General features: G+C 32.0%; 2 protein-coding genes and 1 long non-coding RNA gene across 3 annotated transcripts; all 3 read left to right on the plus strand.

Moving 5' to 3' along the window:
- The first annotated feature begins 12,661 nt into the window (after positions 1-12,661).
- On the plus strand, positions 12,662-24,093 carry LOC143050852 (notch-regulated ankyrin repeat-containing protein A-like). Its single transcript, XM_076223958.1, has 7 exons — positions 12,662-12,772; positions 14,070-14,108; positions 15,973-16,062; positions 16,721-16,813; positions 19,012-19,110; positions 22,388-22,490; positions 24,074-24,093. Exons 2-7 carry the CDS (start codon positions 14,091-14,093, stop codon positions 24,091-24,093), a joined length of 423 nt encoding a protein of 140 aa, XP_076080073.1. The 5' UTR covers positions 12,662-12,772; positions 14,070-14,090.
- On the plus strand, positions 22,885-46,701 carry LOC143050853 (uncharacterized). Its single transcript, XM_076223959.1, has 18 exons — positions 22,885-23,074; positions 23,663-23,752; positions 24,074-24,172; positions 26,165-26,233; positions 28,258-28,353; positions 29,440-29,508; positions 30,301-30,399; positions 31,209-31,304; positions 31,898-32,015; positions 34,562-34,660; positions 35,779-35,931; positions 36,692-37,228; positions 37,785-37,888; positions 39,378-40,619; positions 42,816-42,846; positions 43,347-43,636; positions 44,973-45,000; positions 46,349-46,701. Exons 4-18 carry the CDS (start codon positions 26,186-26,188, stop codon positions 46,699-46,701), a joined length of 3,363 nt encoding a protein of 1,120 aa, XP_076080074.1. The 5' UTR covers positions 22,885-23,074; positions 23,663-23,752; positions 24,074-24,172; positions 26,165-26,185.
- Positions 46,702-62,919: 16,218 nt separating this feature from the next.
- On the plus strand, positions 62,920-70,041 carry LOC143051299 (uncharacterized). The gene is made up of 3 exons (XR_012970692.1): positions 62,920-63,008; positions 67,438-67,560; positions 69,664-70,041. It is a non-coding gene; the product is annotated as an uncharacterized LOC143051299 (long non-coding RNA).
- Positions 70,042-72,089: the final 2,048 nt, after the last annotated feature.

A 72,089-nucleotide genomic window follows, 5' to 3' on the forward strand; every position in this document is an offset into this window, starting at 1 on the left:
TCTCTTAAAACAGTTGGTCAGGTTCAATTTATATGAAATGAATTACAGAGAAATCTAAAATTGGTGATACTTCAACACACAAGTTTTTGCTTAATACAGGTGGTCTCTTAAGTAGGTTTGACTGTATTTCCCAAAATAATGCACAATTGAAAATATGAGTTAATACTCTTACAATGTATTTTTACTTTCTTCAGTATCGTTTTACCTGATTCGGAGATAGTTCTACATCACTATAGAAAATGTAGAACCGATTACTGGTTTGATAGATGGAGTTTTTCCGCTAAAGAAAGAAAAATTGTGTATGACAACAAATCTAAAGATGACTTGTGTTTTGGTTTCAGAAAATATTATCAGAAAGATATGGAAATCATCATGGAAAGAATCAGAGATAATGTTTTAAAAATACGAACGAAACTTAATGTGACAATGTAAATTAAATAACATTGGTTTGATGTACTATTTACTTATCATTTTTTGCAATACATTTTCTAATGTAACCAAGTTTCATTTGACAGAATTCTGACAATAAGATGTGTATTCACAGATTCTTGCAATCAAATAATGATAAAAAATCATGTTCAGTCTTTTATGTCGGTTAAAAGCTCATTAGATCTTAGAATATATCCCTGTTTGTAAGCCATGTCGACTCCAATTAAAGCTTATTTATTTATTATTATTTACAAGATTGGTCGTTTATATAAATATACAGTGTTAATTTCCATTATTTAAAGCGAGCGTACATTTTAAATGAATAAATTGAATGAAAACTGCAGTTCCTTATTTGTGCATTGTGATTAAAAATTCGAATGTATAATTACTTTGCTTTGTTTCCAACTCTGTCTTGTATTGCTCTTGTCGTACTATTGCAAATATTAAATTTCATGACTGTATCATGTGTTTCCATCAGTTTACCATAGAACTATCACCTGGTTAGGTTTGAAATTAATGGTAAACCCTAGTTTTTAGTGCTTACCGTTTTAATTTATTGACATAACTGCACGACTCGATTCTCAATTGATAGTGGTAAGATAATCGTTGCAAAGAATCCTGTTAAACTTTTGTGAAAGACGGTTTTAATTTTGCAGTGTTTCGAGAGTTTATGTTCTATTTTGAAGGCAATTGTTGTGACCTGCAATACAAGTACCGTTCCATTGAGTTTTGTTATATGTCTTGTGTTTCTGTCTCTGACCTAGGTTTTTCTGTATTTGGCAGGTGTAATGCATCATGACATAAGACATTGTTACGCGTACCATGATGAACTTTCGTGCATGACTGCTGTGTATATTTTTGACATGGAGCTATTGACCAGAATATGACTTTTTGACTCTTGACCTATGCCCGTTGGCTGTGTCATCGGGATACAGTGTGTATATTACCTTGACCTCAAAATATAATTTTCAATTGACCTTGCTTCTGAATATGTGGCATGTAGATGTATTGTCATAAGATGGTGAGTCTAGTGGCAATAGAAACTTCATGTGAGCTTGACCTTTCGCCTCAATGTACAACTTGTATAGTTTTAAATGAGGAATTATCTGATTGGCACTCATACCACATCTTATTATATCTATTTTAGATATAAAGATATATTTGTTAGTTTTGTGTAGCACGAATACTCTTTCCTCAAAATCTGCACTGTGTTTTTTTTATAAGAAACTCTTGACCAGACTATTACTTTTTGACTCTTGACCTCTGCATATTGGTTGTGTCTCTTGGTATGCTTACCTTGACGACAAGTCAGGAGTCTCTGTTTTTTTGTTGATCTTGTATGTTTTTAATTGTAAGTTCAGTTTTATGTTTTGTAGTTTGAACTAGTACACACTTTGTTTAGGGGCCACCTGAAGCCCGCCTCCGGTGGAGGGATTTTCATGCTTTGTTGAAGACCTATTTAGGCCTTCGACTGCTTTCTGCTCTTTTGTCATGTTACTGTCTCTTTTATACATTCCACATTTTCTTTCTCAATTTTTAAAAATGTTAGGTTCAAATGAAAACTAAATCCTTTAATTTCCTTCAAAAATTTGAATGGGTCTCATTGGGGTCTAAGCGTGACGCGGGATTGTTGACTTTTTGTAAGCGTTACACGTGAAAGTCAAATTATTGTGCCGTGAAAACGGGAATTGAAGTCTAGTGGGACATGGGAATTTACAAAAAAAATGAGAAATGCCTTCGTACATAGTGTAAGTGGGATACGGGAATCTGACAAAACAGTAAGCGAGATCCGGGATCAGAACCTCCAACAAGACCGCCATTAGAGAGAATATTTACTGCTTTAGTACAGTTGTGATAGGTAATGCAAAATGTTTTAATCATTTTACCTTAGATTTCATTTCATTTCATGGACATGCAGATATGGATAGTCTGTTTTTACATCTTAAAAATTCACACAGAAGGTATACGCATATCAATTAACAGAACTCAATGCAAAGAACCTTTAAAGTACACTTAGACAGAGAGCTCAATGCAGTGAAACACTTTGTTATGCTGGTGATATGTAGCTTGAAATATCGTTGTCTGTTACCAAACTGCACTGAGATCCTGAAAACATATAAAAGTTAATTCTAGAAGTAGAATTCAATGGAAGTAAATAAGCTGTTTACTTAAAAAAAATGTAAAATATGTCAATGGGCCACAGATGCCCCTGCTTGTGAAAAAAAAAACATCAGTAAACTTCCACATATAGATGCAGGATTCACGTTATTTTGACCGTTTAGTGACCATAAGAATTATGTATAAGTTTCAAAATATTTGGTTAAGGCAAACTGAAGTTGAAGAACGGTAACAACATATTTAACATTTTCCTATCTTAAGGCTCTGTGTTGACATTTGTATCATTGGAACTTATACCACATCTTCTTACATATAATGACTCATGAACAGTAAAAGTGACGCCACCCAATACCGAACTTCATAGATCTGTGTTATAGGGTAATAAGCATTGCGTGTTAGGTTTATAAAGTTTGATTGAGTAAAACTTATTTAAGAGAACGGAAACGAAAAATTCAGCATTTTCTATGTTTTAATAGGGACACGAATTCTCATAAACGGTAAAAGTGACGCTACCAAATTACAAATTTTATTTTGTGTTGTGTGGTAATAATTGTCCCCGGTTAGGGGAATGGTTGGGACCCGCTTTATTCGGTATGTATGTGCCTGTCAGAAACCTGTAATTAAGTGATTGTCGTTTGTTTATGTGTTACATATTTGTTTTTCGTTCATTTTTTGTTCATAAAATTGTCCGTTTCTCTTCTCGTTTGAATTGTTTTACATTGTCATTTCGGTGTCTTTTGTAGGTGAATATGAGGTATGATCTTTGCTTATTGTTGAAGACCGTATTGTGACCTATAGTTGTTAATTCCTGTGTCATCTGATCTCTTGTTGAGAGTTCTCACTGGCACTCAAGCCATATTAGGTAAAGGGTGGGGATCCCGTTAACAAATTTAACCTCGCCTTATTCTGTATGTATGTGCCTGTCCCAAGTCAGGAGTCTGTAATTCAGTGATTGTCGTTTGTTTATATGTTGCATATTTGTTTTTGTTCATAAATTAGGCCGTTAGTTCTCTCGTTTGAATTGTTTTACATTGTCATTTCGTAGCCTTTTGTCGCTGACTATTGTGTATGAACTTTGCTCATTGTTGAAGGCCGTATGGTGACCTATAGTTGTTAATTTCTGAGTCATTTGGTCTCTTGTGGAGAGTTATCATTGACACTCATGCCACATTTTCTTTTTTATAGTGTGTATAAGTTTTGTAGTATTTCGCAATATTGGTTGAGGCAAACTAAAGTTAGGAGAACGGGACTCATTTTTGGGGATGTTCGGGAAGGACGGACTAGGGTAACACCTTATGCCTCTCCACTATGGCACCAACACAGAAGTTCTGACTATTGTGCTGGTAATACTCATCCCACTAGCACTGTCATTAACACACACACACACACACAATTTTATTATCAAAATATTTAATCTTAATTTTGATTTCTTTTTTTGGGGTCGAGTGATTATATGCATCCCCTTCACAAGGAGTCTCAAATTTGACAAATTTATTGTACATATACATGTTTGTAATATTTTATAGCTTATTTTTCAACTAATTTTAAAGCTTACAAACTTAAATTGATCATCTCTTTCTTTTTATATGGCTTTTAACATTTTGTTTTGAACAAAACGATTTGTTATATATTCTTCACGTGTATTTCTATCAAATCTGGCATTGTTACAAAGCCAATTAAATAAAATTCAGTCGAACTTGAAAACAAATATGCAATCATTCAAATATATATACAAGTCGTTAACTGGTCAAGCGGCTAGATGCACATATTGTCGACCAATTGAACGACATGTCGTTTTAAAACTTCTAGAAATATTAACGGAAATAAGGAATGAGTAAAGAAAAATAAATGAAAACAGAACGACTGAATTAAATAAAAGGATGTTCGATATACTGTATATTTCGGTTTATTTTTAAATCTATACGGTGCTTTAATTATTTCTATCTAGTTTCCTAATGAAAATAATTAAAAGAGAAGATAAATACCTGACAGCTTCCTTAACCGCCGATGCTGAAATGTTTAATGTTATAAAACAATTTTAGCGTCTTTGATCTATTTTATCTTTTTATTCAGATACTTGTGGTTATCTTCTCCAAGTTCAACGGGAACATTAGAATGATCTAGAATAGAACCCAGATGGAACCAAGAAGTTGGGTTGCTATAACCAAACAACCCGGATGTTGAACCAGTTACCATGGTTTCGAACCAAAGAACCAAGGTTCAGAACCAAAAAAACCAGATGGAACCAAGGTTTAGAACCAGAGTGCCCGGATAGAACCTAATTGCATTCAGAATTCTCTTGACTTTTTATACCTTCAACGTATTTTCCAAATCATTTATGTATTTAGTATATTTATATATAACAAGATTGATCGTTTATATAAATATACAGTGATAATTTCCATTGTTTAACGCAAACGTACATTTTAGATAAATAGATTGAATGCAAACTACTATTCTGTATTTGTGCATTGTGATTAAAAATTCGTATGTATCATTACTTTCATTTATTTACAACTCTTGTATTGTTCTGGTAGTACTATTGCATTTCATGACTGTATCATGTGTTTCCATCAGTTTAATATAGAACTATCGCATGGTTAGGTTTGAAATTAATGATGAACCCAAGTTTTTAGTGCTTACCGTTTTAATTTATTGACATAACTGCACGTCTCGATTCTCAATTGATAGTGGTACGATAATCGTTGCAAAGAATCCTGTTAAACTTTTGTGAAAGACAGTTTTAATTTTGCAGTGTTGGGAGAGTTTATGTTCTATTTTGAAGGCAATTGTAGTGACCTGCAATACAAGAACCGTTCCATTTGATTTCAGTTATATGTCTTGTGTTTCTGCCTCTGACCTAGGTTTTCTGTATTTGGCATGTGTAGTGCATCATGACATAAGACATTGTTACGTGTACCATGATGAACTTTCGTGCATGACCGCTGTGTATATTTTTGACATGGAACTATTGACCAGAATATGACTTTTTGACTCTTGACCTATGCACGCTAGGTGTGTCATCGGGATACAGTGTGTATATTACCTTGACCTCAAAATGTAATTTTCAATTGACCTTGCTTCTGAATATGTGACATGTAGATGTATTGTCATAAGATGGTGCATGAGTCTAGTGGCAATAGAAACTTCATGTGAGCTTGACCTTTGGCCTCAATGTACAACTTGTATACTAGTATTTTGTTTGAATTAAATGAGGAATTGTCTGATTGGCCCTCATACCACATCCTATTATGTCTATTTTAGATATAAAGATATATTTGTTAGTTTTGTGCAGCACGATTACCCTTTCCTCAAAATCTGCTTTGCATTTTTTTTTATAAGGAACTGCATATTGGGTGTGATTCTTGGTATGATTACCTTGACGTCAAGTCAGGAGTCTCTGGTTTTTGTTAGTCTTGTATGTTTTTAATTGTAAGTTCAGATTTATGTTTTGGAGTTTGAACTAGTTCACATTTTGTTTAGGGGTCATTTGAAACCCGCCTCCGGGCGAGGGATTTTCTGGCTTTGTTGAAGAAAAATGTTGCAAAATGTTTCAACCATTTTATCTTTGATTTCATTTCATGGACATGTAGATATGGATAGTCTGTTTTTACATCTTAAAAATTCACACAGAAGATATACGCATTTCAATAAACTGAACTCAGTGCAAAGAACCTTTAAAGGACACTTAGACAGAGAGCTCAATCTAGTGAAACACTGTGTTATGCGGGTCACATGTTACTTGAAATGTCACTGTCTGTTGCCAAAACTGCACCGAGATCCTGAAAAAAAATATGCAAGTTAATTCTATTAGAAGTAGAATACAAAGGAAATAAATAAGCTGTTTACTGAAATAAATGTAGGATATATCTATGGGCCACAGATGCCCCTGCTAGTGAAAAAAAAAAACACGAGTAAACTTCCACAGATATATGCAGGATTCTCGTAATTTTGACCATTTTGTGACCAAAAACATTGTGTATAAGTTTCAAAACATTTGGCAAACTAAAGTTAAAGAACGGAAACAACAGATTTAGCATTTTTCCTATCTTAAAGCTCCATGTTGACATTTGTATCATTGGTACTTGTACCACATCTTCTTACATCTAATAACTCATGAACAGTGACGTCACCCAATATCGAACTTGATTGATCTGTGTTATGGGGTTATAAGCATTAAGTATAAGGTTCATAACATTTGATTGAGTCAAACTTATTTAAGAGAACGGAAACGCAAAAGGCAGCATTTTCTATGTTTTTAAAGGGACATGATAACTCATGAACGGTAAAAGTGACGCAACCAAATTTTAATTTAGATATTGTGTTGTGTGGTAATAATCATTGTCCCAGATTAGGGGGATGGTGGAGATCCCGCTAACATGTTCAAGCCCGCCTGATTCGGTATGTGTGTGACTGTCGCAAGTCATGAGCCTGTAATTCAGTGGATGTCGTTTGTGTATGTGTAACATATTTGTTTTTTGTCCATTTTTTGTACATAAATTTGTCTGTTTCTTTTCTCGTTTGAATATTGTTAGGGCCGAATGATTATATGCATGCCCTTCATAAAGAGTATCAAATTTGACAAATTTATTGTACATATACTTTTTTGTAATATTTTATAACTTATTTTTCAACTAATTAAAGCTTACCAACTTAAATTGATCATCACTTTTTTTTATGTCTTTCAACATTCTGTTTTAAACAAAACGATTTGTTACATATACTTCACAGTATTTCTATCAAATCTACATTACTACAAAGCCAATTAAATAAAATTCAGTCGAACTTGAAAATAAATATGCAATGAAATATATATGGCTAGATGCACATATCGTTTGCCAACTGAACAACATGTCCTAATTGGGTGGTTTTAAAACTTCTAGAAATATTAACGAAAATAAGGATGAGTAAAGAAAAATAAATGAAAACAGAACGACTGAATTTTGAATAAAAGGATGTTAGATCTACTGTATATTTCGGTTTCTTTTTAAAATCTATACGATGTTTTATTTTTATCTAGTTTCCTAATCAAAATAATTAAAATGAGAAGATAAATACCTTACAGCTTCCTTTACCGTCAATGCTGGAATGTTTAATGTTATAAAACAATTTTAGCGTGTTTTACCTACTTAATCTTTTTATTCGAATACTTGCGGTTATCTTCTCCAAGTTCAACGGGACATAAGAATGATCTAAAATAGAACCCAGATGGAACCAAGAAGTTGGGTTGTATAACCAAACAACCCGGATGTTGAACCAGTTACCATGGTTTCGAACCAAAGAACCCGAATAGAACCAAGGGTCAGAACAAAAAAAAAACAGATGGAACCAAGGTTTAGAACCAGAGTGCCCGGATATAACCTAATTGCATTCGGAATTCTCATGACATTTTATACCTTCAACGTATTTTCTAAATTATTTATTTATTTAGTATATTCATATATAATATATAATTAGGGTCAACGTTGAGCGCAATAAACTAGATACTGTTCGCCCTGCTATTCATGCAAAAAATCATCAAAGATAACAGTCTTTTAGTTTTGATAGACAGAATCTACATGAAGTTGAATATCATGAAAACCCCTAATATTTTTAAACCAATACATGTATGCTGACAATTGTTTTAACCCCGCCACATTATTTATGTATGTGCCTGTCCCAAGTCAGAAGCCTGTATATTCAGTGGTTGTCGTTTGATTATGTGTTACATATTTGTTTTTCGTTCATTTTTTTACATAAATAAGGCCGTTAGTTTTCTCGTTTGAATTGTTTTACATTGTCTTATCGGGGCCTTTTATAGCTGACTATGCGGTATGGGATTTGCTCATTGTTGAAGGCCGTACGGTGACCTATAGTTGTTAATGTCTGTGTCATTTTGGTCTTTTGTGGATAGTTGTCTCATTGGCAATCATACCACATCTTCTTTTTTATATTGCATCTCGTTAATCTTTATTTTAAAACAGTTAAACTGATTTGATATTGTATAATCAAAGCTAGCCCTTTCTACGCTAATTGTATGGAAATCAAAATGCTTTGAATGATTCTAACGGGAACTATCATACGCGTACGCCAAATGAAAGAATAGTATGAAGACTGATCGCAACAAAATGTCTTTATTTTTTCAAGCAGGTGACAGTTATATTTTACTACTATTTGACCTTTTGTAATAAAACATCGCTTTTAATCTCCCTAATTCGAGATAAATGTACCACAATCTATGCATTTTTGGAATATATAAGATATTCAATTCTGACACAAGAAATAATATTCAAGGAGGCTCGCGGGTATAAGATTTTCAGAAAAAAATTAAACATAAATTTTTCTTTACAAATTTTGTTTATTACCTTAAGTAGTTTTTACTTTGTCATATGGTACAAAAATCATTCCAAAAAATCAATTCGTGTTGGCTGCAGGTGACTTTTAAAATTTCTAAAGTTGTTTATGTCTGTGTCATTTTGTGGATAGTTGTCTCATTGGCAATCATACCACATCTTCTCTTTTATAAACCCTAGATTGTCGTATCAACTGGGAAATACATATATATTGTATATGCAGAGGCTGCAGGAATGTTGCTATATAGAAATGGACATTTCACGATTGGCTGAAATCAAAGCTTTTGTTGTTTAGATTTGTATTCAACCGACACCCTCGGTCCATTTCTGTATGTAAATCAAAATAAGTGGAAGACTGAACTGTATCTTTTGTATTCTTTAGCTCAAGTTAAACATATTAGTAGTCACCAAATTTCGAACTATTTAGTGAAATGACTTCATTTTTATAGTGAAAAAATAATATAAAAGGTAAATGCGAATGGTTCAATCCGTATTGTGGCATATAAGGACCCTAAATAACCTAGGACAATAATACTGAAGACATTTACGAAAACTACGATTACACAAAATCTTGCGATTATGTTTATACGAGAAAAAAAGGGTTATCTCAAAAATAAAAAAAAAAAAAAACAGTATGAATATGTATACATAAAAATCTGAACCATTTTTTTAAGATATAAATGATCTAAATGAGCGTTTTCAACGACAGTCTAATACACTACAGATAGTCACAACAACAAAAAAAGTATCACAAATATACCAAAGTCCAAGGCAAATTCAAAACGGGGAAGTAAATAAAAAGTGCCAAAAATCAAACGTTATCAATCAACAGATCAAAGTGAAAGACGCCATATAATCCTAACCTGGTACCGTCAGTATCCGAAGGATGTAACTTGCTTTTATAGCTAGATAGACGTTCAACTTTTATATGACATAATAATATTCATAAGAATTGATGTCTTGGGTTACACTTCGAATCCCTCACTATATTTCTTCTTCTCTGGTGATTTGTTCGATTTGTACTCTTTAGTATGGCATATGTGTTATGATCATCTTTTCATGTGCAATCAATCTGTTGTCTTGTACAAGGTGGCAATACTGTATGTGTGTTCGTATATATAAATCAACAGAAAACTATACACTTTCCTCTAATACAAAGACCGTCTAGTTATGTTATGGTTTAATAAAATAAAGCAAAAGCAGCAAAAATATCGTCAAGACAAAACACATGAAAATACAGAAAATGTAACGAGCAAGTAAAAATAAATAATTTCTAAACTCGTCGCAGCTTAGTCCATTTTAAATAATAATGTTGGGTGTCGTTCATCTTTACATGCTTAGTGATATACCTTTCTGTATCTGCAACTGCTCCCTAACCGTTAAATTACTTTGTCATTTTTCTCGCCTGATACACCTTCGCATCTTTTATCTTTTTTAATCAGCGAACTAGTTTTGCTGATAAGCTTTGTGTTAAAACAAACATCGTAATAAGCGATAAGGGATATTTCAACTACTTAAGTAATCTAGATTCTTATATTTCGACAGTTTGATGAATAGTTTAAATCATATTTCGACATATTGATGATCATTGATAGTGTTTTTTTATAGTTGTGATTTTTTTTTTTTTTTTCATTTTGACCAAGCGGTATTCAAAAGGAATTTTTTTTTTTCTTCTTCAGGAATAAATATCAGATATTACAAAAATACCGTATCTATACTATTAAACAAGAAGACCTCAGTTTGTGTGTCGCTTCTCTTCCTTCCACACTAAATTAATCATCATGCTTCTGTGTCCTATAGGTAACATGCATAGTCCCATTTGTCATCCATTCTTATGATTATTCAGATTGAGTTATTTTGGGAGAAAAACGACAAAATAAGTGTCCGGATATTGTTTCCGTTATCAGACTGACTTTTAGTCATAGATAAGACTTCCGGTTTTAAATATGCACAAGAACAACCAATCGTATGATAGATTACAAAAATGAAAAATAAATAAGCCAATCAGAGCGGTCTCCATATCATGGTTTTTAGATCGCAAGAACCACAACTATTATACCTCCTTAGAGACAATTATGTTTTCGCGTTTATCCACCTGTAAACTACGATTATACTACTATAATATACCGAGACTCTCTGTATTCTGTCTATTTTTTTCTGAAATATCTACTATCTAAGGGGTCATACCAGTTGCACATGCATATATTGAAATAAGTAAAACATGTGGAAACAAAAATATGTCCATTAGTATACGGATGCCACATCGGGACTATCATTTACTATGTTTAGTGGACCGTGAAATGAGGTAAAATCTCTAATTTGGCATTAAAACTAGAAAGATCATATTATAGGGAACATATTTACTAAGTTTCGAGTTGGTTGGACTTAAACAACTTCATCAAAAACTACCTCGACAAAAACTTTTACCTGAAGCGGGACAGTCGGACGGACGAACGAACGAACGGTCGAAAAGACTAGAAAACATAATTCCCATAAATGGGACATAAAAATTTATTGTTGAAAGTGAAAACTTTAACCTGAAGCCGGACAGAAAGACGGACGAACGAACAAACGGATGAACGAACGAACGAACGGACGAACAGACTAGAAAACATAATTCCCATAAATGGGACATACAAATTTATTGTTGAAAGTGAAAGTAGTGATTTGGCCAAAATGAAAGTAGTGTAGAGATTAGAGGGAGGCAGGACTTATTCGGGACGTCGGGATCGGGTGTTTTTAAGCCCAGGATTTCGGGATTGATCTCTACGGGATGCGGGAATATTTTTTTTTTAATTTCGTGATGTCGGGATATGAATTTCGTTAAAATACGCACCTCGGGGTATCATGTTTTTAGGCCCGGGATTTCGGGATCAGAGCCCCTCATACCACCCCTCAAATGAGCCTTAGTCATTTATACGAGATTCAAATCCTGCCTTTGGCATGTTAATAGGGCTCTCAAAAGGAAAAGCACTGATGGATTGTCCTAGAAGCACATTTTATTAGAATAAAAATGGTCTATAAGCAGTTTCATTTATTTCATGTTGAAGCGGTGCAAATTTTTAATTTGATTTGACTTTTACCAAAAAATGCATTGTAGCAAAGGGGAAGAAAAATTGTGGTATATGGCTAGAAACACGAAAAAAATGAATTTAACAGAAAGGAAACACATAACGGACTTTGGAAAAAAAGGAGAGGGCTTTTGATACCTTATATGAAATTCTCCAGTCATAATATCTTTTACAAAAATTCATCCTACAACAGTTTACAAGCTGTTTATGCCAGCGATTTCGCGGGTGTGTTCTAGTAGTAGTTGAATTGACGTGAAAAATGAATATAGTAACTAGAAAAAAGGAAAGTGTTTGTCTTAGAATGAACATTTAATACCGTCAACATGCTACCTAATAGATCACCAAATTCATAAGAATAAGTCCTGTTGAATTCATTTTATACAATTGTCCTATTTCTAGCCACAGCAACAATTGAAATATTTCTGCACGCCTCGTGTAAAATTTATATAATAAAATTTGTTCATTCTATTACACTCCACATATTTACACCATGTTCAACCTGAATAACATTATTTACAATGATTAATGTGTAAACTTTAATGCGTATATTTCCTAAAGAAATCCTTTGTTCAACTATTGAAAAAAACATAATAGGTACTACCTTTGGTTCGATAAGTGTAATTGTAATATTAATCGTTGATGTACAGCAGTTTCAACAATGTCTATTGATCACACACTTTAATTGCTATCTTACCTGTGCCGTCTTTTGTAATGAGCATTTGAACTGTTTTAAAATCAACAAAAAATATCTAAACACTGTCTGACATGTGATAACCGAGAGAAAGGTTGTTTACGTTTGCCGTGTGTGTGCGTATTTCAAAGGTAAGACAATGCAATTTATGGTATGCCTTATGTTGTTAAAACATGTAGAAATGCGACGGAAAGCATCAATTGTAAATTCAAAGGTGTCATTTCACTTAATCGACATAATTAGGAAACGCAAAACACCTATTTACTGTAATGAGTTTTAAAAGAAGTTAACATTTAAAATAGGTCACCAGGTGAAATAAATGTTGTTTATCTTATTGAATATTTTAAAACGATCCCATTTTGAACTTTGTTTTTAAACATGAACTTAAACATAAACATAAATGTGAAAACAAACAGCAAATTATAATAAATCATATTACATGCAGTATTTGATAAATGTTTAAATAAAAAGAAAAAAAGGTAAAAAGTAAGACCCACACAATGAACTTTTGATGATCGAAATAAGTATGCATAATGATTTCATATCAACAATATGTGACTATGAAAGGGAAACGTTATAACACATTAAATTGTACATTATGCACTGTTGTGAACGTTCTTTAATGTAGAATATTTAGCACATGAAATATCTTAGGATTCTACTTCTTTTGTGATATGTTGTCGAACATTTGTCACAGAATATTTACACCTAGCAAGTGTATTTTTTTCGAAACGAAGATATGAAAATAAAAAGATACATTTAGTTTACTATGGAAACGATTCAATGTTCATTCAGATATTATGATACCGTGTGAAATATATAAATAGATTGAAATTAAATCAAGTGTGAATGTTTACTATTTAGGTAAACAACCTTCATTAAATGAATTGCATAATCTCTAAAGTCCGTGACACGATTTTATGAGGTTATTTAAACCCGTCTTATTATGATAACGTTAAACTTTGTTGTTCAACAATAGATGGATTGGTTATATTTTCATTTAATTCACTCACTGATTTCATTTTGGCTTTAATTGGAATGATATAAGTGAACAATCTCCTTTGTTTCAAGCGTTTGCTTTGCGTAGATGTACATGTGCAATTAAATTATGTTAATGTAATAATAATTTTCCAAAAAGATTTAACACATGATGTTTTGTTTTTCACTTTAGAAACTTATACCACTTATAATCAGCTTTTATTTTTATTTGATACAGAGTTTATATCGTTACTTAAATTGTATGCATTTTGCAGTGCTTTGTTATTTTTCCTTCTAAATGTTTGACTGTATTCACTGTAGGGCCATATATACATTATGGGATATAATAAAATTCTTATATAATATAATGCTTTTTCAACTCTTGCAAAATGTTAACATTTCAAGAAATGTTATCCGATATCTATTATGTCTATAACTATATCGTTTAAGGTACATTCAGCTGGGATAATCATGTGCGATTTAAACGAGGTATGTTTTTGTTGTTATTATTTATTTTGAAATATTTTGGAATTTTAATTGAGTTGTCAATTTATTTTTGACTTTGAGTTTGAATGTATTTTTGTAATCCTTTGCCTCTCTTTTAATTGAGTTCAAGAATTCATTATATGTCAACTGTTATGGTATAGCTCTTTAAGTATAAACATACTTACCTTACCTTTCAAATATGTGAGTTTTAAACATTGCGGAAGGTGCTTTTGACGCACAACATTTATTAAATGATATTTTCATTACATGCAATGGATCGATACCGCTCCTTGGGTATATCTTGTCCTAAAGTGTATCACCAACCCGATCACAAAGTACTAGTCATCGTTTCGAAACAGACATGAGTTTTAACATTCCTCTTATATATTATTATTGTAAATGATTGAGATTGCATCATATAGATTCTGCTCTCTTTCAAGAACCTCTTTTATTATATGAAATGTACAGCTTATCACTTGTTCAAATACCTCTAATCTCTGCGTTAAAATATTAGTTTTTTTAGCATTCCTAATGCACTTAATAAAAAACCTACTAAATTGTAACTGTATACATTATTTTCATTGAATAATTTCTTCTTTTGATTGTGTTGACGAAGCGCGAGTGTTTATTGACAAGCCTAGTATTTTTAATTAAATTGATTCTAAATCATTTTAAAAACAAGCTTTTGGCATATTACCGGAAATATACTTTTCATACAATTTATAATGACAAGACACATTACCCCTTAGAAGAGGAATTGAACTTAAATTTCATATGATTAAGACATGATATTTGCTTGTCTGTAACTGCTTTGATAATTTATGGATGATAATTATGTTTTGATTCTTTTGTTGACTATTCTTACATAGGACTTCTTTAAATCTGAATTTAGTAGTGCGTTTATTTATGGGAATGGCAAATATTTGCCTCTACCTAGAGCGCTTCGATCCAACAAAATATACCGTATTGTCCTATTAGAATCGAAATAATTCATGGGTGCTTGAATATATCGTAATTTTATCACGGTTTGTCCCTTTATGCCAATATATTACCCCCGTTATCGCTCAGGGTAAACTATTTGTCATAAAGGACCAACCCGTAGTAAAATCACGATATATTCAAGCCCTCATGAATTATTTCTTAATTAATCAGCCAGTCGAAGCCTGACTCCAGTTGCGAAATTTTCTTGTTTCATTGAAGACCCATCTGGGGCTTTATGTGGTTTTCTGCTCCTTGTTTGCGTTGTTCTATAACACTTATATCGTTGTTATCCCCTACTGATGTTCTTTTTTCTATGAGAAACTAAACAATTATTTCTACTGTTCAAAAGTTTACACTTGCAACATATACATTGTCGTTAAATACCTGTACAAAAACCTCTTATCAACTATTTTAGAATAAACATTTCTGGCATTATTAGTTTAGTTTAGTTTAAACATATTTATTTATAGTGGATTGGGAAACAAGTTTTTCAACTTATATTAATCCCTTTCTACTTTGCGGGTGCGAGTGCTGCCTTGTAACAGCATTAGCCTGCTCTTTTTCGAAATCTACAAGGATGTCTTTAACATGCAAGAGATATGGCTCACTCTTAACACGGGTCATCCATTTATCATAATTGACAGCAAAAAGGGATATGCAAACTATTTGTGGTAAATGTTTCAGTTTTTAACGTCCAAATTGGTACTTTCAAAATGGTGTAAAAAATAATATCCAAGAGCAGTTTTATCGTACATTGCATTTTGAAAACCAACTAGCAAACGTTCACTACTTAAACCAGAAATATAACACAACAGTTGAGACGATTTACACTACGAAAACATAGTCATAAATTATGCCAATCTCATAATGTTTAATATTTTTGAAGAAACTTTACCGAGCAGTAAATGACGGAAATGTTGAACAAGTACAGAAACTATTAACCAGAGGATCTTCAGTAGATTATAGAAATAGTTATGTGAGTTAATGTTATACATTTATATGAACGATCTTTGTAACTTCTGATTTTAATGTTCGCGTTCGCAGAATAATGATGGAAACTGTGTACAATCCACACATTATACGTTAAGGACACAGATTCAATATATCATGATGAGACCCTGTATATATATATATATATATATATATATTTATTTATTCATTTTGGTCGTATGCTAAAAGATGGTTCTCCCGCAATGGCATGATTTCGCGTTTAAATTGTAATGACTTATGATGCATGCACACATTTTTAAGTTGATGCCATGTCCTTTGAAAATCAGGGAAAATGTTTACCAAAAGTATGGTTTGACGAGATGCAGTTTTTCAAACAAAATGCCTTAGAATCATCTCGGTTGTTTAAAGGGAAAAAGCACTTTTACACTTAGTCATTAGTTACTGTTTTGCCAAATAATATAGAACTAAAAGCGCCATCGTTCTGCTGACGAACTACAATTTAAAACTCAGATATCAAGTTAGCAATATTTCTATTTCAAATCGTACTGTTAAAACTTGATACATGCATATATTTGCGACGTTATCTAGACGATCGGTTACTCTATGTACATTGCATAAAAATATTATAAAAGTGTTCTCACATATCATTGTCCTGATTTGGTTTTTTTATATATATTTAATAGAACGACGAAACACCCCTCCATGTAGCGAGGAACAAAGAAATCGCAGAAATCTTGATTAAATACGGCGCAAACGTTAACAGTACAGATTCTGGTGTGAGTATGAATATTCGATAATTTTACATGACTAATGTGTGATTTCAGACTGAACAGTTCTATGTTTCTGTCTTTCTGTCTTTCATAACCTGTCGACAAAGTGTCATACTGACATATTTCTCATGGTATGTTTTACCAGATTTTGTTTTGTATAACATAGATACCACTTGTCTACTTTTTTACTTAATTTGTTCACAGTATGCAATCATCGAAGTAACTTATAGGGTCTTTGCATCGGAACTAAACTCATTTATTTATTAAAAAAAACCCGTTGTTGGCATGACACGGGTTATGTTCTTTTTATATATTTTATGATAGTATGATACTAAACCCCTAACGGCAGGGATTGTGCCTGATATTCATATGATGAAGACATAATCTTTCAATCAGTTTATTTGAGGTCTAGAGCTGGCATGTCAGTTAACTGCTAGTAGTCTATTGTTATTTATGTATTATTGTCATTTTGTTTATTTTCCTTGGTTACAGCTTCTGACATCGGACTCGGACTTCTCTTAAACTGAATTTTAATGTGCGTATTGTTGTGCGTTTACTTTTAGTATAGGGGGAGGGTTGAGATCTCATAAACATGTTTAACCCCGTCGAAAATTTGCGCCTGTCCCAAGTCAGGAGCCTCTGACCTTTGTTAGTCTTGTTTGATTTTTAATTTAAGTTTCTTGTGTATAATTTGGAGTTTAGTATGACGTCCATTATCACTGTACTAGTATACATATTTTGTAGGGGCCAGTTGAAGGACACCTACGGGTGCGATCATAACATACATGAGAAGAACAAAACCCGTGTCATACCAACAACTGGTCTATAAATAAATGTGTTTAGTTCATGTTCACATTAGATAATTTTTCTTATTCAGACTGCCTTGATTATTTATGTCAAAAGGACCTAAATTACAAAGTTTTTTTTTCAATAAGTGGAAAGTTTCATTTGTTATATGTATGTAGGAAATTTAAATTCTTATTTTAGTAGATACAAATACAATTAACTATCAAAAAGGACTGTTAACCTAGTTTAACGGGAAGTCTAAGCGATGCATGCATGACAGAAGACAGGAAACGCCTAGCTATCGACTCATCCGGTATTGCTCCTTTTGGTGTTGATGCGATTCCCTTTGTGTGTTTTTTTTTTTTTTTTTTTTGGTTTTTGTTTGATTTTGTTACTCTGTTTGTTTTACTCAAACATTGTTGTAAATATAGTGGAATTCTATGCGACTGTCATACAAGTGAAAGGCTTTACTCGTTTGAATTGCATTAAATTTGTCATTTCGGGCCTTTTATAGGGGTATGCGGTACGAACTTTGCTCATTGTTGAAGGCCGTACGGTGACATATAGTTGTTCATTTCTGTGTTATTTGGTCACTTGTGGAAGGTTTTTTCATTGGCAATCATACCACATCTTCTTTTTTTATATAAGTTAGCTATACAACCAAATCCACAATTTTATACACTAAAAATGCCTTTACCAAGTCAGGAATATTACAATTGTTTTACATTCGTGAATATGTTGTTGAGCTTTTGACTTCATTATTTCATTAAGGACATTTAGTTTGGAATTTCCCTCTGTGTTCGGTATTTTTGTTATTTTACTTTTTTCCACATACATTGCCTTTTCCGAATCATTTAACGCGATTTAAAACAATGATCTTGAACTATTTAGAGATACAAAAACAGAACATGTAATATTATACAACTTGTAACTCAAGTCGAGCTCATATTCCGACTGTTTACCACAGAAGTGCCTTAAAAATGAGTAAAATCCATGATCTATAAAGGTGCATTACATTTCGATATATTTGTTTAGACTGGATATCTGTTCGAACGTATCTGGACAATACCAGTCCTAATCGCATTAAGGGCATTAGAATATATTAGACATAAGAATATATGGAATGAGTGCCTATGAGACAACTATCCATCCAAGTTACAATTTGTAAAAGTAAATTATAATAAGTGAAAGTACGTTCTTCAACACGGAGCCTTGGTTCACACCGAACAAAAACTAATGGTCTAATCTGTATAAAAAAACGAAAAATATTTGTGTTGCCGCTAGCTTCATGAGGTTTATTTGGAAACATTTTCTGTTCAAAAGCCTCTTCACCGAGACAATAGGGGAAAATAATAAAAACCAACATTTTATATAATAAAGAATAAAAACTTTAGATATATCTTGCAAATTCTTTACAGGGCTGGACTCCTCTCCATATAGCAATAGCCTATGGGAACATTGGACTAACGCAAATTTTGATCGTCAATAAAGCTGATGTGCATGCTGTGACCTCAGAAGTGAGTAGCAAACTTTGTCAGAAAAATCATTCAATTTAAAGTTTCGTTGAAAGTAAAGGCTTTTGGACGTTTTCCAATTATAAGACTGTATGTTACCCTCAAAATGTATTTTGGTTATTGTTGTTTATAACATGATGAATAATTTTTTTTAACCCTAATCTGGACTTTTCACTTGAAACAAAGTTTAGTCTGTTGAATAGCTTGACTCACATCCAAAATCAGAAATATCAAAATAATTAGAAACACACTGTTGATGAAATGAGGTAAAGGTAATATTTTGCAACTTCTACGATATGCAAAAATATGTTTTAATGAGGTTTCCTTCAGTGACCAAGGGGTTGCATAACTGTTTCTATATCACTCATATCGAATTTTTGAATTCTTTCAAAAATGTTTATAGTCGGTATACGTATTATCTATGCGAGACTATTATATTCCAAGTTTCTAGTTGTGATGAACTTACTTATCGTCTCAACTTCTCATGATGATCTAAATGATTTCTTCCATCTCATTAACACTGACAATTTCAATTTCATAAATAGACTTCAAGAAACTTGTTTTTTTCTGATTAGTTTCTTAAGTTGCAAACATCTCCAGCTACCTTAACTAGCGTTCAGATGAAATCCAACAATTATTTTGCACTCCTTTAAGCCGTGTTGTCATATTATTTTTACTTGTTTAAGTGGTTATCCTATCAGTAAAGTGCCATGGGTCAGGCTTTTTTTTACCTGATTATATTTTGCACTTTGTAACAAATCAGGATGTATAGCTAATTGTTGTTTTACCTGTGTGACGTTTATATTCTGACGTCAGGTGCGCGATTCTGCGTTAGAGCCATGTTGATCTGGCCTATGGTCCCAGTGCTTTTTCAGTCGTTAATGAGTAGATTAATCATACATAAATAAAATTCAAAAATAAGAAAGCAATTAATGAGGTTGTTAAGGATGTACTTAGGTGAGGTTAGGTAAAAAATGAGAAATTAAGAAATTAAAATTGATACTTTAAGCTGGTAGAGCATCAATTAAGGATAAAGATAAGCTAAAAATATTGATAGGTCATGGACATCCTTTTCGAGATATTTGACATTTAAAATATGGCGGGAAAAGGCTGACTCGGACTTTTACTTTATATTTGCATTGGTATTATTTGGGTCTCAAAACAAAAGAAAGAAAATCAAGAATCTTCTTAAATTTTGGTAAATGAGCTATTAAGTCTTATATGAAAAAATAAATGGGTGTTATGGGGCAAAATATTTTACATTGTATTGTATGGAAAAACACCAAGGAGTCCGAACATTTGATACAAATTCCAAAACCTCACCTAAGTACATCCTTAAGTTTGATATATTGCTTTTTGTGATTCCTTGTTAAATATTTGTTTCTTTTTATTGTTATTATGATACTTTGTCATTTCGGGGGTTATATAGCTGACAATGCGGTATCGGCTTTACTCATTGTTGAAGGCCGTACGGTGACCTATAGTTGTTAAATACTGTGTCATTTGGTCTCTTGTGGACAGTTGTTTCATTGGCAATCATACCACTTCTTTTTTATATGTAAATAAATCTTCTTTTTTTTTTAATTTATCATATTTTATTGAAATCTGTACATTTGTTAGTTTTAAAACATCAAGTACCAGTACCTTATCCCGGCCTCGTTAACATTAGTAAATATCATATTTATACAGTTGTTAGTATTTGTTAGTATTAGACATTCAATTTTCAATATTTGAAAAAAAATTAAAAAATATATCATGTCAGTAATTTCAAAAAGAAAGAATTTTACCATTTAGATTTTCAAACACAATTATCTGTATAACAAATGCACAGGTTTTGAAAAAGTATATATATATTGTTTTTATATTAAATTTATTTTTTTCTTATTTGCACATGAACATAATAATTTACACATATTTGTATGCATAATAGTTATATACACTAAAAAGACGATATATAATATATTTAATAGACACAGCTGTTTTAGTTTGATACATTGCAGATAATGATTTTAAGACAGAGGCTGTTTGGATATGAAATATATACATTATATGTGGAGTCTATTTGGTTTTTGGTTTTTGTTTTTATGATAATAAAGAAGTCCAGGGGTTCCAGCAGTTTTTTGCCCTACTAAGTAATTTATTTTTATAGAATATATTTTTTTCTATTAATAAGTTTTCCTTTAAATAATTTTTAAGTGCTATTATATTGGTTTGTTCCATAGCTAATTTGCTTCTATAAATGTAGAATTTTGTTAACAGAAGTATTATGTTTCTTATATCATTTTTATCAGTTTTTGTTAAAATACCAAATAAAACCAAGTCAATATTTAAAGTTAGTTCTATTTCTGTCTTCTCAAATATCCAGGAGTTAAGGTCTTCCCATAATTTTGATATATATGGACACGTACAGAATATATGTTCTATTGTTTCGACCCCTCCGCACCCAAAACTACAAATATTTGTAGCTTTAATTTTTATTTTAAGGAGAAGTTGATTCGTGCCTAAAATTCGATGTATTATTCCGTATTGAAACCACTGCAATTTTGAATTTTTTGTAATATAAAAGGGCAATACATGGATATTTTTCCAATTGAAGTTTGCATTGAGAATTAATGACCATTTTTGTTAACAGTTTTGTTTAGGATTTGACTTTTTACCATTCAAAATATTATACATATCTTTTGAACCTTTCTGGGATTTAAAAAAAACCTTTAATACCGAGGGCAAAACTGGACCGTTTTCTCTCTTTAAGTCATTTGGACATATTTGATATTCTTTTAAATACCTTTTTATTGACAAAATTAGGCCTTGATATGTGAGAAAATAAGTTTTAATATTGTATACATTATTAAAGTGATCAAAAGTCATAAAGTTTCCATCTTATGTAAATAAATCTAGAAAAATGGTCAACAAAACGTTTACGTATTTTATAACAATTTGATTTTGGATGTAACGCGTCTTTTGATTTGACTGACGTCGTTTTGTTTATCATAACACAATTTTTTCATGTGACCATGACGTCATCAACATTTCTTCATGATTTACGCAGGTTTAAAATGGAATTTAGAATTAACTTATAAGAAATAACTGTAATATTGTGTCAATCTATTGGAAATAACATAAAAAAAATGTGGTGCGCACTGTTAAATAACCCACTACGCGCGTTATTCAGTGTTCATCACGTTTTTTATGTTATTTCTCCATAGACAGAAAAAATATTACAGTCATTCCTTAAGTAAATCTAACAAATAAGTCAATAAAACGTCAATTAATATTTCAGAAGTGGACACCTCTTCATTTATCTGCATATAATGGTAATACCCAAGTTACCAATGTATTACTCAAGGCATATGCAGATGTAAGAGCAATCAACGAGGAGGCAAGTAAACATATATTGTGTTATAATTTATATTTGTGTATGGGATATACAAATTCAAGACAGTCAATTACATGTTAATTGATGTGATGTTTTCTAAACAAAGATTTTAATCATCATAGTCTTTATGTGAGCCTTTTCGCGAAATAATTAATTGAATGATTGAACGTCACTCGCTCTTTTAAGTCTGTAATTGCAGAAAGACCTTCATTGTATAACAAACACGAATGATCATAAGCTGATTTATTTCAGATAATACCTTTAGTAATAAGGTATACACAATACTGTTTATCATTATTTAAAACTTGCAATTATCCGTAATGTAATCGGCAATTGTATGTATAAACAATGTTCAATGTTATTCTCTACAGCTAAAATTATGTATAATGTTTTATAAAAATCTGACAATTTTGGGACGAAAAGTTAGGTTAGTATGAAACGTATAATTTGGTTGTAGTTATGTTCACATCTACATTAATTTTTATCTTTTTTTGGTAAAAGGGAAGCACCCCTCTCCACTGCGCCACAAGCGGTGAAGTAGCTGATATTTTGATTAAGAATGGCGCTGAAATAAACTGTATCAATAATCAAGTGAGTCTATATCAATCAGTATCGTTCAATGAAAAAAAAGACAAAGAATAACATAACAATCATAATGCTATCAACAATAGCATGTCCATTATAATTTGGAAACAAACAGGCTAAATAAACGAAAGAGAGAATCATAACATAAAACGAAGAGAAATAAACGATACCACAATAAAACACGAACATAACGAGTAGACAAACAACTTTCTTATTTTTTAATACATTTTGGCCGATTGGAAATAATGTGGTATCTGTAGTTAACATTCTTGTAAAAAAGAAACGAATGATAAAAATTGTCGTCAAACAATAATGAAATCAATAATACAAATATCAATCATTTTGGTCAAAACTAAACGCAAAAACTACCTTAAAACGATCATCATTGTAGTGATATGATGTCAGTCTTGAACTTTTACGTAAACCTTTTGACACTATGTAGATAAACAGTGGTTTATTCTGTCGATTTGTCCAGACATAACAAAAATGGTTGATTAACTTGCAAATGCATATTAGAATGAAAAGACTCCACTTTGAAATTCGTAAATCGACATCTTTTAATACATGGTTTGTTTATTCAATTCTTTTTCTCAGGGTAGTACACCACTCCACTGTGCCAGTAACGATAACGTAGCTTCTGTGTTAATTACAAATGGCGCTGATATAAACATTAAAAATTTAAAAGTGAGTGTTCATCTTGGAATTTCATCTAAGGATGCTTTTGCTATAATAATACAATACAACTTCTTCTTATAATAATTATAATGATTTTTGTAAAATAATGATTTTTTTTATGATAATCAGATCATTTTTTACGAAATATAAAGTTATAATGTATCATATAAATCAAATAATTAAGTTGACTTCATTGGATTACTGATACGAAAATAGATTACTATATGCATGAAAAAAGACAGTTTAATAAAACACACAAGTATGTTTTTTTGTAAGTAAGAATTAGGAATACAAGATGTGCTTAATTATAGTTACTATTAACTTATTTAGGGGGATACTCCTCTGCATGAAGCAACCGGAAAAGGTAATATAGATACGGTGGAAGAAATTATTAGTCTAGGCGCCACGTTCTCATCAGGAAATAATGAGGTAAAATTAATTTGGAACAACACTTTTTACCTGAAATATTCATCATTGTAATTTGATATTTAAAAATAGTTACATGTTCATTATATAATTATGAACACATATGTTTCATGCATAGTTGATTATAGGTAGAGAAAATAATACAAGTGAACAGGATCATTCCGAACAATGCGATGAAATCAGTTTAAAATTATTTGGAATTTTCTATTTATATTTAAAGCCTTCTGTTAAATATCCCAACCGAGATCAGCACATAGATGAACGACCTCAGACACATTGTCAGTAAAGGGAATAGAATGAGGTGTATTAAGTTCAAACTACAGTGCAGTTGATTGTCTTGATAGCTGAATGTGCCAACTAGGCAACGAATATCAAAGAAAAATGTTTTCACTGTAGGATGTGCAGGATCAGGATTTTCGTCAGGACACATTATTGTAAATTGGAAACATTTAGTTGGTATTTTTGACAGTGGCGTAGCTTGCATGTATGCTCAGATGCTCAAGCATCCACATCATTTTGACAAAAAAAAATAAAAAAAATATATATAATTGCATATGTTGTGTCTGAATGTAAGGGTGAGGATATGTGAACATCGTGCAATCATTTCCAAAGCAGTATACGTGGTCTTTCCTTCAAGATCATTTATAGTTTATGTAAACAAGATGGATAAATCGCAGAAAAGTGCTGTCAACTTTTTCGTAAAAAGTCTACGTCTTAGCGCGTCGTCGGCAACGGCAAGCACAGAGGATGATAATACGTAGACCTGCAGACATGTTTGGTCTGAGATTGAACCAAGCGGAGCGATGATATAGCAACGTTACTAGTTAACAACGAACACATCATTGCCTGATTTCGTTTCCTGTGACATTAAATACGACTAGTATTTATTATGGAGTGTGATCATTTCTGGGCTAATAAATACCCATTTCAAACTTGGTACAATATTAATTTTATTTTCAAAAAAAGAGTTCAAAAGTCCCCGTAGTGCACATATTTATCTATTCTTATATACAAGGGCAGTTACTAAAAAAAAGCATTTTATTTCTTTCTTTTTTTTATATAATATCTAAAGAGAAATAAAAGCTTCAGGCCAAATGCAATGGCATATCAATTATGATTTATATTTCAAAGGGGGCATAGTTTGTTACATTATTTGATCAGGACTAATTTTCGCGAGTTTCAAAGACATTGCTGATGATTTAAATTTCACAAAAATCTGGCAACACATGACAGACGCCCGGTATTTCTGTCCTCTGCAACGCGTTAAGACAAGTAATAAAAAAAATCCCATGTGCAGGCTCAAATTCCGGGAAAGGGGGTATCACTTCAGAGCCTATATTTCGAAGTTCCATATACAAAAGGACCTTTGTAATGGGTCCTTTTTGAGATTTCATATTTCAATTGGATGTGAAACTTATCACATATTACTGTATCTAAAGATGGTAGTTACGAGAAAACAACAAAATTCTGTTAGAAACTTATATATTGATGGGTATTTTGAAATTAAACAAAAATCTAGCCATTGTCGGATTGTAGGGAGAGTATACATGTATACAGGAAAAACGACTGGAAAAAAAGTGCATAAAAGATCCTAAAAAAAATTTGTGCGAACAGTTTCGCATCCACATCATTTTAACCCTGGCTACGCTACTGTTTGATATTTTTGTCAACAGATAACGATGATATTGAGCAATAGTTACATGTTCATTATGAACACATTGACTGATTCCTATGGTGTTTAAACGTTCAACAAAAGAAAGAACCATATACGAAATCGTTAAAATTATTATTTAAATATACCAGTCTTGTACTTGAGTTAATCAACGGAAATCAAATGAACACTTGCATGAACATATACATAGTATGGTCTTCCGTTTTGAATATTCAACCTTAAATAGAAAAAAGGGGATTTACAAGAAGTAAAATAAGCATAGCTTTTAAAACCGAAGAAATCAAAATCAAAATATTAGGTAAATAAAACATGTATATTCAAAGGGAAGGACACCGCTGGATTTAATGGAAATGTTCTGCAAAAAATCAGTTTGGTACAAGAAAGACGCAAAGGTATGATTGTGTGAATACAATAGTGGTTAGTAAATGATTATGTCTGCCATCACGGAATTACATGTATTATGCATAAAAATACCTATAACTTGTTTAATTTTATAGAATTTGAATATATGTTGAACCAATTTAGACTGAAGTGGTCCGTTTGATCATAGTTGGAAACACTAATTTTGTTCTGTGTTTTAGTTATTCGTCGAATGTTTCATAAGCTATTCTTTTTATATATTTCTACTGTGGTCTATTTTACATTAAAGTATGCTTTGTAATATTCTTGGAGTTAAGTTTTTAACGTTAGAACAATAGATACAATCATTTAATGCAGACTAAAAACAAAATTGAAGGATTTTTGATAATGGTTATTGGTCCGAGTACACAGTTATCGTCCCTTGATTTCCGTTGTTCACGAATATAGTCCCTAGTGTGGACAGTGTGTTACTTGTCATTTTTTTGTATACCCCTTCCAAATTTATTTATTTATGTTTTATGCTTCAAGTAGCAAGAAGGGGGATAAAACTACACTGTAAAAAAAATTGATTCATGAATTATAATGTAAAGTAGTGATTTGGTCCAGTTGAAAAAGGTCAAAAATTAGCATAATCGGAAGCTGTCAAAAAGATTTCAAGACCCCCTTCACATAAAATTGTCCATATTTTCAGTTAGAGCTGATGAAGTTTTCTATAATTTTGATATAATTTGTCCCAAAAGTAGTACAACACACTGTAAAAATATTATGGAGAAAGCGCAGGTGGGATTTTTTTTATTTAAAATTGAGAATGGAAATGGGGAATGTGTCAAAGAGACAACAACCCGCCCAAATAAAAAACAACAGCAGAGGGTCACCAACAGGTCTTCAATGTAGCGAGAAATTCCCGCACCCGGAGGCGTCCTTCAGCTGGCCCCTAAACAAATATATACTAGTCCAGTGATAATGAACGCCATACTAATTTCCAAATTGTACACAAGAAACTAAAATTAAAATAATACAAGACTAACAAAGGTCAGAGGCTCCTGACTAGGGACAGGCGCAAAAATCCATTTATTGTCTAAAAGAAATGCACTACGAAATAACTGTGTACTCGGACCTATTAACGTTCTAAGTAAGAAAATTATTCATCATAGAAGCTAATCATTTATCAATTTTTTATCACTTCTTTAAAATCGTTTTAATACCGACAGGACTCTGGCAAGTAATAATAACTTTATAAATTATCAAAAGCAGATCGTGAGATTTTTATGCTCACCACATATGATAATCAATAACTTTCCTGGTAATCAAAAGCAGTTTAATTTTAAATATTTAGTATGTACAAAAATACGTTGTATTTTAAAGTAAACTTTACAACAGACAGATCGTGATGATTACTGAATTTGAATAGAGATAGTCAACATATGCAATTATATAAAAGAATATTGATCCGTGTATACCTACATACACAAAATTGAATAAGTTGAATAAAGATGCAACACGTTACACTTATATTTCAATATTGTTTGGAAAGAATCAAATGTTTGGAGATTGTAATTAGTATATGAAAATGCAAATTTGAAATGCATACAATCTTGGGAAATAAAAACGTGTTTGAATCAGCAGTACACCAATTGAAGCTAGAACCGAACACATCTGTCATTTTGGCGTACCATTGTTCAATAAACACTTAAATTGAGTGTATGCTATTTGTTAACTTACTATCCTATTTTTCCTTCTTGTTTGTATACTTCAATTTCTTTTAAATATCATACAAATGCGTAGGGGGTCGTTTGATATCAATAACATTGCCGATTTTAATTGAACTGCGTCAGACTAGTTTTCACAATTTCAAATTCAAACCCAAATACTGCCTTATAAATATAGGAGATGTGTAATGTGTGCCAATGAAACATAAATGTTTAGTGACATGATTAAAAATTTATATAAAAAAAAATCTATGGAATTCGCTTCAGATTAAAACATCCCTTCGAATTAAAACGTATATATAATTCCTTTCAAACAAAGAAAACCAAAGCTATATGAATGATGCCAGGGTTCACCATTACACCAAGCAGTGAGCAACAGAAAATATGACATTGTGAAAGTTTTGGTTAGTCTTGGTGCCAATTTACAAGTTACAGATGATGAGGTAATCCCTGTCAACAACAACATCTAGAAATTGATGCTGAATCAATTTGGCCTTTTTTTTATTGTCGTTCTGAAAAATTATCTCGAATGTTTGGTTGTAATTAACATGTATTTGATTTCAAATACAATATATTGACTTGTCTAGAATGTGCGTTATCTGTCCTAACCTTTGTCTTTTGGAATATTTGTTTACTTTAAACAAAACGAAAAACTAATTGGCAATTTTATCATGCCATCAAAAAGAAGTTTAAGATAGATATTATTGATATTAAACACAATCTCATCAGGAAGTTTGAAAATTTAAATATCGATTCATTTCTTTAATTAAAACATTCTGGTCCTATTAGATGTAGCCAATACATTTGAAATCACGTTTTGTTTCAATTGTAACACAATCCGTATCATTCATGATTAATGAATTTGGATGGCAGGCTGCAATATTATGTTTTAAACCTTTTAACAAAAAGCGTGTGCTTATCTACTTTTTGTTTTTGAACAGTCTAAGGTAAATAGAAAGTTTGATACAAATCCATATATATATATAGACACTTTATATAATTTGTCAAATGTAGTTTTTATCAGGTTTAGCGCTCTTTATTAACGCTATAGATTAGAAATTAAAATCTAATTAAAATTGTCAGATTTTGTTAGTTTATGCATGGAAGGTCTAATTTTGTGTGAACATGAAGTCTTACTTGTGAATAACATACCACTTTCAAAATTTGCACATTTCATTAAAGATCTAGGTCAATCTGCTACTTCAATATTTAAGATGGATGAAGACACCCCAGCCATCTTAATTTAGGAAACGTCCATATGATCATTAAAATGAAATGATGGAAGTTGTTATCCCCAAATTGTCCAAAGACCACAATTTATCATAAATATTTTATGTTGTCCCGATTTTAGTTGCTGTAATAATAGTTTATTTTTTCTCTTTTTTTAACAGCAAATGCTTTGCACTTAAATTTCAAAGATAACAGAAAACGGGAGTAACTCTACGTGCGTCGATTTACCACCGGTTAACCACTGCTACATTTAATTATTTATTTGATTGCACTATTTATAGATATGTTTCTTATTATAGGGCAAAACACCATTGCATATTCTCGAAGAAATGTGCAGACAAGAGGCGTGGTACACTAAAGATGCAAAGGTACACGTATGAATATAAATAAGTCTTTCTTGATAACTAAGACTGATGTGGAATAACATATGTTTTTCAAATAATATGTACAATAAACCTGTAGCTGCGGTATGTAAATGGAAGGAACAAAAGGTTCCAACTGGAGCGAAATAAATTAAGAAGGCCTTTTCAAAACAATCAAAACAATAATCAAATTTAAAAATCTATATTTAGTTTGCCATTTGTCATTCTGTATCATTAATAGTTGTTAGATATGTGAGCTTTCTTGGGTTCTGTTTAGTATACCCAAGTGTTAACATTTTTCGTAATGTGTATTATACGTTTTAGAGCTCTTAAGGTAGCATGAAGCACTTCTGATATTTTAATTGACTCTCCAATATCAAAAACACTTTAAAAACAGACTTTTCATTTCTTGAGAATAATTAATTGAATACGTTGATGAATATCTTTGTGATTGAATCATCATATACAAGTACGTATAAAAATCAAAGTTCACTTATGAATTCATGCCTATTCATGAATAAAGTTGGAACTAAATTACGAAGAAATATCAAAAACGCCAGTCTGGTTAACACGCAGTTCAAATGCTTATTAATAAGGCTGTGGAGTCATCTGATCATTTACTATAGGAAGATCATAGGTGAAATTTTAAAAACAAATATAGTATTCAAACCCTTGTTTAGTATAACATATTATGGAGGCGATTTGAACGTTTATAAGAACTTGTATTAAGAAGTGAAATGTTTATGCTGACGACAAATGTAGAAAAAACCCTCTGTATCTGTATGTGCTTTTCTTTAGAGCGATTCGCCTCTACATCAAGCTGCTAGCCAGGGACAAATTGAGATGACGGTATCCTTAGTTAGTCTAGGCGCTAATTTGTTAGCCAAAAATAATGAGGTAATTTTGTCAGCAGTACTTCACTAATGTTCAAATTTCATGAACCGATTTAGAAGATAAATATCAAGATAACTACCAAAAAAAAATGATATTAAAAAAGGACTGGGACGGTTGACAAAGTGAACATCGCAGTTAATTTTCATATTTTAATTTTTAAAATTAGTAATTATTCATACTTCAAATCTTAATACATAGATATGAACAAAAGAAGGTTTGATATATTATTCCAGTTACAGAATAATCACAGCTACTGACATGAAGTATCAAAAACACTAAGGCCTCTAACGTAGTCATTGGTAGTAAATGTAGTAAAACAAGAATTTTCTTTTAAATATCTTTTTGACAGCATTTGAGTATTGCACTCTGTATTCAACACGTTATTCATAAGCAAGTGTAATGCAATATGTTATGAAAAGTCTAATTTAATTTCGCGGTTGATTTTAAGAGTTCTTGACAAAAATAATGCACAATCATAGTTTCGTGAATTTTGTCTTAGAACAACTATAACAGTACCATGAGTACCATCAACTTTGAATGTCTTAGAATACAGTAATATTTTTTTTAGCTATGTAAAACGTTTAAACTTGAAATACTGTTGTTTCCTTATTCCAGACAAATTTCAATTAGGAATTGCTGTTTGATATGAAATTCTTCAATATTGATGAAATATAATTTGTGAATCTTTTGCTCAATTAGTATGTGACACGGGCAGCGGAAGTGATTATTAACAATTCTCCTTAATTATGGTTTATATTATTATTTTGGACAAACATATTGTACATGTAACTTATAACATATTTGTGTTACAGGCCATGACACCTTATGAGTTAGCTGAAGTAACATACAAACGAAGAAAGGACAGTTTTTTTACATTTAGATACCAAAAGACATTGGAACATCTTAAGGTATGCATATAGTGTCAAGTTAAAACAAAAACACATAGTTCTAATCACATGCAAATATATAAAAATATATTAAAATGGGAGTCGTGGTTTTGTAGTAATGTTCTTTTAGATATGTAACGAAAAGTAAATAGGATAACACTTATTCTCCTTTTGTTTTTTCAGTGACCGAAAGACAGTACCTATCTTTCTGCGTTTGTGACTTATTTTATCAATGAACAGTTAAGTTACTTAATATAAACAAACACTCAAACGTCATGAATAAAATTGAGAATGGAAATGGGGAATGTGTCAAAGAGACAACAACCCGCCCAAATAAAAAACAACAGCAGAGGGTCACCAACAGGTCGTCAATGTAGCGAGAAATTCCCGCACCCGGAGGCATCCTTCAGCTGGCCCCTAAAGCATTTATTTGTAGTTTTCACTTACTATCATATATTTCGGTTGATGGGAAGCATTAATGATCATATATTACCTTTTTATGTGCATTTCAGTAAGACAAAACAAACAATCCTATTAGAGTTTTCTAATTTTTAAGATGAGAACGTTTGAATATATTCCACATTCAAACAAAATTTGTTGGCATTTATTTTAAGGAAAAGATGAACACATTGATTGACACCGATAAAGAATCAACTGTTAACGGGAACAATGAAACAATTGCTAGTAACAAGACCAGATCAACTTATACAGATATGTCAAAACCAGATACAAGTATGGGTAGTGAAAACAGTTTTGATTGTTTCATAAGCAAACATACCACATCTCCTTATTTTCGTATCAAATAGATTCGTTTTATTTGCGAATATATAGATTTCTGCATTATATATTGTAAGGCCAGAATGATACACTTTTTGCGGACCTGTTTTTGTATTGCTATTATGAGTTACAATTTATGACAAAAATCAGCAAAGACCCATCGAAACAACACCTGATACACAAATTTAATAATACTTTTAGATATTTGGATGATATTTTGGCTCTTAATAATGACGACTACAGTATGTGTACTCAAGAAGAAATTTATCCTGTTGAACTTACTTTAAATAAAGCTAATACTAACAATGACCACTGCCCTTTCCTCGATCTTGATATCTATATCATTAACGGAAAGCTTAATACTGAAGTTTATTTTAAAAGAGATGATTGTTCATTTCCTATCCTTAATTTTCCGTTTTTAGATGGTGATGTTCCCTTGTCACCATCTTACGGTGTTTATATATATCAACTTGTACGATTCCCTCTTGTATATAACACCGTTTTAGATTTTTAACGAGAGAAATTATGTGTATTACTGAAAAATTATTACACCAGGTTTTTCGATATCATAAATTAGTCAAATCATTTACTAAATTTTATCATCGGTATAAGGACATCATTCGTAAATAAAGCTCAGCATGCAGACTTCTTATACGTTCAAGTATTTCACATCCAATTTTTTATGGAAATATTCTTTATAAAGCAAAAAATGTCAGTATTCACCTCAGAGGCTAACAAACCTTTAAATAGACTTATAGTTACGATACTGTTGTCAGGTCATTAAAGATTGCATATGTTGGCGTTAATATTTATACACTGATAGGGTCTTTGCATCGAAACTAAACACATTTATTTAAAAACCAGTTGTTGTCATGACACGGGTTATGTTCTTCCCATATATGTTGTGGTGGTATGATACTAAACCCCTAACGGCAGGGATTGTGCCTGATATTCATATGATGAAGACATAATCTTTCAATCAGTTTAATTGAAGTCTGGAGTTGGCATGTCAGTTAACTGCTAGTAGTCTATTGTTATTTATGTATTATTGTCATTTTGTTTATTTTCTTTGGTTACAGCTTCTGACATCGGACTCGGACTTCTCTTAAACTGAATTTTAATGTGCGTATTGTTGTGCGTTTACTTTTCTACATTGGTTAGAGGTAAAGAGGGAGGGTTGGCATCTCATAAACATGTTTAACCCCGCCGCATTTTTGCCCCTGTCCCAAGTCAAGAGCCTCTGACCTTTGTTAGTCTTGTATTATTTTAAATTTTAGTTTCTTGTGTACAATTTGGAGTTTCCGGGTGCGGGAATGTCTCGCTACATTGAAGACCTGTTGTTGACCTTCTGCTGTTGTCTGTTCTATGGTTGAGTTGTTGTCTCTTTGACACATTCCCCATTTTCATTCTCAATTTTACAAAACTATTTACTATGGACAAAATATGTCACCACATTTTTCCGCCTGAGTCAGGAGCCTCAGGCCTTTGTTAGTCTTGTATGATTTTTAATTTTAGCTTTTTGTGTAGAATTCGGAGTTTAGTATGACGTACATTATCATTGAACTAGTATAGATACTTGTATAGTGGAGTTTCTCGCTGCATTGAAGACCTATTGGTGACCTTCTTCTGTTGTCTGTTCTATGGTCGGGTCGTTGTTTCTTTGACACATTCCCCATTTCCATTTTCAATTTTACTTATTTAACATGATCTAAAAACAGTAGAGATGATATAACAATCGCGTTCTAGATCATTTAAAATAAACTATTCAATATTAATCCATACGTAACAGATATTTGTTGTTTGTACATGTTATAAAATCCAAAAAAAAGACGAGATTTCAACTATGTTATTTTCAATCCACAATATGTTCCGACATCGAAATAAAGCAATGCATTCTGCTTAAATCTATTATAGGGACAAAGTTACACATGTAGTTGGTTGGAGGTTTGGTTTTATGTGGAAATCATCATACAGTGTATACTTTCAGGAGTAGATTATTATGTGCGTCGAATTTAATTTCATTCCACTTTTATAGTATAGGGCAAAGATACTTTATCATCTGTATACTATAAATATTCATGTCATCTGTTTTTAAACGTATTGATCCACGTTTTTATTGGTTATTTTTTTTTTTTTTTTTTTTTTTTTTTTTTTGTTGCAAATATTATCATGCAGTTAATTTTTAAGCAATTATTTTTTAAATGTCTTTTTGTCGGTGTTATTGGACATAGTGCTCTGATTTGACTGATTAAATTCGTGTATATATTTTGAACATCTAAGTTCAAGTTCATAAACTTTGTTAACAATTGACATGATTGACTTGTTCTCTAAAATCGCATTATCTTTAATAGTGATAATAAATCAGTCAGGAACTATTCAGTTTCTATCATGTTATAACAAAAACCGCTATTTAATGTTTAGTAGTTTGTTAAAATGCTTTGTGGGGAGTCTTAAAATCTATTTGTTTTTTTTTAATTTAATTTCTTAATCATTTTATTTAGAAAAGGATATTCAGCTTCCCTGGTTAGTTGGTACAAGGGAATTTCAACGTATGCTGTCACATGGCGAATATCTGTCTTACGAAAACCGCTTGAGTCTAGGTAGTTTATTTTCATATGTAAAAGAATTACTTATGTATGCTCCTTTCAATGTATCAGTAAAGTACAACACAATGGACAATATATCATTATATAGCAATTTAAAATATAGAAAAAAGAAACTATAAACATTAGTTGGCAGTATGATTTCACTTGACCATTTATTTTGAAGTCTACATTCATTCTTCGTTAATCTATAATAAGCAACACAATTGCTATCCATCTTATTTTAACATACTAGTATTCAAATATCTCAGCTGCATTTGAGATCACCCCCGGTTTTTGACCAGGGTTTTGTTGCTCGTTTATAAGTTTATTCTATATTGTGTTTTATACTGTTGTCTGTCTTTTTTGTCTCTTTTTGTTGCCATGGCGTGTCAGTTTATTTTCTACTTTTATTGTCCTTTTGGTATCTTTCACATTTTTCTAATGCCTACAACAGTTCATATATCGCAAAATCGAAACCGATAAATAAGGACCTAAACAGTTCTTTTTAATGTGACAATTAAAATATGTTTATATTGGAAAAAGAATCATGTAACAATTGAGATATTTCACTGTAAATATCTCTGACAGTTTAATGAATAGTTGATTGGTTGCGACTATCTACGTGGCATTGAATAAATATTCATATTCCCCTCTTAGCATCATAATCATCTACAAAGATCGGTAAATCATCATGAAGAGTAACACACGGTTCATGTACATAACGTGTTTCTGTTTACATATAAACGACAGTAAATTCATTATCGTGTTCAAACTTATTTCAGACTTTAAAACTTAATGACTAATAGGATAAACTGATTTTTTTTAAATTCAGCACAATGAGAGAGTTGACCAAAAGAGAAATAGGTTTAACAAATTTAAAGAAATGGATATCGATTCATATCAACTCTCGTTGTTCAATTCAAATAGTACACAAAACTCTCGCCATTATTATTGTATTGAAATTAAATAACTCGAATTTATATCAAGCAAAATCCCGTTCTTACGCGTTTTTAAACCTATAAATCCCTATTTATAAATGTATTTCAAATCTTTAATTAAGTAAGTAAAACCCATGTTGTATTGAAGAAGATTGAAGTTTTATTTTATTCTATTGCTGACTTTTTTAATTTAAGGGGGCCCTTGTAAGGCAGGTAAGAGTACCCTAGCAAGTATGCTTATCGGAGAAGATATTCCACTTCAGTGGAATTCTACAGATGGATTGGTCATATATTTTGGCAGAAATGGTATTGATATTGAAAAGAAAAAAATGGTTCCGCTAAGAAAAGGTAATTTCGCAAGAAGTGCTTTTTTTTTTGGACAAACTGCAATAATTCTATGCTGTCATTTGAACAAATTTATCTTTACGTTATATGGTGTAATTCGTTTGAAAATGATCTCGATTAAACAGAAAACAAATAATTCAAGTGGACCCAGCTTTATATAAAGAATTTTGATTCCTTTCATGTATCAAGTTGTCATAAAAAATAAATAAAGGAGTCTGTACCGCTTTGTGTGAAAGCTTTTGGTCAAGGTAGTATTATTTATCAAATTGAATTCCAAACAACATGAAACATAATAAATATATTCGCTATAACATGATCATTTTAACATGTTTAATTCAATGCAAAATCACTGAGTATAGAAAATGATAGAGCGAGTGGGGTATCTGTGTATTATGGACACTATCTTGTTTAGTTATACTTTAGGTATGAACATTATACTATTTGAGGTTTTTTTTTCAATTTAGATATCCTTATTTGATTGTGTCTGTTTGTTTTGTTCACGCATTGGTGACAATATAATGGAATGAGATACGACTGTCATACAAGTGAGAGGTTTCGCTAGCTATAAAACCAGGTTCAATCCACCATTTTCTACATTTGAAAATGCCTGTACCAAGTCAGGAATATGACAGTTCCTGTCCATTCGTTTTTGATGCGTTTTGTTATTTGATTTTGCCATGTGATTATGGACTTTCCGAATTGATTTTTCTCTGAGTTCAGTGTTTTTGTGATTTTACTTTATACATAAAGAGTTATTTTTCAGGTGAAAGGGGACATGAGGTGTTGGCAAAAATTCTTCGTGGAGATCCAAATATATGTGAGAAATCAAAACAGGAAAATGGACTGAAAACAACAAAGATTAATGAAACCAAACAAACAGGGAAAATGGATATGATCAAATCTGCATTTTCGAGCATTTTTTCACTAGACGTTTACAAAGCAACAGATTCTTTAACAGACCGATATGCAAGTCCAAGTTCTCTATCCATGACTGAATCTGTTGTGAAATGTAACTGTCATTCAACTTTAAACGAAGGTATCACTCCAGCAACACTCCAGATACAAACACTCGATATCCAGAAACTACAACTGCAAACAGATATTTTAGAAGAAGTTAGAAATGGAAAATACAGAATTGAAATAGCACCTTCAGATCTTATCGATTTTGGGGGCCAGAAATCATATGATATGACACATCAACTTTTTATACAACACAGTGGATCTTTTGTGTTGATGTTTGATTGTAGATTTGGTTTGCACACTAAGCTCGATGAATACCAGGAAGGATTAACTGCAGCATGTAAGTAAATACACCGTTGACATTTGAAAAAAATGCTAGAAGTATGCAGTGAAGAATTATGTGTTTAACTTAGTTGTATTTTGCATTTTGTTATGCCCTTATGCTATTTACAAATTGCAGCCCAACCAATCAATTCGAAACATGTTTGTCTGCGATTGTATACTGATTTATACATATTAAACAAGTACAATTTGATGATTGTCTTGTGTGTTTAGTAACAAAGATTTCTTTGATATATCCTGGTAAAACCCCGTGCTACCAATAAACTAATGTTTGTTAATACCTAATGCATGTCGCCAATAGTCACAATAAAGTTCGTACCTTTTAAACATTGTTCTTACGTTTGGTTAAAACTATGATATTTTAAAAACAATTCTTACCTGAATAATCCATTGGCTTAATCATTAGGAGAAAATTGGTTCAATAGGTTATGCTTAACATTTAATATGTAATGTCAAATCTTAAAACAAAAACTAGTTGAGAGTTAAAAGTTAAATAGAAATGTCAGAAGAAAGTAAATAAAGATTTTTTTTTTAAATTAATTTCTGGTTTGTAGCTATATTAAAACACTGGGTTGATTCTATTTTGACGTACACGGAAGATACGGAGGATATTATGCCAATGATATTATTTGCTGCAACTCACAGAGATATGTGCAAGGTAAATAAACATTGCAAGAGAGACTTTAAGCTGATTTTATCATTTGTTAATAGGATATAATGTGCATGTCGACAATCAATGGTTTAAGTGATGCTTTTTCAGTAACCTTACCCAAACGTTTCAGAACTGAAAAACTATACTCTGAAAATGATAAGACCCATATTGATTGGTTGATTGTTCTTTTTGCTTCAAATTCGTGACAGTAACTGTAGGAATATCCAGGACATCAAACGCTGTAACAGTATCAGTTAGCACAATAAGCAGATTCTGCCAGAAATGCCGACCGGGATGCAATTGGCACTGCATAAAAGAATACTGAAATATTGGTATAGAACTGTTGCCTCGTAATAGTTCACTCATCAAAGAGAATTCAAAAGAGTTCTTTAATGTATTTAGACCGCCCATAATCCCATCTCCCTCTGCAATTAGCATACCCATTTCAACTACAGATGGCTGTAAAGAAAATACAATGAAAATTCCCTTTACAAAAAGGTACCGAAGTATCAAACCTAGACCTAATAAGGGAGATGTAATCCACCATATAGATTACATGTATGATAACGTGCCTTCATACATGAATAAAAACTAACACTGTGTAGATGAAACTGATTCTCCCAATTTGACAAAATGTATAGCAATTCAAATGAAATAGATTTGATGTCCGCATTCGACTAGTCAGTGAATACCATAATTGCAATAGTTTCCTTTAAAACAATGTGTTGCTGCTTCGTCTGCCAAATGCTCTTCGAATCATCTCAATATTATAAACTTCTGTTTCATCAACAATAAGTACCAAACTACTTGTATTAACAATGATTTGTACTTCGGGAGAATGTTTTTTTTTTTTCGTTAGGAATTTGGAACAAACTGTTTGCTCTTTATTTTGGAAAAGGTGGCTTATTCCTTTATTGTATAAGTGTATGAGTCATTAATACAATACGTCCTCTCTCCAAATTATTAAATTGTTGGTGACAATACTAATGCACCTATGCCATAGAAGTTATGTATGATTTATATGTTCCCTTTCGTTTAGAAATTGTTAATGTACTATGGTGTACACTGTTGTCAGTCTTTTCGATGTTTTATGTTTATGTTACTAGTATAGTGTTGATATACCATTTTGTATCTTCGGCCTCTATTTTATATAAAGTTTCAAAAATACATTATCACCAGTCATATAGCATTCTATAAAGGCGGTTTATCTTTCTTAAACAAGACTGAGTCGTCGGGCAAAGGTACTCAGTAGGTTTACTAGGAATACCGCTTGTCAATTGCAAAACACGTCGTTCAAACGTATTAAATATGTCATCAATTCTGGTACTTCTAATGAATTTTCAAACACGCATTTCTACTTATCGTTTAAGTCGTAAGGAAATTGATAGTACATTAGCCTCTCACTCCCAGTTATATATACCTCAATTCTGCTCTATATTACTGAAGCGAAAATGTGAATGTTTAATGCATGTATTAATTTGATATTCTCTTTTAGGAAGATACAACAATGGTGAAGGAAACATTCATAAGAGATATTAAGCAGATGTTTTCCGGGCATGAGAAGAAAAATCACATACACTTTGACACAGTTTATTTTATAAACAGTCGGGATAAAAATGACGCTGAAATACAACAATTGACAGATCAAATTGTCTATTTTGCAATGAGGCAGTCTTCATGGGGTCAGCGTCGACCAATGCAATGGGTTCCATTAGAGCTGCAAATTTCTAAAATGAGAATTCAGAACTTAAACATTATATCAAAGAAAGATCTACAACATGTAAACTTACTGAATGAAGACTTAGCTTTAAATGAACGTCAACTGGACGAATTTCTTTTAGTCCAACACTCTTTTGGTAAACTGATGTACTATAACCTTCCTAGACTAGACGAGTTCATCATCATTCACCCTCCTGCATTGGTAAACATATTGAGGTCTTTTGTGACAGATGAGAAGTTCTTTCCGACAGACAAACACCTTAAGTACATACTGCAAGGAATGACTGACACAGGGAAAATCTATAAAACAGATCTTTTGAAAATATGGAAACAAGATTATTTTCATCAATATATGCCAAATGATATCATTAAAGAGTTTGTTTTACAACTCCTCGTACATTTAGATATTCTGATAATACCAAAGTGTTTAAAACTTAATTCACCTTTTTCTGATATGTACATTGTACCTTGCACAATCAAGGCTAAGAACCAATCAAACTTCTATTTCCTGGATAATCAGAAAGAAAAAACGATTTGTTTAAGGTATATTCTATTTAGTCATTCTATTCCTACTTCACTTGCATACAAACTAATTGGAGCAACAATAAACGTTTGGCCATTGAAAGATGAAAGTCATAAACCTTGTATTTACCATAAAGCCGCAGTGTTGAACGTGACTGAGGATAATGAACTCAGAATATCTATAGACAACAATCAGGTTATGGTATACATTACGAACCAAATATCGTTACTTTCGATATCACCAGATGTTGCAGCAAGCGTACAGGAATGTCTGACAAGGATTCTTGAATCGTGTCTCTTGTTCCATTATAACAGCTTTGGTAGGAAATTAAAAGCAACAAAGGTATCCGAACTATACACTATGGAGTTGGGCATTCAATGTGGCAGTGACGTTTGTTTTAGATCTTCGCGGGAAGTAATAAAAATTGACAATTGGATATGCGGAAAGGGGAAAGAACATGAGACTAGATACCTACGTTATTGGCTCTTTTACAAGGTAAATTCTTATAACAGATATAAGACTGTCTCATTTCAGCATGTTCAGTGAGTGGTTGGGTCTCATCTATCCCTGTGAAATTAAAGATATTTATGAATTTTGAAGGTCTAATATATGTCCTTTCCAGATTGTGATACAGATTAACGGCTTCAAACAAAACATATATAACGAACAGAGTTTTGAATTTTCGAATGGCATTACAAGTCAGGTATACAGCAGTTGTTATCAAATAGTCAGTTTATATCTCATCGATCGAGCTAGAGATAAAGGATACTACAGATACAGTTAAGTCGGCCTCATATCTTGACTTAAATCTAGAAATTGACAATGAGGGTCGGTTGAAAACAAAACTTTAAGACAAAAGAGACGGTTTCAGCTTTCCAATTCTGAACTTTCCATTTCTAGGTAGCAACATTCCAGCAGCACCTGTATACGGGGTATATATCTCCCAATTGATACAATATTCCCGTGCTTGCATTTTCTATCATGATTTTCTTGATAGAGGGTTGCTGCTCACGAGGAAACTATTAAACCAAGAGTTCCAAATGGTGAAATTGAAATCATCCCTTCGTAAATTTTACGGACGCCATCACGAGTTGGTTGACAGTTATAGAATAACCGTTTCACAAATGATATCGGATATGTTCCTTACGTCGTAACTACAATCCCCTTTCCTTTCATGAATGTGACCTACCAAATTAGACTATTTACCGGATTTGTTATCACATAAGCAACACGATGGGTGCCACATGTAGAGCAGGATCTGTTTACCCTTCCCACCTGAGATCACCCCTAGTTTTTTGGTTGGGTTCGTGTTGTTTATTCTTTAGTTTTCTATGTTGTGTCATGTGTGCTGTTGTTTATTTGTCTTTTTCATTTTTAGCCATGGCGTTGTCAGTTTGTTTTAGATTTATGAGTTTGGCTGTCCCTCTGGTATCTTTCGTCCCTCTTTTATACGTATGTTGGCGTTTATTTATGTTGTATATCAGTATTTCTGTAATTCCGTTTTTTCTTCTTGTAGATGGTGTGTTTCCGTCGGTTTTGTTTTATAACTTTGATTTGTATTCCCTCAATCGATTTGATACTTTTGAATAGCGGTATACCACCGTTGTCTTTATTTACAGCTCGAATGTTTATGTGTCAACATTAGGCTTCAAAGACGGTATATCTCTACACTGAGAAAGTGTTGCTAAATACATAAAGTCGAGTTGTATGTGCTCAGTCAGATTTAATAAATCCATTGATGTTTTTTTAATTTTTAATGTAAGTTGTGTTGGTGGTAGGCTATCTACAAATATTATGGTAAAACGCTAAGGTGGCTGTTTGTAATTAATAGTGCGAACTAATAATTGGAAAGTTTAAATCACCATGTATGCCCTTTCTTGCGTCATAGAATTATTGATTGCCGATGATGTACATTCCAGTAGCACATCAACTAAGTGCTGATAATATTTAGCAGATTTATAATTTAATATTTAGTAGAATATGTAGTACATAAAGACTATCATGGTAAAGACTTTAATTCAAATGATATCTTAAAGGAATTCCCTTTACTGCTAAAACATACACACAGACAAGTCAACTTATCAAATAACCAACAATCACATTATAAATTGTAGAATTACTGACAGGGCCTTTTTGTTTTGATATCCTTGTTCATTACCAGAGGAGTGCTGAACTTTTCTTTGAAGAGAGCAACAAGTAATTGCCTATTGTTTTGTAAACCGTTTATTGTTTCTGTTGTATATGAACCGTTAAAGTTTTAATGACACCTAAATTATGTATATTTGTCCGTGGTATTGAAACAAATGTAGATTTGCTACTTCTGGAAATTAAAATTATTTTCAGCAACAATATTTGTGATACAAGTTGATGTGTAGTTTTCATGTGACAAAACTGTGCACTAATTATGTCCATATATGAATGCTTACATCATTGAGATCATAAATAAAAATTAACAATGCTTGTATTTAACAGAAATGTTGATGAATTATTCCACATAACAGGTTACGTATATTGAATTCAAACATAACTACAGAATGCACCTCGATATCATGTGGTTGTGAATAAAATAAAGGTGTTAAGTTATTACAGACAATAGTACTCCTGTTGTTAAAAATAAAATCACTGCACACATAATAGAACTTCAGGTTGAAAACCAATATGAAACTTAATAAATCTTTTTTGCAATTTCAGACAAAAAAGACTTGTAGCCATGTGTGTGACGGTTAGTTTGTAGTTATATTATGTTAAAAGAGATGATGATATTTTTACGCTTAAAGAGGTGCCATGTGTTTTCGAAACAATCACAATAATAGATTTGTGCAAGCGGGCTACGGGAATATGTCAAAACAGTAAGCGGGATCCGGGATCTGAACCCTCGAATGAGACCCCCTCCATACAACACGAGAGATTGAACAACACATGTCACAACTAAAACCGGGGTTGGTGTGAGATGCTCCCGTAGGAAGTTAAAGTAGATCCAAATATATGGAATTCGTTGTGTTAATCATTGTATGTTTAAATTCCACGATACTTTTCGTTTAGTCTTATCACAATCCTGGATGTAAATATGATATAGATCATAAAGATCAAAAAAGGGAAAAAAATATCATGTATTTTCAAACTGGAAAGCATGTCATATTTGTTTTTTTTAACTTATTCTATGGACAAATTATATTTTTTATCTCAGTTAAATATATATCAAAATAGCTTATATTCTTTAAGGACTAACCTTTAATGAATTGAGAACAGAACCAAGTGATAAGCATCTTGTTAGATTGGGAAGTCTAATTGGAATAAAGTCGTTCGAAGAATTTTATATTCACTTGGGTATGGAAAAGAGGGAGTGGGAAAGCACAGAATACACGTTTGCTGGTCACAGTTCAGAGGGCATTATGTCGATGGCATTGAAACATTGGAAAGAATCGAAACTAGCAAAACTAAAAAGACCTACCCTACAAAACCTTTCTGATGCACTGACAGCAGTAGAGCTTGATAGTCATCTGCTATGCCAGGTACAATATTTAATATGAAACTTAAGTTTCTACTCATTTTGGCCAAGTTGCCATATTAAGATGAATTTCGCTTTTCTTTTTTTTTTCATAAACCGCTTCATGCTTTTTCGTCTTACATATTAATGGCTTTCTAGTGTTTTGATTTGAATGTCGGTGTCTCATGAAGCTTCTTTTTTTAATAAATACTCGTTAATCATAATATTTCTCTTTTAAAACAATTACGCATGATTTTGAAATTGAATTTGATGATCAGTTCTTTTGTTATCCAATAGTTGTAGTATTCAAAGTATGTCGGCATCTACACCATTATAGTTACGAGTCATATATTACCGCATGCATAGGCTAGCGTATGAAATTATTATTTAATTGGTCATCCGATAATTTTAAGATAGAAAGGTTCTTAAAACTGTTAACTATAGCTAAACTATAAATGTATACTAAATTCATAAAATAAAATGGGAAATGGAAATGGGGATTGTTTCAAAGAGACAACAACATGATAAAAAAGTAGAAAACAGCCAAAGGTCAACAATAGGTCTTCAACACAGGGAGAAAATCCGACAACCGAAGTCGGGCTTCAGCTGGCTCCTACATTACCTCCAGTCTCTACAAAATCATCTATCGCGTTTGTATTATGACGATGATAGAATGATGGGATTTTTGCCCGTTCATCGTCTTATTAAATGTATAATCAGAGCGGGGACATGTTAGTTCGATATAGATATAAACTTGGGTTTGTTTTTGACAGACAGGGTTAGTCGGATTTATAACGTGATAGTTAAATGCGGAAACGCAGCAAATGACAAATTAAAGTTTTGTTTTAATGACCTAACCAGGAAATCACAACCTCTTCATTATAATCGCGTGAGATATATTATTGCACATTTTGGATATATCTTTATCTTTTATACCTTCGTAAATTTTACGGACGCCATCGAGTTGGTTGACCGTTATAGAATATCTGTTTCACAGATGAAATTGAATATGTTCCTTATGCCGTACACGTAACTACAACCCTGTTACCATTTCACGAATGCGACCTACCGATTTTTTACCAGGTTTGTCATAACATGAGCAACACGAAGGGTGCCACATGTGGAGCAGGATCTGCTTCCCCCCCCCCTCCCCGAAGCACCTGAGATTGACCCCAGTTTTTTTGTAGGTTCGTGTTTCTTAGTCTTTAGTTTTCTATGTTGTGCCTTTTGTACTATTATTTGTCTGTGTGGGTTTTTTTTTCATTTTTAGCCATGGCGTTGTCAGTTTATTTTACTACATTAAAGCAATGTTAACCTGACATGTCCATTAATTCAAAAGTTATAACATTTTATTTAAATAGATTTTCAGAGAAAACACGGAGTTCTTGGGTAAGTATCACGTAACCAAATATAGTCAATGTACAATTGTTCACGAAAATTAATTAAATTTTGATTTACATATATTTAAACTGGGCACACTCACTGATACTTAACATTAAATTTGTGGTGTCTCCAGACATTGTTTGTGTCGTTGATGTTACAAATTGTTTAGTAAAACATAATTATATCAAACATTTCTCCCATAAAGTCCAAATTAAGTAAAATATAGGTCATATGGTAAACTAAATGTCAAACTCCACTATCAAGATTTCATGCGTCCGAAAAAACCGGGAACCCTTCCACATCGGCAACGCATGGAGCTTAAAATCTGAAAGCTAGGAGCACAAATACCGAGCCATGAATAGAGTCATGCGACTAAAAGAAACATAAAAGTACAAGACAAATACAGCGGAATTGGTTTTGTTTTCGGCTACTGTTGAATTATAAGCCTGATTGTTTGATGACATTTTAACAACAACTGGGCCGCTTCAACTGTTGTTCGGCTTTTACAATAATTCCCATTTATGAAAAGTTAAAAAAATATCAATATGTTATGTATCTCAATGCTTAGTTGCCGTAGCAAGAATAAGCACATCTTATATAGATTTACATTATAACTCCTTATCAACTTGTTCCTTGTTTTATTCTTATTTGGGCGGAAGATGAGTTTCGTCTTTTTATAAACTGTCCGTTATAAATTACTCTAATGAATAATAGTACACAAGCTATTAACATTGTCAAACTTTAAAAAAAACTTAGACTGGAAATCTAGTTTTTGATGGTCAATGACGATGACGATAAATATATACTTGGAAAGTTGAGTGAGTCTTTTTCTTCTACGGAGTTTTCAATTGAGATCCAAAACTTCTATAAATGGCTAGGGCTCTGGTATAAAAAAGAAGATGTGGTATGATTGCCAATGCGACAACTTTTCACAAAAGACCAAATGACACAAAAGTTACCAATTAGTGCTCCGTAAGGCCTTCAACAATCTGGAAAGCCCATACCACATAGTCAGATGTAAAGACAAACGAGAAAAATAATGACATAATTTTTGTACAAAATATGAACGAAAAACAAATATTTAACGCATCAACAAACAACAAACACTGAATTACAGGCTCATGACTTATGACAGGCACATACATAATGTGGCTTGGTTAAACATATCAGCGGAAGTATGGAACAGTGGTGTAGCAGTACAATATAAAAATAAAAATCGGATGGTTACAAATATAAATGCATCTAACAAAAACACAGAGTGGACCGTGAATAGCAGTATACTTCTACTGCTTTTAAATTAAAAACACATTACTGTATCTTTGTGTATGCATCTTGAACTATTATTTTGCTTCAGAAATTGCAGACTTAAATCTCCAGGTCATCCCAAGTGACAAGCATTTGAAAGAATTGTCAAACAAGATAGGAAATTGTCCATTGCAGTTGGGAATAGAACTAGGGTTAAGTTTCACTGAAGTTGAGCAGAGTTTATTTAGTTTTACAAAAGATTTGCCTTGTTTGGTGGAAGATATTTTGGCTAAATGGAAAAGAAAGTCAAAAGTCAAAACCTTACATTGTTTGATGATGGCACTTGAACGTGTAAATGCAGGTGGAGTCAGTTATTTACTTTTATCCTGCAATTGGGTGTTCTACTATACAGATACAGCCCTACAGATATCGCTATGCTGTATCTGTATACTATACAGATAACGCTTTAAGCTCCGCCTACTGCCGGACTACTTTTGTGTACTGCATTGTATGAACTTTCGTTCGTGACCTCAGAATGTGTATTGCAACCACATTCCAATGACGTATCGGTTTGACCTTTGTGTGAACTATGTATTTACGTTCTGTTTATGTTTTCAATCGTTTCTTTAGAGCATTATTAAATAAAAATGAAATATTTTTGTCTTCCATTATTATAATTATTATATTTAAAATCTCAAAAATGCATTATTGTCGTCTGCTTCAATTTTGCTTTCGAAAATGGAGGAGGTTCCAAATTTTCGCCTTGAGGGTCCGTGGTCTGATTTGGATGATATGAATGAAATTGAGGGTGAAATCTATGATGATGAGTTAACAGAGGCTTTGCTCAACATAATACAACCTGTTAATGACACAGAAATAACAGAGCACACAATTTCTGCACCCACCACAGAAAATATTGCTGTGACATTGGCACCAAACAACAATGAAATGTCTGAAATACAAAATGTACAAAACACAGAAACTCAGAAAGAGATAGCCAGTGACCAAACATCAAATGTCCAAGCTACTAACCCACACTTCAATCAGTCTTTTATTGAAATGGATGAAAGTTATGTCAGGAATTTCATAGATGGCCAGCAAAATAAAAACACATTGAAGAAAACTGCCTGTGACTTGGGTTTGGTTACAGGATTCCTTAAACTAATCAAAGAAGACCGAGAACTTCACCAAATTCCAACCGCAGAATTGGATGTTGTGCTGGCAAATTTCCTATTAACAGTCCGAAAAAAGGATGGTAATGAATATGAGCCGTCATCACTGAGAGGTATGGTTGGCAGCATTGACAGAACTCTTAAATATCATAAATATGGACACACAATAATTACAGAAGACCATAATGATACCACATTCAACCTAACTAGGAATGCATTAAAAGCTAAACAAAAAGCATTGAAAAAGGAAGGAAAAGGAAATAAACCACAGCGTGCAGATCCATTAACTGACGATGAGATAAATCTACTATTTGAGAAAAATCTTCTTGGAAGTTCCAACCCACACGCATTATTGAATATCATATGGCTTAACAATTCAATTCATTTTGGATTAAGAGGAGTCACAGAGCATTATACACTCAGGTGAGCCTTTTAAAACAAGCCAAAAAAAATATAAAAGTGATTATAATGTATTTTTATCAATCTTTATATATTTTAAAAATGTTAACATCAAATTGATCAATATCAAAAGTGTTGCCAACAAATTCTGCATACTTTACAACTTGTGTGCTGCATCAATAATATTCTGCTTACATTTCACTTAAATTTCATGTGTAATATACATATTTACGTCCTCTATATCAACCCATAATGCACTGTTCTGTTCATTTGAAATACATTTCACCACATTCATGTTCTTCGGAATATCATTCGCACGCTATATATTAAAATGTATCTTATTAGATCCAAAGATAGACATATTTCAAACTGAGCATTCACATTATATTCCGTTGCTTTTTTAACAGACACAAAACACATATTTGAATCGAATAATGCATTGAGATTTCCAAACACACATTTTCCTTCATCTTCATATTCGTTCCCATCATGGCATGACGCTGAAAACTCTTGTCTGACTGTCATGGAATTTATCAGGATACGCCAATCAGTACCAACCTGCAAAACAAAGATTTCATATTATTTCAATACATTGTTATGTCTGTGTACATGAATAGTATTCCATGAAATAAAACTGTTGGTTTTTTTTTCAGATGGGGGGATATAACTGAACACAGTTCATCTAATGGGACAAGATATTTACAGTTAAATGAAAGACAAACTAAAACGCGTACAGGGGATAATATTGCAGATGTTCGTGAAGTTGCTCCAAAAATGTATGAATATCCGGGTGACAGAAATCCTCTAGCTTTTTATGATCTGTATGCATCAAAGCGACCATCAGAATATAGCGCACCAGATAGTCCCTTTTACATTGCACCCAGGACAATTCCGTTAGATGATAAAAGATCAGACAAATGGTACATCAAACAGAAAATTGGGGAAAGAAAACTGTCTAATATAATGAAAATAATGAAAGAGAAGGGTGATTTGGACAAGGACAAAAGACTGACAAACCATAGTGCAAGAAAATATTTGGTGCAGAAGTTGCGCAAAAATGACATACAAAATACAGATATCATGCAGATTTCTGGCCACAAAAGTGTTACTTCGGTTAACAATTACAGCTCAATGGATGAAGATAAACATAGAAAAATTTCAAACATTTTGAGCAACCCAACTGAAAATGTACCAAATGTAGCTGACCTGTCTACTACCAGTTCTACTGTCTCTACCTTACCTGAATTACATGTTCCGTCTCTAAATGTTCCGCTCTCAGATCCACAACCAACGTTCAGTTCACAGACAAACATGAATAGCCGGGTAAACTCCATCTTTTATGGCGCAAATCTTCAAGTTCAAAACTTAAATGTGTACATGTGTGACACACAAAAAATCAATCATGCAGCAACGATCGATGATCAGTGAAGGTCACGGAGTGTGAAGCGTAGGACAAACTATACGTTATTGTCTCAAATTAGACACTGTTTTATTATTATATTTTACTGTTGAATTTTGCTGTTATGTTATAATAAATAATTATTATCTTTGAGCGATGTATTTTTGTTGACAATGCGAGATTCTTTCAGCGTACCATTGTGTGATTTATCTAATATTACTACGCTTTGGGGCCCCAAACAGGTAAAATAAACAAAAAACAATGCATTTAAAATCGAAAATAAATACAACAAATGTGAGTTTTTCAGACTTTGAAAGCAAAAACAAATAGAAATTAATTGCAGGATAAAGACAATAACTGTTTAGTGTCTTTAAATATCAGCTGTATTTGTACTCGGCTCGAAACAGGTGTAATAGCTCGCTAAAAGCTCGCATACACCTTGTTTCCTAGCCTCGTACAAATACAGCTGATATTTAAAGACACTAAACAGTTATTGTCTATGAAATATCAAAGCTTTCTAATAAATATTTCTAGTAATGACGAATGACGTTTTATCTGCATCAGAATGGTATAACATATATCTACACAGTGTGCCAGTAACCGAATACAAAATATATGGGGTCAGTAAATTCAATATTGGATGAGAGCGACATTCAGTCGAAACGGTTTAGATCTTCCTTCAAAGTCATGTCGTTTTTATAAATAAACATGTATAGGAGGTATGTTAGAAAAAACGAGCAAATTGAACTAACATTATAATTTATATGATAAAATTGAAAATGGAAATAAGGAATGTGTCAAAGAGATAACAACTCGACCAAAGAGCAGACTACAGCCAAAGGCAACCAATGCGTCTTCAATGCAGCGAGAAACTCCCGCACCCGGAGGCGTGCTTTAGCTGGCCCCGGAAACAAAAAATGTATAATAGTTCAGTGATAAAAGACGTTACACTAAATTCCGAAATATACATAAGAAACTAAAATTAAAAATATATTCAACAAATTTTACAGACAGCAGTACGTGACAATAACTGATTTACTGGTTACTGGCATGGAACAGTCACAAACATAATGTGGTAGCATATTAAAAGAGGGGCGAAAGATACCAAAGGGATATTCAAACTGAAAAATCGAAAAGACACTGACAACACCATGGTTTAAAAAGAAACAGACAAACATTTAGTACATAAAACACAACAAAATTCTTAAGACAAAGCAACATCAACCCAACCAAAAACTGGGGATAATATCAGGTGCTCCGAAAAGGTAAACAGATCCTGCTCCACATGTGGCACCAGTCGTATCGCTCATTTTAAAAAGCGTTTAAAAGTCTAATTCGGTAGGTCAAATTCGTGAAAAGGGGACAGATTATAATTACGACATTAGGAATATATCCACTATCATATCTGAAACGGACATTTCATAAGGAGCTGCTGAAATGTTGCTACATAGAAATGAACAGATCTCAATTGGAAAGCAAAAATCATCTTTTTTGTCATTAAGTATTGTTTTCAACCTACCCTCATTGTCAATTTCTAGATGTACATCAAAAAATGAGGCAGACTTATTGTATTTGTTGTATCCTTCATCTCGAATTCGATTGGATAGATGTGTTCAACATAGTCACCAAAAAAAGACGACTAAACGGAGAAACAATACACAGAGAACTTAATATATTTAAGATCGAGAAACTAAAATCCTTCCAACAACCGAGAAAAGATTTTTCTATTTAACTGCACCTGATATGTTGCTCAATTTTAAGGCCCCCTGAGGACAAGTTGCAAATCTCCATTGAGGCCTTTCACGTTCAACTTGATATATATCGGGGTTTTTTTTTTTGTTTATTTGTTGAATAGTCGTGATTATGCCCGCTTCACATGCGTCATTTTTCAATTGTTTTAAGCTATTTGCGAGGGTTATGCTGCGAACATGCGTGGGTATGCTCACAAAGTTCTTCTTGGTAAATAGTCCACAAAAGAGGGACAAAAGATACCAGAGGGACAGTCAAACTCATAAATCGAAAATAAACTGACAACGCCATGGTTAAAAATAAAAGGAACCCCACCAAACACTCGGGTGATCTCAGGTGCTCCGGAAGTGTAAGCAGATCCTGCTCTATATGTGGCACCCATCGTGTTGCTCAAATTCGGTAAATAGTCTAATTCGGTAGGTCACATTCACGAAAGGGAAGGGGATTGTAGTTATGATGTATACGTAAGAAACATATCCGATATAATCTGTGAAACGGTTATTCCGTAACGGTCAACCAACTCGTGATGGCGTCTGTAAAAATTACAAAGGGGATGATTTCAACTTCACCATTTGAAACTCTTGGTTTAATAACTTCCTTGTGAGCAGCAACCCTCTATCAAGAAAATCATGATAGGAAATACAAGCACGGAAATATCGTATCAATTGGGAGATATATACCCCGTATGCAGGTGCTGCTCGAGTGTTGCTACTTAGAACATGTAGAAATGGAAAGTTCACAATTGGAAAGCTGAAATCATCTCTTATGTCGTAAAGTAGCTGTAGACGAATGTTATGAACACATATTCAAATTGTGATCTACAAGCAAGTGTTTGAATCGCATGCAATTGGTAATTTAATGTATTTCTCTCACTGTCTGATATTATTTTACGAAGGAAAATTCTTGAAATAAATGCCCGTTTTTTTTTATTTTATTTTATTTTTACCATATTTGAAAAAAATATCTTGCTCCGTTAACAAGCATGTTCTTCTAACATTAAAACTGTCCAAACAGAGAACTGAAGCACACAGTCCGAAATACACTCTACACTTAGTTGTTCGGTTCGTCATCCATTGCATGGTTGACGGTTACGATGTTTTTCGTATTTTCATGTCGGGACCTCAGTTTTATAGCCGACTATTATACTGAATCTGTTTTTCTCATTGTTGAGTTCGAACGGTCCCTATAATTGTTTACATCCACAACTTTAAGGTGGATATTTGTCTCATTGGCAATCATACCACATCGCATTATTTTGATATAACCCCAAAACAAACGTCATACACTTATAACTAGTTAAATTCAACATTATATATGTTGACCTCCATTGGATTTTGTTTTGTCGTGGTAGTTTTTCTCAAAAACATCACAATGAAAAGGAATCATATTGTGATACATACATACAAAGAATTATGACACGTGATTTTCCTAACCTAAGTTGTTGTGAAATTTCGTTTAATACATGTTAAAGACAAATTACCCTGTTTCTGCTTAAAAGTATATTGATTTTGTCAGAAAGCTTTGGATACAACTGATTTGGGCATGATTGGGTCCATGCATGACAGAATGACAGCCGATCAGATTCAATGGAGAAAAAGTTCAAGTTTGCAATGACCCGAAATCATCCGCACCTAGAATATCTTCGATCTCCGTTTTCTGCATAATAAACGGCATCGACCATTCATGTTTTAATTAAAGTATGAGTATGTATGTGTGTGTGTGTGATGGAAAGGGGGGGGGGAGTAATTTTTATTTTACTTTTTCATTTTCTAGGGTCTTTCTTTTTCCCAATAAAAATACAAAGCAAAAAAAAGGTTTTAAATTATTAGCAGAAAAAAAATCTCTTTCAAATTATCTTGAGAAAATAATAGATTTTTGGAAACAGTACTTATTCAACGGGTACTTTATTTATGAAACATTTTTCTTTTATTAAATCAAACAAATAAAAAAATGACCCCAATTTCTCATTAGCAATCATATTTTATTTTAAACGTAACCAATTGCATATTTAAATATAAAAAAAGAAGATGTGGTATGATACCCCATGAGACAACTCTCCACAAAAGATCAAATGAAACAGAAATTAACAGCTATATGTCTCCTTACGGACCGGCCTAAAACAATGAGCAAAGCCCACATCACATAGTCAGCTCTAAACGGCCCGAGATCACAAATGTAAAACAATTCAAACGAGAAAACTACGAGGCCTACTTAGTGTACAAAAAAGTGAATGAATTGGGAAAGACTCATCTATACAGAATGTGGCGGGTTCAACACATTAGCGGGATCTTACCATCCATCTAACCTGGGACAGTGGTGTAACAGTACAACATAAGAACAAACAATAAAAATCAGTTGAAAAGGCTTAACTCACCTTAGATGGAAAAATCGAAATACATATAACAAAAACACGTGGACGTGACCGGGTTCTTGTACATCCAAACAACAAAAAGACACTAAGTACAAATCTGAGAGTACTCGCAGTTACTGGTAGCTAGTTCGAAGCCAATAACAACTAATATATAAAAGCCTGCGTATATATTTATCAATCAGTACACATCCAACATCCAACCATCTCGGATTTAGTGAAAAAAAACGACATAAACAGTCAGAGAAAAACATGACCTTATGCAATGCCAAGATACAGGAGTCGAAAGATTGTAGATCCATTCAAGTGCAGCATATATGTATATAACAACAATATCTAGTTTACCTTCAACATACTGATATAACAAAGCCAATATTAATACCAATACAAACAACATTCAAAGACCTACTGACAGTGTTGAATTCGTAACATTTAACAGAATAAGTTTACTTAAATGATCGCCATGATAAGATTACCAGGACCGTTTTTAAATTTCCGGGCACGGTAAGCAACATCTCCGTAAAAATTAGGACAGTATATCCCGTTTGAATTAAGTTTTCTATAGGTACAACTGATCTTTGGAACTATTTAGTAAAAGTTTTTGAATAAGTTGTGGTACATTTAACGAAATCCCTTACTTAATAATTAACCCGGAAATGTTAACGTTCGTTAAAATATTAAACGTCATGTCAGACACAACGTCAGATATTGCTACTGCATTTACTTTTAGTGTAACAGAAAAATTACGTTAAATTAGAAACGCGCTTTATCTAATTCTTCCTGCTTTCCTTTTTGGGTAAATGTAAAGTATAACACACAAGTATAAATGCCATGAGAATCCAACCCAATATGATTTTATAATTAACATAGGATATTCAATTTTATTGCTAGTAATTATGTGTTTTTGGAGGAATATTGCTGCACTATATATTCAAACCGAGTATGATTTTATCCAAGCAGTGACATACAATAGCTTATACTTATGATACTGAAGTTTTCTTACTTTTTGATCGTCTTATAGATGTGTATTTTTGTAATGTGTGCATCATTTCGTTTTGTTGAAAGCTGGACATTTATATTTAGTGGAGGAAGGAACACGCGAATGCAGTTCATGCCGTCCCTAGCATATTACGCTTGTGGCGACGTTAAATTATGATAACGGACGAACTTGCAAGACATTTTCATTAATCCGGATTTTTTTTATAGATAACCCTGTAATCTTAATGCTATTTGGTGTACCAACTTAAACTTCAAAAGTACTTATTTGTATAGTTATCAAAGCCGAAAAATCATCTTCTCGAAATCAAATCTCTTTTTTTGGCCGTAAAAGTTTTATGAAGGCATGAAAGTTTAACTCGGACATTTCTGCAAGACATTGTAAATCTATTGTTTTGAATTGAATATGTAGCTCAATTTATTTTTCAATTCGAATTTTGGGAGCTAACACTTAGTACAAAACAATGGTGCTTACAATTTAATGATTTATCTCTCAAAATTTTATTTTTGAACTGAAATGTTTCAAGTTTCCAAATTAAATTTCAAATGGGACATTTCCGTACATCATATTCTTTTGAAAATATGCATGCAAATTTTAAATGGAGACAGCCATGTTAACCAATACTGAAATATATCACGTCATATAATGTTCATGCAAAATTTCGAAGAGTTGCGTGAATATTTCGCGAATTGTTCAAGTTTTATGTTTTGAGTTTGTTACATGGGACAACGCTAAGAAAACGTTTTTCGGATAATCTGTGTCTTCCTAAGCCTAGGAATATTATATTTTTATTCTTTCTCTATCATAATGTGAAAATTTAAAAATCAATCTTTATTTTCATGTGTAATTTGAAATATTTATTTCAGCATTTCTATAAAAATTTTCCCTTCAAATATTTACTTAACGCTATTTTTCGTGGTAGTAGCAATATCTAACGTTGCGTCCACAACAGACACGGGCATAGCGAACGAGTTGTGAATATAAACACCGTATGATGTAGCGAAAGAATCATCATCATACAAAATCAATCATCTCATCACACCTCCACTAAGTATAGTATTTTATCAAGCATATTTGCATTACATATTTATTTGGCATTCAGATTTACCAAACAAATAGGAAAAGTTTTTTTAAACTGTTGTTTGATAAGATTGTGTGGAAGTGTAGTGTATTTAAAGAGTCGAAAAGTCAAAACTGTCATCCGAATCAAAAGGACCTGACCATCAAAAGCACGTAATTTAACTAAACATCCGAACAAAATTTAGGCTATATAGTATACACTCCAAAAATAATAAATTTCACTATTTCCATATAATTACATTAGATGTATGTTTCATTATAATACTTCATTCTGATTGGCTAACTGCACATCACGTGTTATTCCGTAAGCAGTTGCATTGCTCAATACAACTTTTTATTCATGATAACACGTGGTCCAACAATAAAGTGCACAGATGAATTAAATAAAAAAATATATAAATTCGTGTTTTTATGATCATAGCTAAAAATGTAATTATAAGTATTGAATGCTTCTTTTTGTAACTTTATAGGGTTGTAAAAGCGTTGACCGTGCGCACATTTTTAGAATGAAGTGCTTCCGCGCTTCATACAAAATGTACTTCGGTCAACGCTTTTACACCCCAATAAATTTACAAAAAGAAGCATTCAATTCTTAAATATATTTCAAGTATTACAAAAGTTTATTATAAGTTTTTTGAAAGTAGTTAAGGAACCACTGAAAGATTAATATTGTAGAACACTTTAATACTAGAGGGCGAGATGAAACGATTTAGTGTAGTTGAGGTAACCAGTACATAGCACGCAGGGGCCTTCAACATTGTTCAAATGTTTGTTTTACATATGACTCTCTACGAAGCGCACGGACTTGAATGTAGATGAATTAATATTAAAAGTTTTTAAACACTATTCAGTGTATTCACTTCATAAAGGTAAATAACTGAAAGTATAGGCAACAAAATTTTATATTGATAAAAAATAAGGATTTGTTAATTTTGTATCTAGTAATACAAATCCTTGTATAAAATAAAAGTACAGAACCACTGTGTACAGAACACTGTCATACCCGTAGCCAGGGGGGGTTCGGGGGGTTCGGACGGTCCGAACCCCCCCTTGAAATCAAATAAGCACTGTTAAAGTCAACGTTTTGTTCAAATTGTGACTGTTAAAGTCGAGATCATGAGTCCAACGAACCCCCCTTTGGAAATTCCTGGCTACGGGCCTGACACTCCCTTTCTTTTGGATGATCAGTGCATTTGAATGGGAAAATATAGTTGGACCCACTCCCCCCTTTATTCTGGGTTGGGATCCTTTAAAATGGCTGGACCCACCACGGTGTTATTCTAATTTTATCAACATAAAACCTGCCCGATCAATATATATTATATACAATGCATTCCCGCATAAAACAGAAAAGCCTTTGTTTCATTCCCCTGCACTAATTCATCCCCAGAAGCCAGAAGGAAAAAAGACACAGGATGTTGTGGTACACGTGTAGGACTTAATAATGTCCCCAATGAAAAAATGTCAACCGGACACAATTTCATAGGTGGACATCTTTTCACAGGACATTGTGTCTGTTAAGGGATTTTTTGATATAATTAAAGACTAGTATTAAATGATATCCATTGCCCTTATTATTACTGCCCATGGACGCATTTTAACTTTAATTGTGGACTTTAATTAATTATTACTTTGACATAGAGATTTCTCATTGTCACTCAAACCATCCTTATCTTCATATTTATATCTTTTGATATAATTATATACATGTATAATTCAAAATTAGTTTATTCACGATCAGACTGGTATAAAACGATAACATTCAACTTAAAATATTGTGTACAACTCATATAAATGTTTCGATATTGAAACATTGTCAGTTAAAAATCTGCGGATAAATATGGAGAACGAAAGCGAAAGAAGACATGGAAAGGAACGTAAACAAACATGTAACATGTGAAAGTAAATAGATGGTAAATGTTAAATAACAGCTTTGATTACAAACTTGATAAGACATAATCATTCCCAATGTCATTTATTTTAAGATGATATAATTTATGATTGGTAATATCGCATAGAAAATAAATTTCATCAATCCAGCACAATGATATGGATATGGCTACATAAAAAATAGTTCCCTGAAATAATGATCAAAATTAGTTTATTCACGATCAGATATGAAAATATGTCCCCATGTATGAAAAAGTGTCCATGAACATGGACATTATTCACCACCATAATATTGTCCAGGTGGACATCTTTTCACAGGACATTGTGTCTGTTAAGGGATTTTTTGATATAATTAAAGACTAATATTAAATGATATCCATTGCCCTTATTATTACTGGACGCATTTTAACTTTAATTGTGGACTTTAATTAATTATTACTTTGACATAGAGATTTCTCATTGTCACTCAAACCATCCTTATCTTCATATTTATATCTTTTGATATAATTATATATATACATGTATAATTCAAACTCAAAAAAATAACAGATGCTGTTCAGTATTATTTTCCTTGGAGGACACAATTTAATAACATTTACTACGAAAATGTCTTCTCACTGTTCTGTAGATGGACCATATTTCATAACAGTTGCTGTAAAATGCTGTCCACTAAGGAGACAATATTTCATGACAATGGACATAATTTATTTTCTATTGCCTTCTTTCCTGCCAAATAAATATAGTAGAGTTCTTCAGATTTGATTGTACGCTTTCTTCTTATTGTTATTCTTTCATTGTCATTGCCATTTGCTGGGAATTTCTCTATATTCACTTCCACCCATTATTTGTTTGTTTACATTTGTATTTTGATTAATTTCTCATCAATCCTACATATTTTGATTAAAATCCAAGTATAACATGTATAATAAAACTTTTTAATGACATTTGAATTACTTCCCTTGGAGGACACAATTTAATAGCAACTACTATGAAAACTTGTCCTGTGGGTGGACACTATTTCATATCTTTTGCAGTAAAAATCTGTCCATTTGAGGGACACTATTCCATGGGAATGGACATTATTAAATACCTAAATTCTATGAAAAACTGTCCACATGGACACTTTTTCATAGAACTGTATTATGTTTTACATATGTGCTATATTTGCATGTAGGTTGGTACTCCAAAAAGCCTAAATTGTATATTTAGATATAAAGTTCCTTGATCACAATAGAATATTATTGATCAGCATGTCGATCAGAAAACAATTTAATTTCTGATTCACAATGTACTTAGTTCCCTTCATAGATTGTCATACTACAATTGTAGTAAGAGTTAATTATTTATACACCCATAATTATTAATTTGAAATTTAATTCAAATAAATTATGAAAATTATAAGTCCAGCAGCTTGATGGTCTGACCGTCCTACATGTATAATCAGACAGCCACAATAGTTTGATCACAATCCTATAAAAAATATGCCTAGGCCAAATAAAAAAATATGTGTGTTTCTTATTTCCTACCTTCCCTTTATTTTAAGCTTAAAAATAGCCTACCTTAAAGTTTTTTGGTCATTTTTCAATAGGCACTGTTAATAAAGGTCCAAATTTCTCTCCCATAGACTCAATCATGTCAATGTAAAAAAAAATTGTAAAAATAAAAACAATTCCCTACCTACCTACCCCATTTTTGCCAAAGATGTAATAGGAAACACACATATTATTTTATTTGGCCCTATATAGACATGGAGAGTTTGTAAATTGGTATATTTTTTCACACAGAAAATTATCAAATCAGTCAGTATATAACATCTTGTAGTACAGATCTTCAATAATTCAATATGAACGTACTGCAAATGAACGGTCTTGTTAATAAATAAAGTGAGATTCTGACAACGATTTTTGTGTTGAATATAAATCTAAATCATGTTGTGTGTAGTGAATTTGTATAGCTATTAACATGATTAAAAAAAAAATCATTGTTTCTTAATAAATGCCTTTTTTTTTGTGTTGTCATTTTTAGGCATTTAATCTGCCTTATGCTAGCACTCTAGATTTGTGTTCCTCTGATGATTAAACAGGGGTATTGCCTATAGTGTCCACTTTAAGTCGTACCTAAATATGTTTTTCGAATGTTCATAGCTGCTGTGCTAAATTCTAATACCAAATTGTTGCCATGCTTCATAGTAGATTCAATGTACAATTTTGAGTATGCATCATTTTTCCTGGGAACATGGTGAATGGCTTTATTTTAGTCTAGTATATATGTAGTCTTTGTTTGTCGGATTTGTGAGTTGTAGGTTGTTGCCAGAATTCATGCAAGTAATTCGTCTTGTTGGGACATTTGATACAGCCATATATATCATGTATATAATTGACTGTCAGTATGATCCAAATACAAATGTGAGGGTGGTGTGCAATAGAATATTTCCTTAATCAATGATTAATTATCATGATTATATGACGAAAATAATTATTATGATCATGATGATTCAGTAATGGTCATGATGGTTGAATCAATATGATCATGATGATTCAGTAATGGTCATGATGGTTGAATCAATGGAAATATAATTGATACAAGCATGAAGTTTGAGGTCGTTATGTAAAGAAAAATTATATCCAGGTGAAATTTGATCTGGAGGAAAAATGTCACAGTAGTTGTTGTTATTTTTTTATCTGGAGGAAAATATTTCCCTGTGATATTTTTTCCTTTGCTGTGAAATTCTATCTTGGTAGTTAACTTATTGAATAGTAACATTAGAAAAAAATTATCCTTTACAAATACTATGAAATAATAATAGTGTATTTGAATTAAACCTATTTTGTAAAAAAAAAATTATTATAATGGGAATTATTTCACAAATTATCATTGAAAAAATTTCCCTGAAAAAACTCAAGTAAATATTCTTTTAAAAAGAAAATTATAATTAAACATAAGAAAGAAAACCAGAAATAATTTCAAAGATCGTAAATGTGAAATAATATCATGAATAAATAAGGTAAATGAAATACATGTAAAAGTGAGTTGTTTTCAGATCTCAGTATAAATATAACTTAAAAGGTAAAGGTAGAAATATAGTTGCATTACTACTGTTAACAGTAATGGAAGAATTTGATTATGATAATATTTTTAACTATATAAAGTCTGGGGACAAAGATGTTGTTGTTGATAAATTGGAAATCAGATAAATTATAGCATAACAATATATTGGAACAAAAGCAATTTTAACAGCTGGATAGTATTTACCTGTGAAATGTTATCTGTCTTATTAAAAATTCATGTTGTAAGTCATCTTGTTATATAAATGAATATATAAAAAATAAGATTCAAGGAAAAATTTCACTATGAAATAGATTCAGGAATATATTATATTAATAGATTTTAAAATATAAATTGCTCATAATTACCTCCCTTTGATAAATTATGCAAATTTGTTCCACCTTTGTGAAAAATTTTATAATTAAAGTCAGGTATATATTGATTGCGAGTAACTTACATACTAGTTAATGGGACTATATTTCACAAGGTTCTGTGAAATATGATACAGCAAATATATACCGGTACATACTATCCCCATAAAACAGATTTTCACTCCTCTGGAAAAATTCTACCTGTGAAATACCATGCCTGGAAAAAAATTACCATGACAAATTATCCTCAGGATTAAATATTACAGAGGAAGAAATAAACCGTTACTTGAGTTACACAGATGCTATATATATATAGCCAGGCGAGTACATGAAGTATGTGTTGGTTAGGCAATGATTATATGCTAGAGACAGATATTATAGGTTGATTATGTAAAGCAGATAGATGAGACGCAAGTTTTCAAGTTATGGAATAGGTTGATATAATGGTGGCAAACGGCCAGTAGAGCCAACACATCATGGATATTCCCACCATTGGAAGGCTCTGCTGGTTGAATTGGGGTGGGGATACTGAGTCAGGGAACATGTCATGGATATTCCCACCGTTGGCTATAATATCAGCCCCAGCACTGTTTTGCACTATTTAAATTGGTAAAGTTGGCTTTGGTGTATTTAAATAAATTCAAAGGCCCTGTCTAAATTGGTAAAGGTTGCAGTGAAGAATTAAATGAATTCAAAGGGGAATATATAGTCCCTACCTAAATTGGTAATGTTGGCAAAATTGTATTTATATGATTTCATAGGCCCTGATTAAATTGGTATTGAAAGTTGCCAATCGTGTATTAAAAAAAGTTTGAAATGGTGTATTAAAAAAAGTTTGAAATGGTGAATTAAACATGTTAAATGAATTCAAAGGGTATTGGCCCTACCTAAATGGCTTAGATTTGCAATGGTGTGTTTAGATAAATTAAAAGGATTATTTATTGGCACTACCTCTTTCCCATGGCAATTGGTCTGATTTTTATCGGATTGATTAATAATTGGCCTACATCCTTAATATTCATGAAATGTTTGCCACTGAACATTTATCAAACAACAAACTACCAATCTCTAAATGGTGTATACATGGTATATGTGGTATTTTGCAATTTTTGATATATTTTTTTTTGTATTAGATTTTGATATAATTTATAATATACCTGACAAATATGATATATATTTAATTTTTAGTATTTATTGAGTAGTTTTTATAGTCATGCATCAGTGGTTATATTTATTGTAAGACTTCGTCATGGCTCAGTGAATTTTGATAGATTGGTTATAACTCTCTAGGTTTTACTAGTTTGTGTTATGAAAACTCTGTTCTGTATGATAATTGGTTAATTAAGTCAGATGTCTATTTTGGAGGGAAATTCTATTGTTTGGTTAGAATCAGAATTTATTTTGAACTGGATAGTGTATGCTGTTCTATGATATAATTTATATTTTCATATTTGGTGGACAGCTTAATTTAATTTTTATAAAAACATAAGGTCAGTTTTCTCAACTTATCATGCTTATTGATAGGGATCTCTTGAAGCATGCAAATGGTAAAGAGTTGTACATATAGAGCAAAAACATACATGTACAGCAGCCATATTTGAACTATTTTTAATTCTGATTAGAAATAGTCCAGTTACTTATTTTAATGGAATTCTTAAATATTTGCAGTTTTCCTATAGCATGTATAGTTGTGTTATGAAATAGAAGCTTTAAGTCATGTAACATGTGTAAGTCTCATGTTTGAATTAAAGAAAATGTTATCAATTTTTGTTTCTAATCACAAATTTGTTAATTTTCACTGTGAGTGTGAATATGTCTTCACAAAGCAATGCAGAGCCGTACAAGTGACATAAACTTCAATGTGTTGAAGGCAGTCATTAAATAGTAGAAGTAGACATGGTAGAAGTACAAGAGAAAATGTACTTTTTGAAGTCAGAATGATTGTGCATGAAATTGATAGATATATTATTTCAAAGAAGTATTTCCATGAAGTCAAAGAAATAATATATCATGTAGATATTACATGATACAATGTACATGACGTATTGGTACAATTGGAGCTATATTATTATCATAGCAAAAGGTCCAAAATAAACTCTGACTTCTTAAAAAATTCTTTATTGAAACTAAAAATATTTTTACTAAATGCTATGCAAATGTAATTTAGTTCATTAGATTTATGTAAGTTATATTTATATTTTGTACAGGACTGTCCAGCATGTTGATGTGTTAATGATCTGGTGATGTTAATACTGAATAATAGGAGATGGACCTTTGTCATGTTTGTACAATATAAATGGTAAGAATAGTGTTTTTATTTATTTTAGTTAGTCTTGTGTTTTTCAAAGCGAAGCTATACTACATACTGGAAAGGCATCCATTATGATTTGATGAACAAAAAAGGTTACAGAAAATCAACAGTTCAAGGGGAAAAAATGAACAGATACATTTAATATCAAAAAGAAGATGTGGTATGATTGCCAACTAGACAACTGTCTACAAGAGACCAAAATGACACAGACATTATCAACTATAGGTCACGGTACGACCTTCAACAATGAGCAAAGCCCATACGGCATAGTCAGCTATAAAAGGCCCCAATATGACAATGTAAAACAATTCAAACGAGAAAACTAATTGCCTTATTTGTATAAAAAAAATGAACGAAAAACAAATATGTAACACATAAACAAACGACAACCACTGAATAAATGGCTCCTGACTTTGGGACAGGCACATACATAAATAATGTTAAACATGTAAGTTGGATCCCAACCCTCCCCCTAACCTGGGACAGTGGTATAAAAGAACAACATAAAAACGAACTATAAAAATCATTTGAAAAAGGCTTAACTCATCAGATGGACAAAAATTTACTTTTAGAATGATTTTATTAAAATTCCTATCGAGCAACATTAATAACACCAACAAAAATGTCTTATACTGCATGCAATAGGTTACTATATTTGATGTATGGAATGATTGTAAGGTGTACATGTCTGACTGGTAGGTGTCATCTGACCTTGACAGGGGTTGAATTTAAGCTTTTTTGTGTACTGGCCAGCCGGACCAGTGGACTGAAAACTCTACTGGTCCGGCTCCAAATCTACTGGTCCTGCAAAAATGACATTAATTTGACAAACACTAATATAAATGACAGATGTTTAATTTTTATTTTGATGCTTTCGTTTACATAAGTCAATAGACAAAGGAATAGTCTTTATTCTGATTTTGATAAAGGCTTTGGTAATCTCAATGATTTTCTTTATCAAAATCAGGATCAAGGACAGAAAAAATATCAACATTGCCTTCCACGTCATCGCAATCCTCACGACAACCATAGGGTGCCTGACTAGGTCGTCTGGAGCGCTGTCCAGAAATATTTTTTCTACTATATAATGCAACCATTCACGATCTTTTTCCCATGATTTTTGGTATTTGCGTTTCCTTTTGTCACTTTCGTATACTTTATTTCGATCTTCCTTTTGATTTTCAGTTATCTTAATTTTTTTGTCCGGCGGTTTAACTCCTTCCAAAAATTTTCCACATTTTATTTAAGAATTGAATGCTTCTTTTTGTAAATTTATTGGGGTGTAAAAGCGTTGACCGAAGTACATTTTGTATGAAGCGTGCAATTTGTTGCGGCAATGTTGCACCAACTGTTTGCAAGAAAAATAATTTGCATACGAAAAATGAATATTTGCAGCAATATTGCGGCAACTATTTGCAGCAACATTGCCGCAAATATTTGCAAGAAGCCTTATTTTTCCATAAGGTTAGTCCCTAGTGTCGACAGTGCCATCTAATGCCATCTATTTTTATACCCCTTCCAAATTTATTTCTCCATGTTTAATGCCTCAAATTGCAAGTAGGGGGGTGAAATTACACTAAAAAAATTTGGGTCAAGAATTTTAAAGGAAAGTAGTGATTTGGTCCAGCTGAAAAAGGTTAAAAATTAGCACTTCGGAAGCTGTCAAAAGATTTCAAGACGCCCTAAACATAAAATTGTCCATATTTTGAGTTAGAGCCGATGAAGTTTTCTATAATTTTGATATCATTTGTCCCAAAAGTAGTACAACACACTGTAAAAGTTTCTTTGAGAAAGCGCAGGTGGGATTTTTTTTATTTTCATTTATGTTCTAAAAGAAATGCACTACGAAATAATTGTGGTCTCGGACCTAAAAGGTGAAACCTGTAAATATAGAATCTGTACTTTGGCAACTTCCCTAAATGATTTGATGGTGTCAATTTGTTCAATAGCATGAAACTAAAGGATTTAAACTTTTATTTTATAGAATTTCTTCAAAAATTACCAATTTTGGCATTTTATGGTCAAAATAGGCATTTATAGCTTTTTCATTATTGATGCATATTAATGGCATCCTGACTTTCTATCTGACAGGTTTTCATGTGTCAATATTTGTGTTTCTATGCCTTTATCTAGTTCTTTTACTTATTTATGAACTCTGAATCTACTGAAAAGAAGATTATCTCAGACAATATGTGCAAAATGTGTTGTATAAATGACCCTTGTCTAACGCCCTGTTTGGATGAAGTCAAAAGTGTGGAGCTTGGTACATAAAATTGGAAGTCCATAATAAAGACCTCACTAAATTTGTATCAAAAGCACTTTACAATGTCTATTGTACCTGTTCCATTTCACATATTATCTTTCTTTTCTTCTGTAGGATAGCAAGTGGTTTAAATATAAGCCTGTTGAGACTAAAATTGCATGCAAGTTTTTCACTAAAAAGGCAAAAATCTTTGTATCAAGACCATACTGTCTGCAAGAAAAGTTAGTTGCAAGAGTCTTTTTATGCGTAGATTAGTTGTATCATGTCACATGAGTATAGAAATGATAAAAAAAAGACACAAAGTTTTACATCTTATAGCCTCAATATGCATTTTTTAATGTAAATATGTGGCACGGCCTAAATTGACCCTAATTTTTTTCCAGTCTTACTTGGCCTAAGACCCTTTTAAACTAATATGATATGTTATTTGTAATTTTTCTTTCCATTTAAAGTACATTCAATACATATGTAAGGATTATTTATAACCAAAAAGCTTCACAAATTTAAAAATTGCTGGAAAATATTACATCTTCATGTAAGCTAGGCTCCCCTTCATTGAGAAACCTCCATTTTTAGGTGCAGGCTCATATAAATTTTACTTTTGAATAGTTATGCTAAGTCTGATAAATCAAATAAGTACTCTATTGCTTTTAGTACATGATAAATCATATATGAAGGCATTTAAAAAGTATTTTTATGCCCCACCTACGATAGTAGAGGGGCATTATGTTTTCTGGTCTGTGGCTCCGTTCGTCCGTCCGTCAGTCCGTCCGTCCGTCTGTGATTCGGTTCGTCCGTCCAGGTTAAAGTTTTTGGTCAAGGTAGTTTTTGATGAAGCTGAAGTCCAATCAACTTGAAACTTAGTACACTTGTTGCTTATGAGATGATCTTTCTAATTTTTAAGCCAAATTAGACTTTTGACCCCAATTTCATGGTCCACTGAACATAGAAAATGAAAGTGGGAGTTTCAGGTTAAAGTTTTTGGTCAAGGTAGTTTTTGATGAAGCTGAAGTCCAATCAACTTGAAACTTAGTACACTTGTTGCTTATGAGATGATCTTTCTAATTTTTAAGCCAAATTAGACTTTTGACCCCAATTTCATGGTCCACTGAACATAGAAAATAAAGTGGGAGTTTCAGGTTAAAGTTTTTGGTCAAGGTAGTTTTTGATGAAGCTGAAGTCCAATCAACTTGAAACTTAGTACACTTGTTGCTTATGAGATGATCTTTCTAATTTTTATGCCAAATTAGATAATTACCCAATTTCACGGTCCATGGAACATGGAAAAGGATAGTGCGAGTGGGGCATCCGTGTACTTTGGACACATTCTTGTTTTGCAATATTTTAATTTTTAAAGCCCCAAATGTTGATAGTTGAATTTTTTCAATTTTAACGTCAAAATTTAACATGCAAAGATGAGTATAGAATTTAACATATTGTTCTATAATATATATCCTATTGATATGAAACTTTGTAAGCAGTGTTATAATTTATTAAGCTTTGGTCATACCAAGTTTTTTAAAGATTTGTCATCTCTTTCTATCCTATTAGTTCCGAGACCACAATTGTCGTCCCAAGTTGATTTTCGTTGTTCACGAATATAGTCCCTAGTGTCGACAATGGGTTACCTGCCATTTATTTTTATACCCCTTCCAAATTTATTTCTCCATGTTTAATGCCTCAAATTGCAAGTAGGGGGGTGAAATTACACTGTAAAAAAATTTGGGGCCAGAATTTTAAAGGAAAGTAGTGATTTGGTCCAGCTGAAAAAGGTTAAAAATAAGCACTTCGGAAGCTGTCAAAAGATTTCAAGACCCCCTGAACATAAAATTGTCCATATTTTGAGTTAGAGCCGATGAAGTTTTCCATAATTTTAATATAATTTGTCCCAAAAGCAGTACAACACACTGTAAAAAATTTATTGAGAAAGCGCAGGTGGGATTTTTTTAATTTTCATTTATGTTCTAAAAGAAATGCACTATGAAATAATTGTGGTCTCAGACCACCTAGGTTGTTATTTTTATCATACAACCAACAGGATCTGGCTACATATAAATATTTCAAAAATATTCCTATTTGTTAATTCTTATTCATGTTTGTAAATGCTTTGCCTAAAATCATTGATAGTGACTGAATCAAATGACTTATTTTCAGAGTAAAATGAATAGAAAGGAAACATGACGAGGTTCCAATGTATGATATAAGGGGAAGCAGTTATGAATTTTGAAATTGGTTTAAAGGAGAGGGCATACACCAGAGAAGACTTAAAGTGCACAGGTAGGCATCTTGACTGGTTGATTTTAATTGAATGAATAAGGAGGTGTGGTAGGATTGCCAATGTGACAATTATTCACCATTGTCCAGATATAAGCAACTCTAGGTCATCATACTGCTTTCAACAATAATCAATTTTTTTTTTAAATACTCTGTGTCCTCCATTTTCATTTAAGGTTTTCTACTCGACTCATGACTCTTTTTGTCTTGTTTGCCCACCTTTTTATAAAGTATTTATCAATCTGAATCTCGATACAAAATTTAAAGAAATGACACTTCCGATAAATGATGGATGAAACCTATAATCGACGATCCCGGGTCAATGGACAAAGCAATGCAATGTTACGCGACTCGGGTTCGCATACTTATTTTTATTTATTTTGGTAATCGATCTATTTCCGGTATCATGTGATATTTATCGTCATGAACATTGATGTTTTTACTTGCTGAACATTGGTTTCGTTTACATAAATTAAACATCTTTATATACGTTTTGAAATTAATTTTATTTTTTTGTTGGATTTGAACTTTGTCTTGTATATTTTTTTACTTGTCTATGGGCAACCAAGACAAAAATAATTACTTGTCCGGTTGTTCAAATGTATGAGTCGGGCGAGTCGGTCATAGCATTTCCACACCCCTGATTATTAGTTTTTGATTACCAATAATCGTAGAAAACAGAGAAAATGTTGTATTTAAAACATTTGTAGTAAACAGGGAATCATACTTTTAGACAAAACTATCTGTTGGTTAGAATTTGAACAGATCGAGTTTTGAAGCAAGGTTGAATCTACATCATTAAATTAAGGATTAAACAAAGGGTATGACAAGCCGTTTTGCTATTCATTCCAACTTCAAGATGTCTCATAAACTTTATAAGATATCTTATATGGTATATATAGTGTATCTTAAATATCTGTACCAAGTCATGAATATGAGATATAAGATATCTTATAAAGTATAAAGTACATAGTAAATGCCTTTACCAAGTCAGGAATATGACAGTTGATGTCCATTCGTTTGATGTGTTTAAGCTTTTGATTTTGCATTTTGATTAGGGATTTTCTGTTTTGAATTTTCCTCGGAGTTCAGTATTTTGTGATTTTACTTTTTTTATATAAAATATATTTAAGAAATATTATTAACTATACAAGATATTTTTTTATATTATATAAGATATAAAAAAACAGATTATATAAGATATCTTATTTATTATATAAGATATTTTATATATTATATGATATCTCTTTTATATTATACAATATAGATTACAAAATATCTTAAAGTGTTTATAATAAAATATCTAATATAGTTTTTAAGATATCTCAAAAATTTTATAAGATATTTAATATAGTTTATAAGATAGCTTATATAGTTTATAAGATATCTATTATGAATAAACTCAACCTTCTGCTGTTGTCTTCTCTATGGTTGGGTTGTTGTCTCTTTGACACATTCCCCATTTCCATTCTCAATTTTATCATAGATAACAGGATTGAAATTTCATATTTACGCCAGATGCGCGTTTCATCCTTAAAAGACTCATCAGTGACGCTCGAATCAAAAACATTTTCTTAATAAGATATCTTCTAAACTATATCAGATATCTTCTAAACTATATCAGATATCTTCTAAACTACATAAGATTTATTATAATCTATATAAGATATCTTATATAAAAAATATTTAGAAGACATCTCATATACTTGATAAGATATCTTATAAAGTATATATGATATCTTATAAAGTATATATGATATCTTATAAACTATATGAGATATCTCATATAATATATAAAATATCTTATAAAATGAAATTATATTAGATGTCTTATATCTTATATGTTATATGAAATATCTTGAAATTGGAATAAATAGCCACATTTTTTGTAAAAGAGCTTGCCATGATATAGGGTAAGAGTTATCCACAGGATGAACAGAAAATAACCTTGGGTTAAACTTTAGGGAAAAAAAACAAATAAGGCAGACATGAACAGTAATGTTCATTTACTAATTTAAATATTCAATGAATTTTGCATATGAATGTTTGGTTTTAGGACCAGCATCATTATTTAGGATTATAATTTATCTTGTTTTTACTTTACAGTATTTAGAGAAGTTCAGGACAAGCTATTGTTTGAAGAGGAAAGAGTTCACCTTAAAATAAATGGTCTCAGTACAGCACCGAATCATGAGACAATACAATTGATTGTTATTACCAAGAGTGGATGTATCTGACTAGCATTTGTATGACATTTATCATATGAAGACTTTTAAGTACAAGGCAAAGAATTAGCTGTAATAAACAAATATGTGTGTATTTAAAGACATGAATATTTGAATTTTACTTTCTTCTTTTGAAGAAAATTTATTTTAGACGCTTACTTATGTGTATAAAATGAAGAATGTCCTTCAGTTAATACTTTTTATAGTTACTTGATTGTAACCTTTAATCTATTAAAGAAAAAACAGAAATGTTAGAAAAGTGTTTTTTTTCATGCCACTTATAAACTAATTCTTGATAGATGTGCTTAGGGTCACATGCCACACAAATAGACCTCTGGATAATGTATATATATATATGTATTCTTCCTTTATCTTTATTTCATAGATTCTATAAGATGTTTTTGTATGACTTATTGTGTTCATTGATTGATTTACTGGAGTTAATGCCACACTTGTTTCATTTGTAAGCAACACAAACAAACTACAGTTAACCTCTCAGCCAATAATGTGATGTGATAGGATTGCCAATGAGACATTGCAATCTCTAAAGACCACAGATCAAAGATAATGAATCAATAATAAATTATCATGGATTTCAGTACAAAAGAAATAAAATTGAGAATGGAAATGGGGAATGTGGCAAAGAGACAACAACCCGACCATAGAAAAAAACAACAACAGAAGGTCACCAACAGGTCTTCAATGTAGCGAGAAATTCCCGCACCCGGAGGCGTCACTTTATAACATTTCAGTACCATTGATAATACCATTGATACTAGTATAAGTTATGACAGTTTACTGTTTAAAACTGTTTTGACATCTTCCTGTATTTCTGGTTGAGCTGTACTGTTGAGTTTCTGTCACACTGTGTTTACCCTATGGCCACAACTTTAAAGTTTCCAATACTTTCGAAAACCTTTATGAATAAAATTGAGAAAGGAAATGGGGAATGTGTCAAAGAGAGAACAACTGGACCAAAGAGCAAAAAACCACCAATGGGTCTTCAAAATAGCGAGAAAATCACGCACCCAGAGGCTGGCCCCTTAACAAAGATATGTACTAGTTCAGTGACAATGGACTGGTTAGTAAAACTTTTATTATACCAAGAAAAAAACTGATTATTGAATTGCAGTAGGTTCGTCAATTGTTACATTTAAAATTATTTCCGGTGATGGACATTAAAAACATGACAACATTATGTATCAGTAAGCATTGGATGCTTGTGTACACGTATGGGAAGTTAAGTCGCCTTCTGTGTTTAGGGTTCACAGATACTATACCTCCCATTTAGGTATAGTAACGTCCCCTACCATACAGTCCACAATGCATCCACAAACTTGAGAGTGAGGAGGCTCAGTTTGACCAAGTGAGGTTGCTCACTTAAAAAAAACAAAATATCTTTATAATTAAAATGTTTAATTGTTTTTGTAACTTTTTTAAATGGGAATGTTTTACTGTTTTAGAAAAGATTTAAATGGGGATTGTTAACGTTTTTTTGGTAAAAAGTTTTTAAATTGGAAAGTTTAATTGGTTTTGTAAAATCTTTGAATGAGGATGTTAAACTGTTTTTAAAAAATCTTGAATGGGGATGTTTAACTGTGTTTTATAATTTTTTTATAATTTTTTTAGATGGGATTTTTAACTGTTTTTGTAAAGTTTTTTAAATGGGGATGTTGAACTGTTTTTGTAAAGTTTTTCAAAATTGGGATGTTTAACTGTTTTTGTAAAGTTTTTCAAAATTGGGATGTTTAACTGTTTTTGTAAAGTTTTTCAAAATTGGGATGTTTAACTGTTTTTGTAAATTTTTTAGATGGGATGTTTAACTGTTAATGCAAAGTTTTTAAAATGGGGATGTTAAACTGTTTTTATAAAGTTTTTAAAAATTGGGATGTTTAACTGTTTTTGTAAAGTTTTTAAAATTGGGATGTTTCACTGTTTTTGTAAAGTTTTTAAAATGGGGACCTTTAATTGTATTGTAAAGTTTTTCAAAATTGGGATGTTTAACTGTTTTTGTAAAGTTTTTAAAATGGGGATGTTTAACTGTTTTTGGAAAGTTTTTAAAAACGGAATGTTTAACTGTTTTTGTGAAGTTTTTCAAAATTGGGATGTTTGACTGTTTTTGTAAAGTTTTTAAAATGGGGATGTTTAACTGTTTTTGGAAAGTTTTTAAAAATAAAATGTTTAACTGTTTTTGTAAAGTTTTTCAAAATTGGGATGTTTGACTGTTTTTGTAAAGTTTTTAAAATGGGGATGTTTAACTGTTTTTGTAAAGTTTTTAAAATTGGGATATTTCACTGTTTTTGTAAA

This window comes from Mytilus galloprovincialis, chromosome 11, assembly GCF_965363235.1.
Source record: "Mytilus galloprovincialis chromosome 11, xbMytGall1.hap1.1, whole genome shotgun sequence".
Lineage (NCBI taxonomy): Eukaryota > Metazoa > Mollusca > Bivalvia > Mytilida > Mytilidae > Mytilus > Mytilus galloprovincialis.

Coding starts and splice junctions, on each gene's coding strand:
- LOC143050852 (XM_076223958.1), top strand. Junction 19,111..22,387: donor TGCATGCTGTGACCTCAGAA/GTGAGTAGCAAA, acceptor TTAATATTTCAG/AAGTGGACACCTCTTCATTT. Junction 22,491..24,073: donor AGCAATCAACGAGGAGGCAA/GTAAACATATAT, acceptor TAACTTATTTAG/GGGGATACTCCTCTGCATGA.
- LOC143050853 (XM_076223959.1), top strand. CDS start 26,186: ATGGAAATGTTCTGCAAAAAATCAGTTTGGTACAAGAAAGACGCAAAG. Junction 34,661..35,778: donor CGAAAACCGCTTGAGTCTAG/GTAGTTTATTTT, acceptor TTTTAATTTAAG/GGGGCCCTTGTAAGGCAGGT. Junction 40,620..42,815: donor GTTATTGGCTCTTTTACAAG/GTAAATTCTTAT, acceptor TTGCAATTTCAG/ACAAAAAAGACTTGTAGCCA.